The 72,089-nt window shown below is 31.1% G+C and overlaps 6 protein-coding genes across 9 annotated transcripts; 4 read left to right on the plus strand and 2 right to left on the minus strand.

Annotated features, from left to right (window-relative positions):
• Positions 1 to 5,462: 5,462 nt before the first annotated feature.
• Positions 5,463 to 25,653, minus strand: LOC126841210 (piwi-like protein Siwi). Its single transcript, XM_050577535.1, has 23 exons — positions 25,302 to 25,653; positions 24,503 to 24,663; positions 24,226 to 24,435; positions 23,826 to 24,093; positions 23,605 to 23,755; positions 13,991 to 14,203; positions 11,408 to 11,565; positions 11,265 to 11,307; positions 11,082 to 11,201; positions 10,664 to 10,893; positions 10,413 to 10,598; positions 9,477 to 9,656; positions 8,627 to 8,782; positions 8,402 to 8,550; positions 7,826 to 7,934; positions 7,454 to 7,743; positions 7,214 to 7,365; positions 7,001 to 7,125; positions 6,737 to 6,908; positions 6,535 to 6,656; positions 6,291 to 6,442; positions 5,744 to 5,891; positions 5,463 to 5,658 (listed from the first exon to the last, which is right to left on the minus strand). The coding sequence occupies exons 7-23, from the start codon at positions 11,549 to 11,551 to the stop codon at positions 5,542 to 5,544; spliced, it is 2,595 nt and encodes an 864-aa protein (XP_050433492.1). The 5' UTR covers positions 11,552 to 11,565; positions 13,991 to 14,203; positions 23,605 to 23,755; positions 23,826 to 24,093; positions 24,226 to 24,435; positions 24,503 to 24,663; positions 25,302 to 25,653; the 3' UTR covers positions 5,463 to 5,541.
• On the plus strand, positions 20,320 to 22,800 carry LOC126841213 (uncharacterized). The gene is made up of 3 exons (XM_050577538.1): positions 20,320 to 20,584; positions 21,625 to 21,784; positions 21,956 to 22,800. The coding sequence occupies exons 1-3, from the start codon at positions 20,443 to 20,445 to the stop codon at positions 22,269 to 22,271; spliced, it is 618 nt and encodes a 205-aa protein (XP_050433495.1). The 5' UTR covers positions 20,320 to 20,442; the 3' UTR covers positions 22,272 to 22,800.
• Positions 25,654 to 25,874: 221 nt separating the features above from the next.
• Positions 25,875 to 34,684, plus strand: LOC126841209 (uncharacterized). 2 transcript variants are annotated; one of them, XM_050577534.1, is made up of 20 exons: positions 25,875 to 25,969; positions 26,632 to 26,840; positions 26,923 to 27,188; positions 27,280 to 27,357; positions 27,422 to 27,544; positions 27,651 to 27,726; positions 27,801 to 27,953; positions 28,012 to 28,859; positions 28,937 to 29,047; positions 29,115 to 29,285; positions 29,867 to 29,991; positions 30,064 to 30,301; positions 30,380 to 30,548; positions 30,762 to 30,891; positions 30,950 to 31,071; positions 31,133 to 32,256; positions 32,674 to 33,097; positions 33,417 to 33,490; positions 33,583 to 33,705; positions 33,768 to 34,684. In XM_050577534.1, exons 2-20 carry the CDS (start codon positions 26,636 to 26,638, stop codon positions 34,374 to 34,376), a joined length of 5,169 nt encoding a protein of 1,722 aa, XP_050433491.1. In that variant the 5' UTR covers positions 25,875 to 25,969; positions 26,632 to 26,635; the 3' UTR covers positions 34,377 to 34,684. The 2 variants fall into 2 exon arrangements, with proteins under 2 accessions (XP_050433491.1, XP_050433490.1); XM_050577533.1 differs by lacking the exon at positions 25,875 to 25,969 and adding an exon at positions 25,982 to 26,163.
• Positions 34,685 to 36,871: 2,187 nt separating this feature from the next.
• Positions 36,872 to 42,698, minus strand: LOC126841211 (kelch domain-containing protein 3-like). 2 transcript variants are annotated; one of them, XM_050577537.1, is made up of 8 exons: positions 42,480 to 42,698; positions 39,859 to 40,176; positions 39,628 to 39,783; positions 38,898 to 39,079; positions 38,621 to 38,834; positions 38,232 to 38,531; positions 38,066 to 38,165; positions 36,872 to 37,582 (listed from the first exon to the last, which is right to left on the minus strand). In XM_050577537.1, the coding sequence occupies exons 2-8, from the start codon at positions 40,004 to 40,006 to the stop codon at positions 37,483 to 37,485; spliced, it is 1,200 nt and encodes a 399-aa protein (XP_050433494.1). In that variant the 5' UTR covers positions 40,007 to 40,176; positions 42,480 to 42,698; the 3' UTR covers positions 36,872 to 37,482. The 2 variants fall into 2 exon arrangements, with proteins under 2 accessions (XP_050433494.1, XP_050433493.1); XM_050577536.1 differs by lacking the exon at positions 42,480 to 42,698 and having other exon boundaries at positions 39,859 to 41,284.
• On the plus strand, positions 41,081 to 44,867 carry LOC126841214 (uncharacterized). Of its 2 annotated transcripts, none has more exons than XM_050577540.1 (5): positions 41,081 to 41,147; positions 43,326 to 43,646; positions 43,888 to 43,971; positions 44,327 to 44,495; positions 44,694 to 44,867. In XM_050577540.1, the coding sequence occupies exons 2-5, from the start codon at positions 43,545 to 43,547 to the stop codon at positions 44,813 to 44,815; spliced, it is 477 nt and encodes a 158-aa protein (XP_050433497.1). In that variant the 5' UTR covers positions 41,081 to 41,147; positions 43,326 to 43,544; the 3' UTR covers positions 44,816 to 44,867. The 2 variants fall into 2 exon arrangements, with proteins under 2 accessions (XP_050433497.1, XP_050433496.1); XM_050577539.1 differs by lacking the exon at positions 41,081 to 41,147 and adding an exon at positions 42,997 to 43,159.
• Positions 44,868 to 55,127: 10,260 nt separating this feature from the next.
• Positions 55,128 to 57,026, plus strand: LOC126841290 (uncharacterized). The gene is made up of 3 exons (XM_050577658.1): positions 55,128 to 55,255; positions 56,228 to 56,405; positions 56,842 to 57,026. The coding sequence occupies exons 1-3, from the start codon at positions 55,157 to 55,159 to the stop codon at positions 57,024 to 57,026; spliced, it is 462 nt and encodes a 153-aa protein (XP_050433615.1). The 5' UTR covers positions 55,128 to 55,156.
• The last annotated feature ends 15,063 nt before the right edge of the window (positions 57,027 to 72,089 follow it).

Here is a 72,089-nt window from a genome sequence, read left to right on the forward strand (position 1 = left end):
ACTTCTATTTGCCGCACCGGCTCAGTCGATATTAAATTCATTTTAAACATGTTGTAAATAAGTTGTACCACAGGATCGATCCTGTCGAAGAGTACTTTAACCGCATCCCACGACATCTGTCTTAATAGTTTGTTCGATGCGCGACACAATCTATTCAACATAGAAATACCTTCGCTTTCGACCACGTTCATGAACCGAACAAATGCCTCGGCGTAACTCTTACAAAATACACACCTCTCCATCACTTCGCGCAACGTTTGGTCTACGGCCGAACCGCTATAGGAATTCCGTTTAAAGGCCATAAAACTGTCAACGTGTTCGTAAACGGTCGCAAGCGAATTTCCAGTGAATAAAATATTATAGCCCAGATCTCCGGTAACCGGAAAAGGCGGTACCACGTCGAATTTTTTATAATCCACTACCGTTTTCGGAATACTTACACATCTCATCTCCCAGTCGGTGTAGCACGTAGTGTCCGAAAACACCAAATCCATAAATTTCGACTCGGTTTCGTACAAGTTTTCAACGGTTATCTCTGTGAGCGTGGTTTGACAACAGCGAAGAAGACTGCACAGTGCAACAACACAGATTTGGAACGAAAACATTTTGTTTTTTTTTACTTTTATTCGTCAATTGTCGAAAAAAATCAAAAAACGGGTCAACACGATCAAACGATGTTACGGTTATAAAATGAACCGTAATATGTTTTTCAAACAAATTATTATAACTTTTCACTGCAAAGTGTGTTGTATCGACTGAATCGTCGTTATAACTTATACGTGGCCCAATCCGAATCACTTGTTAACGTTAATAATTTTGGCAGTGGGCAGGTTAGATTTTTCAGAAAAAACTTGATCAAATAACAACGACGGGTACAGTGTTTGATGTGTATTTCGTGTACTTTACCCTTCCCCGTACTTCTGAAAATTTAGAAAACAATTTTTTTTTCACCGTAACGTTAATATCCAAGCATTCGCTAAGGCGTATAAAAGTTTTACTATAATTTAAGTGTAAAAAAAAAAATGTAGTCACGCATGTGTAGATACTGGACTTGATTTTGGTACAATCATGCTATGTGGGATTTATACCGTACTTGGTTATAGACTGTACCTATTTGGTTTGAGCTATTTTTTCCTAATCTATAACTGATAGAAAGTTGAATCTATGTACCCTTTTACATCAAAGGATATTGGGGGTGTTTTAGTTACACACTTTTCACACTATTTTCTTGTAAGCTTATGATATATAACGAGTCAAATTAATCACTCTATCTGTGTACATGTATAAGTCTTTATTTAATGCTTTATTGTATTAGTTTTAATGAAATATTAATTGTTCATTGTTATTATAAAAATTGTGTTAATTTTTTTATTTTGTCTCGATCCACATAAATCGTTAAAATTTAACGCTGTTTTGTTGTGTGTTGACAATGTTTATTTATTTTAGTTTTTTTTTTTCAGTTATAAGCAAACTTCAGCGCCGAAGCTAAAACTGGTACAGTATTAAACAAGTACTAACGGTATTGAATCATTTGGGAAATTAACAAGAAGTAATATTTGTAAGATATAAGATTTCTATCCGAAAAAATAATTAGAAAAAAATGTTTAAATGTTTTGCCGAATTGCAAGATTTTGTGTAAAACTCATAACAACACATATTTCGGCGGCCATAAAGAAAATATATATAATATAATTTTTCAAACGCTATATTCAAGCGCGTTTCTGTAAAATCACAACGAATTTCAATGTCATTGTCATGTTTGAAAAGCTGTTGTTATTCGTGCGCGTTTGACAAAAACAATACGGTATATAGTTTCTAGTGCAAGGTGATTTTGACTGTACAGATTGAAAAAGACATATTATTTTTTTTTATAATAATTGTATAGTATTAGTCCACCCAATTTTGAGATATTTTTTTTTTTAAATAAATGTATTCATTTTAGATTAACTGTGAAAAAAGGTCTAATATCTTAGAACAATTTGAAAGAGCCACAGTTAACCAATCATCCTGTAGGTACAATATGTATATTAAAATATTAATACTTTGAAAAATAAAATGCTAGTAACAGTATCCACTATTGACTAGTATATAACACTGGCTGATGATACTAATATAAATACAGGAATATTATTATACTCATAACAATTTAAAAAAACAGTAGTACTTATAGTTTCTATACTCTATTCAGAATAAGAACAGGCTTCGGCGGCCGACTTGGCTTCACTGCGAGCAACGGACCTCTAGTTCATCTACACTTATTGGACCATTATCCTTTTAATTAACCCGTATGGCCGTATCCGTCAATAATAATTTATATAAGATGAATTATTATTTAATATTAGTAGTACACATTTACACGGGTTAACGTTTGATATACCAATTGGTATGATATAATCGATTTCATTCCCAGAAATTTTGAATATTAAAGAAATTATTAATACTTTTATATATGTACTTTTTTTTTGTTCCTATCTTTTGTTAGAAATTGTTCTGTAGAAAAGTAAAGAATTTGAATTATTATACCACAGCGCAATTTTGTTTACCTACAGGCTAGTGTAATCAGATACCCGATATAATATTCATCGTTTTTTACCTTTTTTTTTTTTTTTCCAATTTTTACTTTTAAAAAAAAATATATATTGAAATAGGTACGGATGTTTGTGTTTGAGAAAATTGTAAACGTACCTAATAGCCACACTCTAGAAATGCTTCAGTCTAATTTTTAGACTTTAATTATTCTTCGTACTTCTAAGTATTTGCCGGCCGAATATCTCGCACACGAACACTAACCCTCTGACTTCTGAGAATACCATTCCATCTTATAAACACGGTATTTTTGGACCATACTCAATGAATACAAATTGTATAGGTAATATATATATACTATACAATGTATAATACATTCATATGTTCTTTGTTATACAATGTATACTATATATATATATATATGCGTTTCATCGATACCGATAATGTCCTTTTCTGTGACAACGTCATAACAATTTATTATCAAAAATGAAATATTTATTTTTGGTCTTTCTGGCTACTGCTGCTTTGTGGTGACGGCCAAACGGGATAAAGAAAAATATTTATAATAATATACAGGGTGTTTTGTTAAAATTCATATTTATGTTCGCATTGTCCAATATACAAGTATCGCATTTACTTATTGAGTGTGTAAACAAAAAAATGCAGAATCAGGTTTTTGATCTTCCTTATACCCTAAGTAGGAGAGATTATACCTCGAAAAGATTTATATTGCCCACCAATTACAATATATATATATTATATATCAATAGAGTTCATATTTTTGCTATTGCTCACTACAAAAACATAGTAAAATGTTTTTTTCATAAAAAAAATGGGCCTACAATATATTTTATTCTCGATTATTATTATTTTTCAGAAATTTATAAGTTTTTTTTTGGTACTCGACGGATTTATAATGGATGTAAAAAAATACCTATTATTATACCTATTTCCTTAGAAAATTAAAATTTTGTTGGTTATTTTAAAAAATCTTTAGATAATGAAAATAAAATTAATAAGATTCTTTAAAAACTACAAATAATATATAGAAGGATTCCATTTTGATTTTCATTGAATAAATAAAAAAATCTTGAGGTATAGGTGTTTTGAAATATGTTAAAAACAGATAAAATATTTTTAAACAAAGTGTTGTTGGCAAAAGTAATTATACATTTATTTTTCATCCTTAAATATGATTTGTTTAAAAATTAAGTCGGATCAATACGTACTATTTTTAACCAATGATACATTTTGCTTTGATCATTGGAAATGGTATGTTATCATTGTAATTCTTCCAAAACGTTCTATTTTTGTTTTATATTATATTATTTAAACTAAATAAGTATGAATTAAATTAAATAAAAACACTTTTTTTTATTAAAGTGTATCGTGGAAAAAAATTTGAAAAGCAAGTAACTTACAAATCTATAATATTTAGTATCTACTGGTTAAATTTATTTTTATTTCTTAGAACTTAGTAAAACAAAACACAAAAAAATGAACATAACATTACTAGTATTTTATGTAAGCATTAGTATCATCTAAACGGCTTTCGCAAAGAGGACCACAACATAAGCACCGACTTCAAAAGTGATTCGTTGAATAGTAAGTATTCCTATCATATAAATGGTTTTAATTAATATTTTTGGTATTTATTAATTGTACTTTAATGCGTTATAAATAGTCGATTATTGTATGGAAAAATTTCATTATTTTTCGAGCGCTTTTATTTATAAGAAAATTAAATAATGTTTAACAAAATTGTATAGAAATAAATGTTTTGTCAAGTTGATATTTTTTGAGAAAAAAAGCGAAAACCCTATTTTTCTCACGTCAAGCAGACCGAGTGTACGCTTGAGCGGTCAGAAAGTTTTAGTATGTTAATCAATTAAGACAAACAGTTGCAACTATAGTTGTGCCGAATTTTAAAACTATTTGAATTTTTTCCCAGGTAACAGTGTTATATTTCTTGAACTATATACATCAATGTCGATTGTCGTAGGTAATAATATCACAGGGTATAAATATATAACAAAAAGTACATTCTTTGATTTGGGGATAAAGCTTTAAAAATGTTTTGAAAATAATTGTCGACCATATCAATTTATTTTCAGGTTAAAATATATAAGCTTGAAGCACAGAATAGATGATCTATTCTGTGCTTATAGTGTGTTGTATGATAATAACATGATTGTGGTTTGTGTTATCATCTATTATCATATAATATTATTTTGAGTCACTAGTCAGTCTGTTGTAATAACCTAGATAGAATAACAAGTGTAAATTAAGTAACGAGTTTAATCATTGTAATGAAGTGAATAATTTAATAAATATAATTAAAACAGTGCAATACTATGATAACCGTCATAAAACAAAGTGTATCAGTTTTAACATGTACAATGTTTACTATGAGTTAAACCAATTTAGAAGTAAATTTTAGATAAAATTACGCCTACTTAAAATGATCGGATTTGATTCTTTAAAAATATTTTCAGCTCAACGGCCTTCTTTCCAAGAAGATTTTTAAATTGAATATGTCCTATGTATTGATCCGTAAGACCTTGTTCTATCATATAACATCATTGCAATCACTTTATCTAACATTCGGTACCTACCTAAACACTTCCAGTTAGTAACCTAAATTTTATTTCGTTTCTTTGTGGAAAGCAAACAATTTTACTTTAAATTATAGTTGAATGTACTTTTTTTATTTTTTCAATTAAATGTACTTACTAATGAAGAACTATTTGGGGCATGAGTACTATTTGAGGGCCATACAGATATTTAACAAAGATTAATCGCAGAGCAAACAGAAAAATAACAAATAGTATGAATTCACATTTTAAACATTCGATCATTTATATTGAAAATTAACACATAAAAAAGTATAAGTAATTTGAAAAATAACACAATAAATTTGTAAAAAAAAAAATGTATGGGTCAAATGAAGCGGTGACAAATTCAATAACAATAAAACAAAAGGTACAATATAAAACAGGTAGTAAAGAAACTTAATTACAAAAAATAAGGGAGGCGGTCTAAACCAACGTTCGGCGATCCACATAATGTTTGACCAGCAAAATATGCCAATTTATGGGCTAATAAACACGGGGCTGGTACACGTACGGTGCCCTGAAATGAAAAAATAAAAACAAACAAGCTCAACGACGGGCGTTATTATGATATTAATAAAATTATCCGAAAAGTGTTTACTCACCGACCAATTAAAGTACATGTGACACAGTTTAAATGTAAGTTTTTGCATATGATCCGGTGGAAGATTCAAAGTGTCTTCAATAACTTGATAGTGCGTAGGCGCCACTGTTCCTTGTGTCGAATGTTGTGACACTAAATAGAAGTCGTATCTAAAATTTGTTAAAGGAAAAAAAATACTACAATTTACAACACAATAATTATAAAATCTAGTCACACCGATTTGTGTGTATTGTACGTCTGGGCCTTGATTTTTTTTTAATTTCACGGTGTTATTCAAGTTATTAATGTAAAAATTAAAATATTATGGAAATTGAAACAAACACGTTACTAATAATTAAAATAAAACGGTTAAGAATTTTAAGTGAAAAGAGCTAACTGTATTTTTTACACCAATTTTAATTCATAATTTTTTTTTTGTGACAGACCCTACAACCGACCAATTGAGTTTGATCTCTCGTGGGTTTTTACGTTTTAGATCTACCTATTTGATTCTACAACAGTAACTTATACCAATACGATAAACAAAAAAAAAAACTATATTCTCTTACTTATTAGGGTCGGTGACCACGCTATCTACAACTGTACCGGCTTGAGGGTTACGCGTGCCTTGTTTTGTGAAAAACCTGGTGCTTATACGTTTAGTAACTACGACAACCGCCATGGGGACACCAGCGTCACCGTAGAATTGTTTAACGACGGCCTATAGTAAAAAAAAAAAAAAAAAAATTATAAATACAATTGAATAAATTATTCAAAACACATTTTTACAACAAAAATAATAATAATCGTTACTTTAATTAGTTTGATTTCAATTTTGTGGACATATTGAAGCTGCCCTTCGCCGACGCCGTCTCTGTATATTACTATACTCGTTGGCAAATGTCCATTTATCGATTTGTACGTCATCAAGGCCTCTGGAAAAATAGTATTTTTACAACAACAAATTGTAATTAAAAAAAAAAAACAATGATCCTTTACTAAATTATTTACTCACTGCTCATAGTCGCCGCGAAATGGTTGGACAACTCTTCGCCGACCTCGTGGAGCTCAACACAACTGAATATATTAGTGTGGGTGTCGCCCATTGTTGCAATCAAAGCTCCATAAGACATTTTTTTCTTACCTTTTTGCGTATGGTAAACGTCATAACCTACTATCATCATGCCCTGAAAATAGGTCCGAGGAAAAATGTGTTATGTCGCAGTTTAAATACCTACAAAATACGGTCTGTTAAAAAAAAAATGTCACAAATAATTACTTTTTTAGGAATTTTCACCAGCCACGGTGCACCTCCAATTTTGCAATTCATTTGTACAGCGATTTTCGTTGCAACCGATATGTTATTTTTCTGTACATTTTTCAGTAGCACCACTTGGGACGGCACTGAAATGCATAAAACAGTTTGTACAACAAATTGATAATATGTACTATTATAACCGACAAAGACGATATCGAACGAGACGACGTTTACCTGCCCTGTCCACGCACAATTTTCGTTTTATCACAGCGTACAGTTGTCCTTTCGGTGGAATCGCGCAAAGTATAATAGTCGGATTTTTTTGATTCACCGCTTCCTCCAGAGTGCATATAATGGTATCCGATCGACTATCTTGCAGTGGAACCCTTGTAAAACAAAATATAGACGGTATATTTCAAACGTCCCGGGCAGGTGACAATAGCCTAAATTTTGCATCAGATACCGGACACTCACATAACAGGCTGTGGTAATGTGAAACCCATCCCCCGGGCCGCCTTTGCCAGAGTAGTGAGGAAAGCGATTACCTCCTGTTTATTTTGCACAGGAGCCATAACGACCCAACATTTCACTACAGCATTAGTGTACATCGGTGACATTCTTAGATGTTTAGTCCAATCAGCTTGATCTCCGCCATTATAATCCTTTACGTTGCCAAAAATCGGTTCCGGTTTCAAAACGCGCCCTTTTACTTCAACGAGGTCGCTGTCTAACTTTAAGTTCCATTTCGTAAACTCTTCTACAGACTGCAAACGAACAACGCACAATTGTACGGTATTTGTCATTTTAGTTATTAATTTTATTTCCACGAATTGATATTTTCCTTACGTTATTGGACGACAACACTCGTTTGACGAAATTCCGAAGGCGCCTGACCCTTTCGTCTGGGTTTATACGCGTATAGATTGCCAAGTCCTTCATAAGATTGAAATTATTTCTACAACATAAATCAATTAATATTATAATATCAAACGCATAAATATCGAGAGGCTCTTGTTGGATAAAGACATAATACATAATACCAATACTCATTAGTCACCACTATGAATTTCTATAACGTAACATATTTTTTTAAACGAAAATTTTAATTTTTTAAACACGAATAAAAATATTTATTATCAATTGAAAATTGTACATTATTATATAGGGGCCCATTCGCATGGCCAATCCCCAAAGGCCAAAACACTTTATTTATATTCAAATATATATAACCATTTCGTAATTATTATTTCAACTCCTTGACGAATATTCCCAGACCAATTTTGATTTGTTTTTTCTCATTTCAAACAGTGTATTTACCTACAGGCATTTGGACAATTACAAATAATTGTATTTTTATTAACCCTAATACCAATTTCACGGATCAGGGATAAATATCACGTTGTACAAAATAATAATAGTTACCGCATCTGAGTAGTTAATCCAGTCATGACACACAGCTCAGGAACCAAATACACCAAAGATTCTTCCACCCCAAATTCGCGGACAGATTTTTTTTTGTTCTTCGATATCAGCATGGGTTGTCTGCCCCCGCGTATTTGTACATTCCATTTCTAATTTACATCGAGTTCGAGATGACTTATTTCATACATACAAGTTACAAAACTAAGTGGAAATTACTATCAATACCTCTTTGTAGTATTGGTTGTACGACATTTTCGTGCCATCTTTCTTAGGAAACGTTGACGAAGGATCCGAAGCTTCGTCGATATCGTCAATAACATAGGTCTCGTTATTGTAAACTGTCATAACAGTTGTTCCAATGACTCCGTTCTTGAAATTGGTCTATACAAAAGTAAATGTTCAAACGAAACACGTTAAAAAAATGTTAAACGACAACAAAGCAATTTCATTATTAAATTACTATTGCCTCTTTTTGCCGACGCAAATTAATTATTTTAGAAATCGCTTTAGTATAACAGTAGCCTACAGACTAACTAGCCTATAATTAAAAAGTGGTCATATTATATAAAGTACAGCCTATTTGCTATTATCAATTTTTACATTACATCGATACCAAAACATGTATTTACTGAAAAAAACATACCACTGGAGATTTTTGGAAATTTAACAGTGCATTTACTAAACAAATTTACAAACGAAAAAAGTTAAAGATGAAGAGTTTACCTACTTATTTATTTTGGATTTTTTAAATAATGTAACATTAGCGACAAAATTATAATTTTTTAGTTGAGAAAATATTAAATTATGCACTTTTAAAAAGTTATAGATACATTTAAAAAAAGGAAAAAAAAATTGTAATCATCTAATTAAACTCTTCGTCTTTAGTTTTGGTTGCTTATAAATAAAAGCTGTAACTGATAATTTTTCTAGAGCAATGCAACCTCCAGAGATAAAGTTTTTGGCATTGAAAATATTGTTTTGACGTCCTCTTAACACAATAATATAGCATCACGTGAAAACTTTGTTTTATAAATACATAAATTCCATCAATATAAAATAGATAAAATGGGTTTACCATCCATTCTGGGTTCCTAGACCTTTCGGCGGCACATGAATGTAAAAAATCCAACACTGTTTCTTGGCGCATTACTTTGGTCGAAATTTCAGCACACATTAATACTGTATTGTTTTCATGCATGGCGATGGATGTTTCGTATCCAGGCCAAAGTTGGAGCTTGTGTGCTGGCAAGTCAATCTAATATATTATATATGAACAAAAATTCAATAAATATTAAAATTTAAATTCTATGTAGGATATACGTACACCAAATGTGAAGTGGTAAAAATAAAAATTACCTTTTTCCACTGAAAAAGGTAATTTTTTTTTTTAAAAACCAATATTTAGTAAAATTATTTAAATTTTCCCTTATAACTCAAATAGTTTTAATACTACAGAAATAAAAAAATTAAATATATAGTACCGTAAGGAAATAATGTCTGCATAATATATATGTGTTACTTTAAGCATTTTTTTTATCATAGTGAATAATGAAGTTGCTTTGTAAAATAAGTTATTCTATATACTTAAGACTGTTTCGTTTTACATGAAAATTGAAGTTGAAAAAAAAATTTGATTATAGAAAAGTAATTAAAAGAGATAAAAATGTGAATTTATATTCTAATACAATAGCATAATCTAAAGTATTACCAAAAAGAAAAACTGCACATTAGCAAATATCATGAAAGAAAATAATGAGTATTTTTTTTTTTAATGACTTACTTGCATTTACATGTTTCTATAATTTTTAAAAAATCTAAATAATTTTACTGAATATTGGTTTATTGACTTGGAGCGGTGGAAATCTTTTCAAAAATAAAAGGTTTATTTTTATTTTGGGTTTGAATACATCAAGCTGTTACTACATTTGTGTGATTTTATGGATACAATTTCGAAAATTGCCTTTTTTATCACTACTCCTTGTAATGTATACAATGGATAATAAGTACTGACCTTAGCTTCCGGGTCATAAAAGTTTCTGGATATTAGCTTAAGGCCGAGATGCCGAATACAGTTGCGCAAAAGCAAGTTGAATACTTGAATGTAAGTATAATCACCAGATTTCAAGACATTAGTGAATTTTATTTTTATAATGAACATCTTATCGTCCTTACGATCTTGGGATGTCAGCTCGAATGACTGAAACAATAAAACGCACTCAGTTATACCGGAAAACCACAACCGGGTTAGCCATTATTTCTTGCCTCGGGGTTCAACTTGGAGCTTGTGAACAACATAGTTCCATCGAACAAGTAACCGCCAAAAACATTGCGATGCTGAGCCAATAAACCTCTTTTGACTGCAATACGATCTTCTTCGGGATCAAAGTCAACTCGATATTGATATAGTTCCCATTGCATTAATCCTTTGTCCTTGTCAATACATCTCAGCGGGAAATAATTTGACAACAATTGTACTTCAACTCCGGAGACACCTACAATTTGTATGTAAGATTAGACGTTATCCTGTAGTTGGAGTTATTTGACTGTGTCGTTACATAAAAGTTCCGACAACATAGCTGTTGTGTACGAATAATAATATGTAGATTTGTGGATTTTAAATGGCTTTATCTGCCCTACACGATATATACCTAAGCTGCTAATCATTATATTTATGTGATACCTCTCTTTCCTGTCGGAGTCAATGACGATTCAGGGCGGGGCGCTAGAAATGTTTCTTGAAATTCGGTCGTTAAACGACGGCCACGTACACTTCCCCGGCCAAGGGGAATTGGCATATCATCTGTATAAGGTAAGATTAAGTTAACTTCAAAGCGTTTTTCAAAAATGTAAAATTATATTATACCCGTTGTTGCCAATTTGTTCATCTTTTCTTTTACTTGTTTCACCTAAAAAAAAAAAAAATTATTTTGAAGTATTTTTGTAATCTTCCATTAAAATTATATTTTTTATTAACTTGTTCGTTACTGTTATTCGATTTCAGCTTACTTGTGAATCAACAGATCCAGACACAGGTGGTCTAGGAGTAAAGGATGTGAACGTCGGTCGCTGTTGTGGATACCTTGGACCGGGTTGACGCACATTGTTAACCGGACCCCGAGCTCGTACTCTCGTTGGTCTAGCTGGATACATTTTAAATGTTTAAGCTGTGAAACAAACACATAAATTGTTATAAATACAGATGAATAGGTAAATTTTTCCGTTATCATGTTAAGTTTGTTTAAATCCCAATATCTTCAAATATATACCTAAATTTACCACCTACCTAACAATGATTTTTATCTGTATAACAAAACAAGTCAAACTCGTTATGAGAGCTACTTAATTTTTACAACAGATTTATATATATTTTTTTTTGTTGGTACACAATACAAGCGTTACAATACCAAAAGTTATTATGCAAATATAATAATTGGTAAAAAAGTTCTTATATTTATTGGTAAATCTAGTGAACTTCGATAGTCGATAGTCCCTATATACATAAGTCGATGAACGAATTATTAATTATGCACTTACAAAATTTATCTTAACAAAATGTTGTTAATATTTATTTTAAACACTATGTTAGTGGTGTTTGTAAAGTAGAAATAGGTATGTAATATTTATTGTTACCTGTTATTAACTGTGGAGATGCGATAAAATGTATACAACAATTTAATAACGCCGAACTAAGAAAGAAAATGTTTGATCTCAGAAAATTATATAAAACTGAATTATCAGACAAAATGGTCGATGGCCGTACGAACTGCCATGGATTGTTGCAAATTTCCATCAGGTTATTATAACGTCCATATTTCAAAGACATCCGACATATTGTCTTTTCGAGAAAAGAGGGTAGTATTGGATTGGCTGTTTGGTTTTTTTTATTATTTTTCAGATTATAATTTAACGGAATACAACGTTTATCAGATATTTTACTTGCCCTCCTCTCATTTTCAACTAGATTTATAAATAACTGCCTATTTAAATAAATAAAACATTTATTTTTAAATATAATGGCCAAAATAACAGCTTTTAAAAAATATACTTTCAGTGTTAATGTGTCAAATGGAAAATAATATCACACTGGGAAGGCAACATAAGAAATCCGAAAATTATTGATTTGAAAGTAGTAAAAAATTATAATTATTTGCCAAGAAAATTAGTGGATTAAAGAGATCTTTAGTATACTGTATTGCTTTTTAACGATGTTGTCAAATTAAATTTAAAATTTGTCATCTCTAAATCCTTATGGCACAAAATTATTTTTATTTTCACGTATAAATATGTTATATGACAAGGATAATTTTTGTAAAGTGGGTTAAGTTGCGCAGACTTCTCTCGTAGATCATATATTATGTTTTACCTAATACTAAAATGCATAATACATTCATAATGAAAAAAACTGCTGCCAAATCATTATAACGTTGAACCCGAATTGATCACATTCAATTATTTCATTAATTTATACTCCAGACTAACCGGGATATATGTTCGTCAAAATGAAAAAAACTAGTAAGAATTATGTATATGTATACAATATAAACGAGTAAAATTAAAATGTAAAATTATGAATTAATTAGTTAGCTAACAAGAATGAAAATGAGATCCGATACCTAATGTATGGACACATACATTTATGTCTTTTACTATTAAAAATTCTGGCTAATTTTGTTAGCACATTAAAGATTTTGATTTACATAAATCCTTTTGATTGACTAACATAAATCATACCACTATTTTTACTTCACTTACTATGTTAGTTCATACGATTATATAATTTGATTGATTGGCTTTTCTAATTTTATGTTTACAATAAAAAAAAATTTTACAACTTAAGCTAATGCTGAACTCTAATACAATAATCTAATATAAAAAAATCATTTTTAATTTTAACAAATTTTTATTTAATTAGTAATTACTATAGTGTATAATAATATAATGTGTACATGGATGAAATTGTTTGAAATTATATAAATATAGATAAATATTTAGTAACTTATGTGCAAATTTTCATGACTATTATTAATATTACAATTGTATGTACCCGTAGAGCAATGTGCCTATAAAATACACATTACAAATACTATCAAGAAAATGTTTTTTTTAGCTTATAACAGTTTAAGCTATTTTAATCATGTATGTTTACAATATTTTTAAAACGTTAACGTTTAGTTGTTTTGAGTGTTCATTTACTATATACATAAAATGTATACCTACATTTACAACCTAGTAATAACAAAAGTAATATAACAAAGATTTTTATCTGTATAGTAAAACAAGTCAAACTCGTTATGAGAGCTACTTAATTTTGACAACAGATTAATATATATTTTTTTTGGTACACAATACTAGCGTTACAATACCAAAAGTTATTATGCAAATATAATAATTGGTAAAAAAGTTCTTATATTTATTGGTAAATCTAGTGAACTTCGATAGTCGATAGTCCCTATATACATAAGTCGATGAACGAATTATTAATTATGCACTTACAAAATTTATCTTAACAAAATGTTGTTAATATTTATTTTAAACACTATGTTAGTGGTGTTTGTAAAGTAGAAATAGGTATGTGATATTTATTGTTACCTGTTATTAATTGTGGAGATGCGATAAAATGTATACAACAATTTAATAACGCCGAACTAAGAAAATGTTTGATCTTAGAAAATTATATAAAACTGAATTATCAGACAAAATGGTCGATGGCCGTACGAACTGCCATGGATTGTTGCAAATTTCCATCAGGTTATTATAACTTCCATATTTCAAAGACATCCGACACATTTTCTTTTCACGTTTCTACAAGCAAATAGGGTAGTATTAGATTGGCTATTTATTTTTTTTATTATTTTCAAATTATAATTAAATGGAATACAACGTTTCTCATATACTTTACTGATATCAATATATATAGTAACTGTAACAAATAATTGGTAAAGTGCAATGTGCAATTTCCCATAGAAATTACCAATTGTTGTTTTATTTAATTTATTAACATCAGTCATCACGTAAATAAAAATTAAAAATCAGTCTATAGTTAACCATTTTTAATTATTTCTTGTACAACATATAACGTTAAAAATCAGATTAGTAGTATCAACTTTATTCCATTTTACGCGGTTTTTACACTAAAAAAAGAAGGTACAGTCAAAAATGGTCTTATTGAATAAATTTTTTTGTCACAAATAAAACCATATTATTTTTTTTAATCAATTACTGTTGAAATTTATATATTTTGTTTGCAAATGATCTTCACCCACTTCGATCCCTGGACTTTTAAAGGGACATAACAAAACTTTAAAGTATTGTGGGCCGTTTTTTTACTCAAAAACACGTCCTGAGAGGAAAACAATGACACTTAACGGAGTAATATGATTTTAACAATTAGCTCTATCAACTTTTAAAAATTAAATGGTAAATTATGTAACTAAATTATAATACCAATATCAAAGGTTAAATGTTGACTTAATTTTTATTTTTAAATTTTAAAAAAAATACTTTTCTAGACTATATTTTCTTACAACGGGTTTTGTTTAGCAGGAGTTATACTTAAATTATGTTTTATAATTATTCATTTTAAATACATTTGTTTGTGTTTGTTGTTTTAAGTTCAAAGGAATAAAGATAAATTTAATTAGTAGATACTAAATATTATAGGTTTGTAAGTTACTTGCTTCTCAAATTTTTTTTCCACAATACATTAAAAAAAAAAATGTTTTTACTTTTATTTAAATATAATATAAAACAAAAATCGAGTGTTTTGGAAAAAATACAGTCAAACCATAATATTTCCACAGAAGCAAAATGTACTTTATTTGTTGAAAATAGCACGTTTTTTTTTTTTGATGGAATTCAATATTTAAAAAATCGCAGTTTAATTATGAAAAATAAATGTCTGAAATACTTTTACCAGCAACACAAAAATTTTATCTATTTTTAACATTTTTCACTTTGACGCGGTCGCATCGCGACTCCGGTGGTGGGCGAGTGCTAATCACACTCGCCACCGCCGGATGGCGCCCGCGCCCGCTTTTCCCTCCAGTCGTCCGACAGGCCGCGCTCGCCGGATGGACGGGTTGGCCGCAGCCGCCGCCGCCGTCGACGATACACTTCGACTTTCACTTCGACTGGAAAAACGTCTATATGACAATTTTGTTTTTATTTTTGAATATTCATTGTATACTAATAAATTCATATTTAATACTCGAACCCCAGGCTACCCTTCAATATACCCTATTCCTTACCTCAACTACAACATTTGGCGCAGTCGGTATTTTTTTTAGACTGAAAGGGACTTAAGGTAAGTGCAAATTTGAATATTATTTTTTTTTAAAAATTGTTTTTTTTTTTTAATTTGGCACTCCCTCTAAAGTCTAACGGACTTAGCTTAGCTGGACCTTAAGTTTAGTCTAGGCTCCCACCGTAAGAGAGTTTTTTCTCAAAAAAGTTACGATTTTGGGGTATTTTAACGCGAAAAAGCGAAAAATTAATAGGGTTTCTGTATAGAGTGTACCCGAGCGTGGTTTGTGCTAAAAATAGATATTAGGCAAAACCACAAACCCGCTGACCAGCCGCTCTAATCTGCCGGTAATATTTCATTCGGCTAATTGGCTTACGTGGTACCTATCAACATGTCAGGTAAGGCATTGTTGGACCTGACAATAGCCGAGTTGAAAGGCGAGTTGGCGGCGCGGGGTTTAGGCACCGAGGGGACAAAACCCGACCTGGTGTTGCGTTTGGAGGCATCCCTCAACGAGGAGGAGGGGGTCGACCCGATGACCATGCGGTTCTATATGACGGACCCGTCATCCCCCCCACTCCAACAGTTTAACATCCCTTCGGTGATTAATGGCCAACCGGAGTCTAACCCGGAGGTACAGGCCGAAGAGGAGGTACCGCCCTCCCGGGCTGACCTAGAATCCGAATCGGAGTGGTCGCTTACCCGGGACCTGTACATGCGTCTATGTGAGGTCATAGACGAGTACATGGGCCGGACCGAAGCGCTGGAAGCTTCGGTGTCGGCCGAGCGGGTCCGGACCGAAGAACTGGAGACCACGGTGACACTCCAGCGGGAGTGTATCGTGCGGCTCGAGGGTAAGCTTGACCAGGCCCGGTCACAGCTCAACGCTCTCGAGGAATCCAGCCGGAAACAGGAGGGAGGAATCGGTAGTACAAACCGAGGTACCATCCCGAACTTACCTCCTCCACGGTCAAATACGGAGGTTTGGACCGGACGAGTCCCGACAAGGCCCGGACAAAATAGCCTAGGGAGTGTCCTGGACAATATGGTCCGAAGAGGTCAAACTTCGATACCGGACCCCCCACCTCCACTTCAGACCTCCATAGCGATCTCCGGTATCAATTACCGGCCTTCGGTGGAAAACACCCGGACAACAAAATCTCCCGGTCAGAACCAAATTTTGTCCCGTGAAAGCGCCCCTTTCACGGGGGCAAAATCTTTGGGGTGTGATTTCTCCGGTGGAAATCCGAATTTCTCCGGAGAATTTTTCAATTCCTTCGGTAGAAATCAGGTGCACACCACTTGCCCCGGACAAAATGACCGTGAAGACGGGTTAAACGAAAGCCAGACCCATCCAAACTTGGAGTCCACGGGTATTTTCGGAGGCCGAACGGAAGAAAGGACCAGGGAATCGAGAAGGGATAGACATGTCACTTTCCAGGAGACATCCCTTATCTCCCACGAGAGCCTGCAGTTAGCGAGATCTTCCTTGCCGGAGTTTTCCGGAAAAAGGCAAGAAGATCCGGTTGCCTTTATAACTGAGGCTGAAGCGGTCCTTGAGGAAGCGGGCATTCCTCACCACCGATGGGTAAGAGTGTTGTCGCCACAGCTTAAGGCGGAAGCCGGAAACTGGTGGGGCACACTACGGGCGTTGAACCCCGGTTGGACGGAATTCCGGCAAGAATTCCTCCGGCGGTTCGATAACGACACGACCCGGACCCAGATAAGGAGCGACTTCCACGGAGCCCAGCAAGGCTCACGGCAATCCCTTGGGGAGTTTGTGATGTGGAAGTACCAGCTCGCTCGACGCCTCGATCTCCGACTGACTGAGCCGGAGTTGATCGAGGCGATCACGAGCCTAATGCGGAGTGACTGCCGCGTTCAGGCTCGCTTACGGCGTCCACGCACACTAACCGAGCTGAGAGAGCTCGCAAGCGCGCTGGACAGTGAGGACCTGACTCGTCCTACTCCGGCCGTAGAAAATCGTTGGTCCACCGAAGGGAAGTATTCTCGGTGGACAAACAACCGACCGCAACCGGAGAAATCCGAAGAAAAACGGGGCAACCCGGAAGGACACCGGACAAACACCGGAAAGGACCGGACAGGCCTGGAGTTTTCGGAGAAAAATCCAAAAAAGCCGGAAAACGCGGGGTCATTGTGCCGGGAGTGTAATCGCCCCGGACACTGGCGAGCGAATTGCCCGGAGCGGTCAAAGGCCAAGTCGGGAAACGGGCAGAGTTCCGGTCGTTTCATGGGAAACCGACCGGACAAACGACAATAGATTCCCCGAAAACCCGAAGGTGCAAACCCGGCTACAGCATGTCCGACCAGGACTCGCACGTTGTACCGGGTAAGCACCGAAAAAACCGATTTGCGGCCTTAACATCCGGAGAAGTGGAGTTTCCACGGAAGAAAGCGAACGAGGAGGGAAGAGTTTCGGACACACAGGGGTGTGGCATCAATCCTGACCAAGGAGAACAAGGTGCCCATCCCGAGAACAGTATGCCGAACAAATTCCCGGAAGACCCGGAACAAGACCGATTAACAACTCAGTTGTTATCAGTCCCGGCGTTTAACTCAGCCACACACTTCCGACGGAGTCAACTCTTTCGAAGATAAATCGGACAAGAGCTAAATCCGATACAGACTCACTGTACGACATACGGTTGAGGGCTGCGGATTTAGGGTCTGATGAAACGGATCCCACTGCGAAAAGCTATACTACCGACGTCAAGTCCGACCAGGACGAACAAGTCGTTCGGCTGTTTCCGCTTGACGGAGTAAGTAGAAAAACTTCACCCACTGCCAAAAGTCTTAATCAATGTTGCAAGTCTGACCAAGACACACAGTCTGCATTGATTATGAAGGCTAATGGACGGGTGAAGTTTCCGCAAAACGGAGTAAAGGGCCACAATACGGGTAAACATAAATTCGGGGCCATAATGGACCGAAGTAACCCGAAAAATATCTCCGTACATGAAATACGTAAGTGGCAGGCCGAAGATCGCGTTTTATCCGAGTGCATTCGGAAATTGCAAAGCGATAGCCCAGTATTTCGTCGCCTACACGAGTATTATCACATGCAAGATGGTATACTCCTAAAAGGCCCGGAGACGCTCGGAGACTATGTAACCGTAGTACCCTCCGTAATGGCTGATAATCTTTTGAGGAGATATCACGACCATGAAACGTCCGGATTTCCAAGTTGGGAAAGAAACGTACAGAGCACTCTGTAAACGTTTCTATTGGCCCAAAATACGGGAGTCGGTCCGTCGATACGTTGCAAGGTGTGACACATGTGCATGTGCCAACCCCTTCAACCGTAAAACGGAAGAATCCCACAAGGGAGTGATGCAAAGTACCCGACATCTAACCCTCACCGGGCAACACCAAATGAGAACTCGATCTCTCACCGAACAACCGGGGAAACCCGAAAGATTCAACGAAAAACATCCGGTGTCCGGAGATGTCGGCCGAACGTCCGGTGAAAACCTCGTTCTTTCCGGTGGGGGAGGGAACTCTTTCGGTAAATTCGGGGTGTTACCCGGTAAAAAGGGAGTGCTCCCAAAAACCCGAAAGCGCAAACCCGGTAACAACAAGTCCGACCAGGACACAAACGTTGTACCGGAGAGGCGCCAAAGGATGGCAAACCCGAATAAAACATTCATGGACAGAATGCGGGTAATGAGTTTGGCCGGTTCCGAACACAGCTACAGCCATAGCAGACTTAGAAGTTCCAGCCATAGGACCTCTGGCCAGAACCGCAACCAGCCCAGCAGCCAACGACCCCACAGACATGACCACGGATCCGGACGGTCATTGTCCCGTCTAACGCCGGCTCGGCGCAGACGCCGTCCGCCCCAACCACGCCTGTCCAGCAATCCACGTTGGCCCAGATGTCGCCTGCGCCGATGACTGCCGTCCAGCACCAACCATTGGCCCAGACGTCACCCATGACACCCACTCGCCGCGGCACGGACTCGGTCACGCCAACCACGCCCGGCCAGCAGCCACCGTCAGCCCAGCCATCACCTGCACCGAGGTCATGGAGGTCACGCCGGCCATCAACGGGTTCCTGGAGGCTACCCCGCTAGTCCTTCCGGATTGAAGCCCGACCTGTCGGACTGGGGGGGGAGTATGACGCGGTCGCATCGCGACTCCGGTGGTGGGCGAGTGCTAATCACACTCGCCACCGCCGGATGGCGCCCGCGCCCGCTTTTCCCTCCAGTCGTCCGACAGGCCGCGCTCGCCGGATGGACGGGTTGGCCGCAGCCGCCGCCGCCGTCGACGATACACTTCGACTTTCACTTCGACTGGAAAAACGTCTATATGACAATTTTGTTTTTATTTTTGAATATTCATTGTATACTAATAAATTCATATTTAATACTCGAACCCCAGGCTACCCTTCAATATACCCTATTCCTTACCTCAACTACAACAACTTATCATCTATAACTCAAATATTCCTTGCACGTCAGTAAAAGGCCTCTCCCAAAAAGTCGGTGAAACGCCAATAGTACGTTCATTGGGGGGGGGGGGGTGTACATGGACTGCCCCTTAGAATAATAGAGTATTGGCAACAACACAACATACACTAAAGCCACGACACTTTCTGTTATCAAAATACAGCTGGGGCGACTCTGATTAGATAATAAGATTTTGAATGGTGGTCGTTTTTGTTAACTTAGTAAGTTAGTACTATTAATACCGCGAGGTCGACAGTAACTTGTATAGCTAAGTTTTACCTTACAATAATTTATATTTTATATTGAATGTAAGAAGTGCCTAATAAAATATGACTAAATTTTCATTATCCGACGAGGAGAAATTAATAGAAGAAGTCCAAAAATACCCCGTCATATACATGAAAAAAGGACAAAGAACAAAAAAAAACCAAGCATGGAGCCAAATAACAAAAAAGCTGGGTGTTTTTACCGGTAAGTACCGCTACTGTTCATAGGAGCTACTTGTGGGAAGCTGGGCATGTACATTAAGTTACAATAAGTGATTGGAAGCTAAATGAAGAGTGAATATTCCAAGTCCCAAAGTATAGAAATTGAACTTTATAATTTGATTTGTATTTTATTCATTACCGGAAACAATTAAACATATGTTGAAGTGTTAAATATGATTGTTTTTTTTAAAAATAATTAGGTATTCCTCACTTGAAAAATTTACAATATTGCTTCCGGTAATGAATAATATACAAATAAAATTGTAGAGTTCAATTTTTATACTTTGGCACTTAAAACGTTTGACAAATTCACTCTTCAAACAATATTTTTCGGTGTTTAAGCCATCAAGTTTTTTCAATCGATATTGCACCCTTGCTGCTAGTTATATCTAGGTTCAGTTTAAATAAGTAAATTATTTATCTCGCAAACATTTATTTATTTAAAATTTCTAGGGGCAAGAGTAATAATAACTAAAACTAATGAATAAATATAGTACAAAATATCGAACACAAAAAATAAGTACTTTTATAAAACTTAAACAGCTATCATATTATAACTATTGATAAAAGCTTGACAGTTAATTTGTACAGTTTATCAATAAAATATTGGGTTTTGTCAAATTTGATGAATTTTTTAATTGTATTTTCTGCGACAAATTATATTTGTACAATGGTACCGTTATTAAAATAAGCAAATCCAATTATGGTATAGAATTTATTTAGCGAACAGTTTAATAAAAATTCCATAGTAGTTTTTAACGGTTTTAGCCCTCTATCGACAAGTCTAACTTTTAATGTTGTTGAAATTTTTGTCAATAATTATATTATGAGTAATGTTATCGTTATGTTTTTGACATAATAGTAATAGGTACTTTGATTATTAGAATTATTAAGAAGCTTAGAAATTCAAAATAATATTTGTTACATTATGATGTTCTTGGGACAAAAAAAGTTTTGTTTGTTCCAGAACAAATATCTGCTAGAAATTTTATTAAAAACAACATTATTTTTTTGTATGCTTAGAAGTTGATCTAAGACGTCGTTGGAAGTCCATTGTGTGTACGAGAAACAGATTGAAATTAAACGGCGAAAACAATGAATATTTACCGAAAAAACGTAAAACTAAATGGTCGACGCTATTTTCTAAATTGTCATTTTTAGACGACGTGGACAATATTCTTAAGTAAGTACAAGTCTTACCCAAACCATTGCATAAATAGCTATGTGTACAAAATTGGTTAAAATGAATTATTCTCAGTAGTAACCATTCAACCGTAGTTGTTGCATGTCTCAAACGGTAGTTTGAGTATTAACTGATTTTGAAATATTTAAAAGTTGTCTGTTTTTGTTTTAGCTACACGTCGGATTACATGTCCGACACGAATGACCACCAAAGTGAAGACGTAAAAGAAAATTCACCGTCTCAAATAATCAACAAAACCATGTTCTCCTCTAATGTGCTACCCAAATCCCTCAACTATGATATTGAGGCGTTTTTTGAATCCGCCACGAATAGGGTGAAACGGCTATCCACTCGTGGAGTTATAGAAGCACTATGGGTAGTTAATAGTGTGTTGAAACAACTGGAATTAAAAAACATTCAACCCAAGACGGATGAACGCATCGACTACGACCCGCCTATAATAATCGATAAAATAAATACTATTTAAAAAATCCATTATTGATCGGACAGATTATAATTTTTTTTTTTTAAATAAAAAATGTGAAATATACAGTTTAAAAAAAAAACTAAAATCTGTCAGATCATCATATTGTATACACCTTGTACGACCTTATCTTATTTTTAAGCAGTGATGCTTATACTTACCGATAAATTTAAATATTTACTTTAATTTTTTTTTTTTTTTTCATAACAAATTTATGTTTCTAAACCGTTATTATAATACTTGTAATTTAATAACTTTTTTTTATTAACATAATACATTTTTCGCCAAAGGGGCAAAATCATTTTGCAGTCCCTCCCCTCTCACCATTATTTTACTCATCTAATAATATTTTAACTGATTTTTTTTTCTTTTATAACTACTTTGAATAGGTATTTAACAAATGTATAATACTATTTATTAACTGTATACAGTGTGTGCACTTATAATTTTTCTTAAAAAAATGCTACTAATTAGTAAAAACTGTTTAAAAAAAACAATAAAACAAATTTAATGTTTACGCTGAGATTGTCGAGTGGTAAATTTGTTAGTGTATCTTGTCATAGTTTAATATGCTCATCGTTATTTCTACTTCTACATTCTTAATGACCGATGAAGTCAACCTTTCTTCCTTGGTACAATATCTTGTAAGTTTGATTTTAACCTTTTAGACCACAAAAACTGTCATTGGGTCATAATTGTTAATTTACATAAAATGATTATTAAATTTTGATATAAAAAAGAAAATATGTTTGTTTTGCAGATGATATTGTGTTAATAGTTAATGGAGATTATGTATCTAACTTGATGTATATTATTATTCATTGTTATCTATGTGTAAAAAAGGCTAAACTTTGGTTTGATAACTCTGGGTTAATGCTTACACAAGTCTAAGTTTATTTTATTTAGTATAAATACAAATAAAACGAATGCAGTGATAAGTATGATCCACTTGAGTGAACGTTATAGCTCTTCAAACCGTAACAGTTGTGTCATAGTCTACTAATATATTTGGGTGTTATTATTGATGAACACCTTAAATGGAATAAACATAATATTGATTACATTTCCTCAATTGTTAGACGTTTGTTTTTTTAATTTAAACCATTAAAATGTATCTTAAATATTAACTCAAAAATAGTATATTTTACTTTAGCAAAATTAATTATGCAATTAAGTTTATAAGACTGTCTTTGGATAGTAAAGTGTATTTTTTTTACTAAAACAAATGCTGTTATAGACTATTTATTATTATTATTATTAGTATAATAATCTGATAGTTTAACTAAGTTTGAATTTGTAGAAAAAAGAAAATACAATTAACGTTTTAATGTTATACCTTTTAAAACGATGTTTTAAAGAAGAAGAATAGAAGTAATAGTAAATTTGTATTAATCATTCAGGCCAGCTTTTTTTCACAGTGTTAGTGTCAAAATGCTTTTAGGCAAATGCAACCGTTGTTGCTTAGTGCTTAAGTATTGATGAGGATTCTAAAAACAAACAACAAGAAAAAATATTACTAATAATACTCAATTATATTAATACTACTAATAATCATACATTTGAAGGTGTGCAAACAATTATGGTTAACCCTTCTGCTGTGCTAAATACGTTGCTGACCAGGTGCTCCATATCTGGTCAATGCAGCCGATTCTCGGCATGGCCAAAAACTAGATGCCCTGGGCAACAACTAAATACTTCTAAAAGCTCCGTCCATTGCCTCTAGTGTTGGCTTTTGGAAGCTTCGGGCTTTAGTTATTAGGTAGAAGATGTGTTGGCCAATAACTAAACGTTGGTCCAACAAAGACCGACACACCCATATCTTCTTCTGTAAAATATTTAAAATAAACAAACTAAATTAATTTTAATAAGATTTCAAATTTTATACACAAATTATTTATAAATTAGACATCATTTGTAAGATCACCTATCATCTTATAACAGAATCAATTTAACTTACGGCACACATTTAATATGTTAGTTTACAATATCATAATACATGGAACTCAGACTCCTCTCCATCAAATTCTTCGGCCACTTTACTCAGAGCATCCTTCAAACTTCTAAAATAGTTGATATGGCGCTGCAAGAAGATACAAAAAACTTGTATCTCTCCCTGAACTAAGTACGGACATCTTTTGACACGGCGCTAACTGTGTTTTCGAGAAGCCTAAAAAATTACTTTTTGTTAACTTAAGAAGACAATTTTAAAGTTATTAATGTACGATATGTTTTACCATTCTCTCAGGTGTCACCTGTTGTTAAACTCTTGCAAATTTAATAACCGCTTCCAAAGCACTTTGATGAAATAAAGGATGCCTTTGAATTTGGCATGCCAAACAACATTGAAGTTTTTATACAATATTGTCGCCATCGGACTGACTTCCAGATGAGGATTCTAAAAACAAACAACAAGAAAATATATTACTAATAGTTCTCAATTAGTTATATTATTACTACTAATAATTATACATTAGGAGCCGTGCAAATATTAATCGTAAGTCCCTCGGCTACTTTAAATATATTGTTTATATATATAGCATTACATATATATGTATACAATAATATATACATATTATATAATGCTATATAATAGTAAATATTGTGAGTTGGAATTCCCAATCTGTTAGTCGCACAAGCTATCAAATCTAAGTATTTGAATTACCAATGAATGTTTATCACAATGATTTTAATTGGTTCAGTAGTTTTGGTGCAAAATAAATCGAGCAAAACATGGGAATTAAATTATGATATAATAAAAAATGAATTTCTCAAAACCCATTTATAGAAAAATATTTGAATGTTTACATAAGAAAAAGATCATGGCATCTGCTACACCGGATGGCTATAAACTTGCATTTTAATCCCTACGGCTGTTGATAGCGCAACTCAGTCTATAAGACTATACTTTACATAGGTACAATAATTTAAATTGTTTTGAAAATCCTCATTAAACCCGTAAACTGTAGTTTATTATTAAATTAAACAAAACGGGTGTAAATTTGAATTGACAATAATGTTAGTATCGGTACTTACATTCACACGGTTACTTCGTGACCCTCAGATTCAAAGACCACACCGCACGGCACTGATCTGGAATGTTTTTTTGATAATATTATGTAATCGCACAACGAATAATAACTTTTCAAGAAATTCTGCATTATGTACTGCGTGACTCGTGATGAATGATACATACAGAGTGCACTAACACAGAATAGTCTATTTTGTACCAGCTAGAGTGTAAGCCGTACACTTTAAGCTATACGATTCTTTAACGCTATAAAGAGTGTGGAGTCAGTTCATTTATAAATCCACAGCTACCTATGAAAATGTTTTTATAATATAAACTGTGCAAACTATGCTAATGGTATTACTTAAGTGTTGGATATTTTTCTGTTTTCTGTACTTTTAAAAATTGATAAGAGATGTGCAGCATGTGATAACAGTGGCAACCGCGGTCCACGATGGTCGGCTGGAGGGGGATAACACAGTTACCACGAATGTTGCGTGCGCCCTGTGCCCGTAAAGAACTACCCCCAACTCAAATTATTCTGTGATAGTGTAAAAGTGATAATGGTTTGACAACAGAATATGTTCGTTAATGTTTTTGTTTTTCGTAACATGGAGACGACAATAATATTACTGATTTATGATAGTAATCGACACTTTTTTTTTTTTTAAAGATGTCTACAGTCTACAGTTAGGTCAGTTAACTTTTTTTTATTAAAGATATCGTATTAATGTTTTATATTTTAATGTATTAATATTTTCGTCTAAAAAATGTATCTCACTCTTTCATAAAAAAAAATTACCGTAGTAGGTGATACTTGAGTACCTTCATTCGTACCATCAGTGAATGTTCAGTTGTTATATTTTATAGTTAATCATAATTTCAATGGTAAGTGTATTATATTTTATTGTCGAATATAGTTATTTATTTTATCGAATTGGTTAGGTATTACTGAAATATTAGCTTAGGTTTGAACCGGAAATTAAGGTAATATTTAAATTGGCATGGGAAAAAATGGTTAATGTTGGAATTAAAAAAAAAACAATACTACAGTTGGGCAAACTATTTTATCTATCTAGTTTACAATGTATGTATTGTAAACTATGCTCCAATACTTCAATTTATATTCCTAGAAAGCCTAAGTTAAATGCTGTAATAAATTTGATCTCGATGTTTCGTTCATGAAACGCATCTGAACGAGGGTGGAACTGTAGTTATTTAATGATCCTAATTAAAATTTGTTAATAATTATATTAGGGTAAAAACTTTAAACATTTGGTGGGTGGATGGTAAATTTTTGATACATTTTTTTTTTTAGATAAATTGAGTAAAATTTAATAATTTTATTTTATTTAGGACGATGAGCTCTCAAAGAATTATTGGAAACGCTGTGCAGACTAAAGATTCCAACGATTTGTGCCTTACTTCTGGCGCGATACATGAAACATGTAAAATTAAACCAAATTCAATACCATGTGTAACCGATGTTGTTCAGTTACAAAACCAGACTAAGACAAGACCGCAGGTTCCTACTGTAAATGAAATTGTTTTCCTTAATAAACAAAGTAAGAATTATTTACTCATTTACAAAATAATAGCTAAGGAACCAATCAGTTTTTGATTAAAAACCAAATAAAATATTTCCAGACACTAAACCTACGGAATGTGTAGCTTTGAAAGCCAAAGAGGTCTCCCAACGAATTGTTATAGAATCCCCTGTTAATCAAAAAGCTAGGGGGGATGCAAAAGCGATTGAAACTAAATTGTTTATCGAAAAACAGAAGAAGGAAAGAGCCAAAAAAATGCAACTGGATTTATTAGAAAAACAAAAACAAATAGAAGAACGTAAAACTAGATTACAGCAATTACATATTACTACGAAAATGTTAGCTAAAGCTTCGGTGAAGCCAAAGGTAATATCATGGATTTCAGCTCTAAAAATATGTATGATTTGTTAGATAAAGCCAAATTTGTTTGCTTATCATGACGGTTCTATAAATTTAGGTCGCCGATGATCAACAAGATAAATGTATTACCAGAAACAAAACGCCTATAAGGGTATCATCGCCTCAAAAGCCTGAAGTAAACCATTTGAAAACTGTTTATTGATTATTAGTTATTAATCATTTGAATTTGTGTTGTTAAGTTGGATCAAACATGGTCGCCTCCAAAAAATATAAGCTGTGCCCAGAAATCAGTAAAAACTATACAGAATGCTATTGGAAAATCCCCATTAAAGTCAGAGTCGAAAAAAATGGATTTTTTAATGGTTTGTATTATGTGAATTAATATGATGACTTTTTTTTTTAAAGCTTTATATATATATATTAACGTTGTCATTGTCGTTCAAATTTTTTATTTTTTTTTTCTATTAGACTAAAAATGCCGAGACCTTACAATCAAATTCGCACAAAATAACCAACCGATCTTGCTTGCAAAAATATAAAAACTGTAATGTTTTAACTATTTAATTTTTTTCATTTATCAATGTAAAAAATTATAATCGGCATATGTTGATTTCATAGATCCAGTACAACGAGATGTCACTAAACCAGAAGTTTTGTTTTCAAAGTTTAAATATTTTGAAAACATTGACGAGTTGATAAATGAAAATACTTTTGTTGTTCCCCAAATGGACTTAAGCGAGACCTCCATAGCTGAGGAGAAACAAAATAGTGGTACGTATCATTTAAAAAAAAAAAAAAAAGCCATCATAATATTTTATTTTTATTTTAGAAAGGCGCATCCAAGCTGCCAGAATTATACAGAAATGTTTTAGGAAATACAACGAAAGAAAGAAAAACCTTAATTTGTATTCAAACAAATCTGATTTTCATATCAATTCAGCTGATATATTAAAATTAAACCCGTCCACTGTTTCATTTGTTGGATCTGCGAGAAATCCTAACGAATCGGTAGTCCTTGACGAACCGTTAAATTTGAAAGCTAACACATCAGATACTCTGAGTAGAAAGGTGTGTGAAGGGTTCACTCAAACCGATAGAGTTAGTGATAAAATATTTAAATTTCTGTCATCGAAACAACAACCTCCTCCGATGAATTTTATATCAGTGCTGAAATGTAAACTTCGTCTCAAACAAATAGAACAATCCCAATTGGATCCGGTAATTCATAGTCTAAATGAGGACAAACACATTCCCACGTATACTCATAATCAAACAAATAACGTTGAAAGCGAATATGCAGTCAAAGCAAATAGTTCTGATTATTCTAATAAACCGTGCGATGAAGATGTTGATATTAAACGTTGCTCTAGCCGCAATAAAGAAAGAAATTATTTAGAAAAATGTAAATCGATAATTTGTGATCCTGATAAGAAACTTGAAGTAAAAATGTCACTAAATAAAATAAAGAACAAAGAAAAAAAAAATCTAGAACAGAACCACCAATCGACTAAAAATATAGCTACGATAACCAATGAAGACACAAAGCACATTTCAGAAGAGTTCAACTTTGACTTTCCAAATAAAAATGAGCGTTGGACCAAGACTAATTATAATAGCTGCGTTAATCTAAAACCCAATCAAAACCAATCGACACCTGACAACTACTCTTGGCGACCTGTATGTTTCCTAACAAACTACATTGTTGGCTTACAATATTTCAATTTGTTTAATCATATGATTTTTACTAATTTCAGTTTAACGAGATTCATGATGAATTTCAAGCTGAACTGGACACTCTCAATAATCTAAACGAATCTTTATGCAATATAGAAAATATGAGCTGTAACACATCGTTTGAGTTTAAGGTTTAATTACAAATATTTATAAATTAATAGCCAATAATGTAAAAAATACATATCTTTTATTTTGCAGGAAACGCTTCAAAAAGTCGACAATAGCGTACTCGAACGTTACTCTTTTCCCAAGAGAGTAAAAAAACAGTGTTTGGATTCAAATATTGATTCGGCCTTAACAAATCTAAACATTTTAACATCAAATATGACGAACGTGGATAAAACAATAACAGGGGTTTCCATACAAATGGTAAATTACGTTGATAACATTTTGTTAAATATAAATTTAAAAAAGCCAGCGCAGTGGGGTTGGGGAAGAGTAGGCTTAGCATATTGGGATAGAGCACAGGTCACAGGTATTCAGGAATTATCATAACGTAAGTGATGAAATCTGAGAGATAATCACCCTCAGATTTTTAAAGGCAAATTTTTAGTAGATTTTTAGTTTTATTCAGAAGTTAGATTTTAATCGGTGTTTGGAATTTCACTTAAAATATGAACACGTTCATGTTCATGTTTACGTTAATATCAAAAAAATAATGTATTCATATGTATTCAATAATGTGTTCAAAAATATTTATGTTAATCCAAAAATTGAAGATGTTATCGGAGTGGTACACAAAAATGTTCAAAGTTCTTTCCAAATACTAAGATTTTTTAAATTATTTATTAAATGGATACATAAGCATACGCACGGGTTTCAGAAGTCTGAAAAATGTTTCTACAAGCGTACAAACAAAGTTTAAATACTAATCTACTCTACAGCTCTATAAGCTTATAAAATATACAATTTTGAATTGTCTAAATATCAATTATTTTTTTGTTTAATAGTTCGAACAGTTTATCAAAGATGTGGAACTCAGGGTACAGCAACATCACACTATTCTTCATTTGAGGGAGAAATGTTTATCTAATCGTTTGAAATGGAAAATTACTATGTGTGATTTACAAATGAAGTAAACAAAATTACCCAACGTAGAATGTGAACTGTGTATTTTAACAATTTAATGTATACTTCTGTTTATTAGATATTTAAAAAATCGACCGGGACAAGAAAAACAAATACAACTATTAAAACAGAAACAAAGGAGTAGTGTTAAAAAACTTGAACACGCTATATCTCAAGTTAAACTACTTTCTAAACTAATAGAGTCGCTTTACAAACAACAAATTTGTATGCTCGAGGAACAAATTCAGTATTTAAAACTGCAGTCGTCTTCCAAGAAAGTAATAGGTAAACTTAAAAGTTTAGATCATTGTTCAAAAGTAAGTCGGACAGATGGAAAAAATACAAAATTCAAATTATGTTTTGTTTAATGATTTTGAATCGATTTTCTTGTATAGAAAAACGAAACGGCTCGTCAGAAGTTAAATTTAGATGCCTCGAATCGATATTTAAATATTAAATTCCAAGAAAGCGATGAAGTTGATATGAATTTGAGTGATTCGAGTAATGCGTTAAAACAGACAAAAAAAATGCGATCAACAGATATTAATGAAATTCAATTTTCGGGTCAGTTAATTTTTTGTAATACTTTATTAATGTATTACTTAATAAAGCCTCAAATTATTCTAAAGTTCTGAATATCGTTACCATAATATGGTGTATTAATAATGGTATATTTATAAATATTATAATATATGGTATATAATATGATATATTATATCTATTCTGCCCTCCTGCCGACATTAAATAAAATTTACTTTGAATTAATTTTTTTATCAGATCAGTGCTGTTCACCTATTTTTTTTGAATCAAAACACAATGTTGAAAGTATTCAAGTACAAACTGACATCCGATGGCCAATGCAGATCGAAGGTATATTGAATAAATCTGTGCAAACGTCAACAGTGAAGTGAGTAAATTTATTTAGACGTTTAAATGTTTTATTAACTCTTGTTGAACGTTTATAGTAGTGGCAATATCAGTGAAAATAACGAGGATTTATCTGAATTCATATGTAAGAATACGTCAATGATTCTACCTAAAAGTAATTCTGATATATCGGCTGACCATCATTCGGATACTTCATCTAGTAAATATTTACATATTTTATAATTGAAATGATTGCTTAAAATTGTTGTTTTATTTTAAAGGTTCGGACCGAGAAGAATTGAACTTTCGTATTAAGACTTTAAAAAAAACACTTGAAGATAAAAAACTGGAATCTAATCGTTTGAAAAAAGAACAAAAAAAATTAAAACGAGAAAGTCTAAAAGTTATAGAGAGAGAACTACTTAGAGAAATAGAAGTGTACAACAAACAAATTGAAGACTCGAAAAAAAAAATTGTAGTTGAAGTGGAAAGAAATAACATTGAAGTTATCAAATGTCTTTCAGTATGTAGTGCTTCGCCTGACCACTCAGTCGCGCTTCAGCGAGTTTTACATAATGAATCCAAGAAGTCATCTAACCACTCTTGTTCAGATGAAGATGTCTGTCCAGAAGTATCAGAACCGTTCACTAAAGAGCCGCTGTTGTCTAATCAACAAGTTTGTGAAGCACCGAATCACGTATCAGCTCATTCCGATGAAAATCTTGATACTTATGCGTCCAGCTTAGAAAGCGATTGTGTTTTAATAAAGTCCGTCAATCAACTATCGTCTCAGACACCGAGCTCAATTCAGTTAGAAATTCAACAACAGCTTTTATTGAAAAACAATTTTGCCAACGACAAATTTCTTGGTGTTAAAAATGAAAATCCTATGACTGCCGAGTGTTCCACGCAGACAGTAGAAAAAATAAAAGACAACATTGAACAAATCCATAATTTTGAGCCGCCCTTGGATTTAAATGCAAAAGTGCTTATTGTGGACAACTTATTGGTTAATCATACTGAAGACGGCAATTGTAATAATACAGTCGGTGCGCAAAGACAGCTTTTCAACAAAGAGTTGACCTCAAACGAAAGTGATGTTGAAAATAAAATTGAAACTAGTTATTTAAGTGAAGTCGTCGATTATGGCTCTAAAGTAACAGATGAAGATTTAGAATGTTTGGAACTATCAAAAAACGAAACAACAATCGATGAAAGTTATAGTTCTGATTTCACGTCGGACAGTTCTACTTCGGACATACCTTTACCGGAAGAGCCTTCCAACTATAATGATAAGTCAACGTGCGTATCTGATAAAGAATCATCGTACGAAGAAGACAGAAGTGAAGGAGACATAATATTTGAAGATAAAACGTTTATTGAGCAACATTTTGAAGAATCTAAGGTAATTAAAATTAAATAAAAGCCAGCACAGTGCATACCAGTATATGCCGGTCACGGCATAGGCTGATTTTTTTATTTAGTTATTAGAAAATTAGTCTAATTTGTTATGAAAATTATAAAAGTATTTTGAAGTGTAATTTGGCTCTTTCGGTCTTCCTGAAGTCCAAAAAAATCAACTCAAATTAAAAGATTCAACCTCTGGCGGGTGAAATGGTTAATGTATGTCTTTCATTATCTTTTTACGTTGAGAATAATATACCGAAATCTCTAAAACAATTGTAAAACAACCAACAAAAATATTTTCAAAACCCAACTTAACAAAAAAAAAAAAACAAATATAAAAATGCATCGTCCTCGATTTGCATTGAAGATAAAATAGTCGTAGCTATTCGGTTTAAATTTAACCATTCTGTTTTAGATTCCAGGAGAACCGCACAGAACGGATGGAAAGTTGCTACACAATACGTGTGAAGCCGACAATATAACCAACAATATCTTGAACGGTCTTGTCAAAGAGACAAAACGAGTGTTGCAAGAGAATAGGAATAAAGCATCGCCGTACAAGAAAGGTGGCAATGACTTGAATGACTTGACCGATGAAACTCCGTTGTTGCTTACTCTACAACGAGAAAGAGAACATCAGAATTATATCGTTCTTAACGAACATGCTACAGTCATTACGGCCACGCTTTTCAAACGACACTTCCACAGTCTCATTTCACATACAGTCGGTGCTTACATAGTAAATTTAAATGAAGCACAACTCGAAAGGCTATTTCTTTACTTAAAATGGTTGTGCAACGCTAGAAAAAAATTGAAACCGCCCGAACATCTGACAAGACGTAAGTGAATACAACAATATAGAAAAAAAGTTGATATTTGCTCGTGTATAATCACATACCTAATAAAATATAATGTAAAATCTTTGTATGCATGTTTTTGCTTTATTACAAGTGTTGCTTGTCGGCATAACAATCGGTTCATCGATATGGCTTATTAAGTATTTTAAAATATTAACGTTAAGTGCATTTTTATTAACTATTTTATTTTACTATTGTAACATAAAAAGCTTATTTCTGCGTAAGTTTTATTGTCGATAACTAACTAATTATTTTTAATTTTTTAAGTATAATTTGTTTTAAATGTATTGTTCCTTTTTAGAACACACAACTAACAATATGGAGAATGGTGACGGGTTATTCGAAATATACTATCAAAAATATAGAAAACAACAGGTAACTGTTATTGTGATTTTTATTGGTTATGTAGATAGGTAAAATTTTAATTTGTTATTATTAGTTTCTAATCGAAAAATACGGTGTTCTAGAAAAAAAACCAAATCGGCTTTGCTACCATTGATAAATATCATAATGATCCTAAAGAAATTCTTAGCCAGACGCTACAGGAAGCGGAAAAATTGAAGTTGGAACAAATGCGCATCGAAGAAGAAGTATGTAATAGTATTAAATATGTGATAAATGTTTAAACTTTGCATTTATCTCTTCTGCTCAGATTGAACGACTTCGGATGTCGGATGAAGATCGGTTTTATCTGCGACAAATACCCAATAAACCACCACCTCCATACAAGAGTCCGACAAAGACTACGGCTATGCCAGTCGTGGACTTGCCGTACACTACTGAAGAAGTGCACCGATTGATAACGATAGCAACCAGTCGCTTGATGGATAACGTTAACGCTACAATGCCGGAAGACTTCGTAAGCAAAAACGATTCCAAGCAGCATGTCGACCAAAAGATGTTTGTTTTTGACTACTGCAAGGAGATAGCGCATAGCGTGTTCGATAGAAATGAAGAACCAATACCCGTTTGGATGAAAACCGGACTAAAGTTAAACAAGTTTCGAGTGACACCAAAGAGCGCCAAAGAGTTTCATGATCTTGTGGTGCAGACGATGGATCGAGTCGTAGATGTAGATGACTCGGAGGAAAAGGTCAACAGATTTGTAGCAAAACAGATGTACGAAGAGAATAGCAAGTGGACCGATTTTGAATTGGACGAAGTAGAAATAAAAAACGATGTTGTTCAGAGCCTGATGGAAAAACTGATTTGTGATACGATAGAAAACATGAAGACTACTTTTAATGTTAAGTTTAAATAATTGTACAATAGTTTAGATTTTAGCCACATGAATTTGGACCGTCGTCCATTAACCGTCGTTAATGGTCGACGGACAATTATTTATTTAATTTTTAAGATAAATATTTTTTTTTATAATTTTTTATACAATTTAAAAAAATGTTTGACTGCTGGAATGCACTTTAAAAAACATTATTAATTTTTTTTTCTCACAAAGCGTGTTTGTTTATTTGTGTAAAACGTGTGTGTTACCTGACTTGTGACAATATGCAAACTTATTTTTGTACGAATAAACTTATTTTTGAAAGAAAACATGCCCATCTTCCAGTTACAAACAACATTTGTTATGTATAGTAATCAGAAAACAAATAGTGTCAAACAGTTTTCATTAAATCCGATTTATCACATTTTTTATCTTAACAATATAATAACATATTGCATAATAACATGTGCAGTTGAAAAGTTAATCATTCATTTACATAATAATTTGACATTAGTATTCATTATTGGCACATAACATATAATTTGCTGTGTAAATTTAATTTCTTGTACGATATAAGATGAAAATGGTATGGGAACTTAAAAATAGATAAAGAATATATTATTTAAATGCATCTCCAAACAAATGTCATTAAGTACCTTGCAGTGGGTCAGGTTTGGCAACGTTATATATAAATAGTAAAAAAATATGATAGTTTAAAAAAAAGACAAATAAAAAAAAGTGTGTTTTACATGGTTCATACATTTTTACAGTGAAGTGATTTTATCCAAGAGGACTAGTACAGTAGAGTATAGTCATAATGGAATCAAAGCAATGAGGAAATGGAGAGGTCACAGGTCTAGAGGAATTATTATAAATAAAAGTGATAAAATTGAATAAAATTACTTTCAAATAAACGCTTTGATGCTTATTTGTAAATACAGAACCTCAATTTAATACTTTCTAACTTTGCTGGTTTATACTGTGCTTGGTTTGGACTGTACTGGCTTGAAAATACTAACTACCGATTTGCATCGAAGCGTTTTTTCGAAAGTGATTTTATCACTTTTAGACTTAAAAATTCCTGTAAACCTGTGACCTTCCCGTCCCCACTATACCCCGACCCCACTGTACTGGTTTTTTTTTTGCAAAAACTTAGTGGACCAAATAACACATATACAATGTCTTGTTAAAATTAGTTGGAATGGTGGACGATTCATGTTTCAATCGTTTGTACTCCATAGTTTAAATAATAATCGCTTATTCTCAATAAAATTAATATTTATGTATTATATACTTCCCTTAGAGCAATCTCACACAAAGTATTTATACTTCATAGATTATATTATTTCAAAGCTCTATTATACTTCTATTTTACTAGATTGACAATGTACAAAACAAAATGCAACTAAAAAAACCTTTTCATTGATCCTTAAAATGTAAAGGGTAGGGTAGTGAAACGGGTTTTCCCATTTAAATACATGTATATCAATTTCTTGTTATTTTCCGAAGAAAAATTGAGTTTCTAACAAAATTAAATCGTATACTGGTACTGTGATGGAGAAAACAATAAATTTTACCTAAATATATTACTTATTAGTTAAATATTACTAACGTTTATAGCCACTAACTGTCGGCTGTTGTCTGTTATTTTACAATAACCTTTTATGGAGATTTAAAAAATTGTGTTTTTTTAATAATAGTATAGGAGCAGTATCATAAAGTTAAATGTTCACGAGATTTGATCTAGTCATAAAATAAAGTGTTATCATTCATGACTTTTAATTATTATTAAAATACAGGGTGATTTTTTTATCATGAGCCACTCAATATATCATATCTCATAGGGTTTAATAAGAAATTACAATATATTTTTTTCATATTGTTTTTATACAATGTGATCTCAATTTTTCACAATTTTTTTTGTTTTTACCCTTCTTCCAACTTATTTTTTTTGATAGCAACTTTTGAAACTTAAATGGTAACGTATATTACCAGGTTGCAACGCGAAACAACTCTGATGAGCTATTCCCAAATTTTGCTTTTAGATTCTGAAGCCAAGATATTCTTCTACCAGGTCTTCTTTCAAAAATATTTAGGAAATGTATTTATTTATTTTTATTTAAGAATTTATATTAAGAAAAATATTTTTTCTTATAGAATAGACTGAAGTAGAGAATACCTGCTCTCATTTCTCAAGATGTGTCCCAGCTATTGGATCTTTCTGATCTAAATGGCGTTGATGAGAAAAAACACAATATTATCACGTTTTTAGATTTTTATTTAGCATATGATATAGTAATACTTGTCCAATACAAATAAATAAGTGTGCGTATAATATTATAATTTAAGTTATATTTTATAAAGATAATTAATAAAGTTTAAATGGGATCTAGGGCAAATATATATATATATATATATATGATAATAATATTTATATACTTATCATTACGACTAGAAACGTTAAAGTGACATATCAATTAAAAATTACAATTTCTTTTCAAATCATCTTTAATTTTGTAAATGTACAAAATGAAATGTATGACTAAATAAGGCTAAAATGTACAGCTCGACTAATAGTACCTACTTTTAAGCTGTGTCGGCTGCAAGTGTATTTAATCTAAGTATAATAATAATCAAATAATTATTAAAACTTAATTATTTATAAGAAGTTAACAAGTTGAATAAGTTAAAAAGTGCATATTATTATACAATCTAAAGTCTTGCACAAAAAACGAGTTTTTTTCAAATCTTCATATTTGTTGTACCTATTCCTACAGTGTAAGGTTTTTGTTGTTTTAAATTGGTACTTATAACTATATTGATATTTAACAAATCCTCATCTTCCCTAGATACAATATTGCACTCGCAAAAAAAAAAAAAGTACTCGATATAAACACAACGATATCACGGTTTTACATTTTTTTGGCACATGATATAATGATACTTGTCCACTACAAATAGATCCACAAGAAAGTAATGTATTATAATAATCAATCCATTAGGAGTTTAATAGTAAATAAGTAAAGTCAATAAGTTGCTTAATAACAGATGTTTTTTTTATAAAAACTTTTTTCTTAAACTTAAATTTCTAAATTGGTACTAAATAAGAACTGATTAAAAAATGTTTTATCGTTGCAGCTTGTCTTTACTGGAAGAATACTTCATACTCTTCTTCGTCTTCGTATTCACTATCCGTTATTGTTACATTAAAGATATCAGTTGGTTGATGAAAATATAAATCTCTTCTGAAATGTTGTACATACAATATTATAATTTAAGTTATATTATATAAAGATTATAAATGAGATCTAGGGCAAAGTAGAAAGTTTCCTTTAATATATTATAATAATAATATGTTATATCTGTCAGAAGCGTAGAGTATCAATAAAAAATTACACTTGCTTTGCAAATCATCTTTTATTTTTAATTTGTATGTATGACTACATAAGGCTGAAATGTACAGCTCAACTAATATTACCTATCTTTAAGCTATATCAGCTGCAAGTGAATTTACCAAAATATAATAATAATCAAATAATTAATGCAACTTAATATTATTCATAGTGATTTTATTGGATTCTCTAGATTTTTGTACACACTGTTTTCTCAGTAAATTTTGATAATTTTTTTAATACATTAATTGACCTAAAATGTATAGTATAATTACATAAAATGTTTTTTTTCCTACTTTGCCCATAATACATAATATTATACTATTTTATTCATACCTTAATGTCTTAGGGATACAAAGGTCTTTCGAAGAAATCATTTTCTCGTCATTAACACTCTCGCAAAATTTAACAAGACAAATATCTTTCAAACTAGGATCTGAAAAATATTCATATATTATTTATAACTTAATAAATACTTGAAAATTATGAATAACCGTCGTACTTAGGTCCAATACGTGAAGATCATCATGATGTTTTAGCCGATTACCCTTTCGTCTACAAATCTTTGGTCCTCTCGTGGGAAATAACCGGGTAACTGGAAGCGGACTTATCCCACCATATATGAATACTCTATCTTCGACTACCAAAGAAATTTGTCGTTTTCGGGCACAAGGAGCAGTACCTATTGGCGTTACCTTCGACCATGTCGACCTAACAACGTTATAGCGGTAAAGGTCGTCAAAATAGGTCTTTTCGTTTTTATCGAATCCGCCATATATGTACCAAAAGTTGTTGTGAAAAACTGCAATTAAATTCGATTTACTCGATCGATCAGTTAGTGGCAAAATATTGAGATAACTTGTAACTTAGATTAGTTTAATATACACATACATGCAGAATGATTTCGTCGCCCGGGTGGTTTATGTCCGTGAACAATAGGGCGCACCCAAATATTTAATGTTGTATCATAATAATACACATCTGAAGAATAGACTTCATGATCTTTTCGATTTTTTATAATTTTACCACAACGACCTCCGAATATGTACATTCTATCACCAACAGCAGTTACTGTATGGAAATCTTGAATCGGCGGTGGATTGTTCTGGATCAAATACAATATTAGGCACCTATGTTGAGAATTAATTGTTTGGAAAAATGTTCATACCTCCGTCTGAATTGTATACCATGTGTTTTCGACGACATCATACATGCACATTTCCGGACAAAAGTAACGTTCATAACGTCCTCCATAAATGTACATACGTTGGCCTATCATACAAGCAGAATGGCCACTTCTAGGTTCAGGTACGTATCCTTGAACTTTTGATATAGACCATTTCAAAGTTTCTGTAAAGTACAATTATATAATAATTTTATCGAGATAAATACATTTTAAATATTTTGAATTTATAAGAAACAATATATAAACTACTTATTATTATATTAACCTACTATTACTAGCATTTTACTGTTGTTAATATTTATAATTATTTGTGCATAAAAACATAATAATTATTTTGAAAACTATTTATAACAATATATTAAAAGCAGTAGTGTAATATTGATCAAATTTTAGACTATGTTTTAATTACATAGAATTTATTAGATACTTATTTTACTAAAGAAATCTTTCAGTTAGGAATTTTAACTTACGAAATTCACTTCCAATAGCAAATCCTGTATTATTTTTTATTGTTTAAGAGGTTGTTTTAAAAATGAAAATTGATGCACAAAATTTTATAATGGCAGATTTTTGACAATTTTGAGGTGACCTGAATGAAGTGTGATTTCCTGGCTAGGATTCCCACTTCACTCCTTGCCATAACGTATATTGGAAAAAAAAATAGAATCAAAATTAAATAGGTTGTTTATTATAAGCAATAAAAAATCTTTACCCGTATCATAACAAAACACTGAGCCGCATACGAAGAAGTCATTATTCCCTCCCCACAAGTATATTTTTTTGTCATAGGCCACTGTCGAAAAGCCACACCTCTGGGACGGAGCATTAACGTCATTAACTTTGTCTAACTTCCACCATTTCAACTTGACTGTATATTAATAAGATACATACATAACGTGTACAACGATTTTTAGAAGTAGGTATTTTATTTCTCGCTACTCACCTGTGTCCAATGCGAATATAGTTAGTGCTTCCTCATCATCTGCTTTTGCGTTATAATAGCCACCGAATGTAATTATACTCGAGCCAACAACGACTGCAGCATAATTGATCCGTCGTGGACTACTGTGCAAATGAACAGTCCAATACATCTTAGTCGTACGGCGAATGGCAAAAGCGCAAACTTAGAGGAACAACAGTTTAGTCGATTGACAACTCCTTCGGCGACACGTTCAAGCAGAACAGCGGGTGGAAACCGGTAAGCGAATGGCTCACAAATAATGAATGACGGATTTCACTGTGTACATTGACACTGGGTGCACTAAAATGTTAATTTAGTATATAAAAATATACATTCAACAGATTCCACCGCGAACAGTTCGGCGATACAACAGCTACTGTAATACCAAGCGTCGCAAAGTGTGCACAATAGCCCAGAAGTATTGATCACTCTGTACAGGTGTTCAGGTGGGTAGGAAGAATGGCGAAGGGTCATTTAGATTTTGAACCAATGGGAACACGAGGGGTTGAACTCTACCGGCGGTCCACTTGCGAGTGGCAGCTGTATATATGTTTATCGTTTCAACCCCCCGAACTCGAAGGGTCGTTGTCGGGTGGAGGGGCGCCCTACTCCGTATTAACATTGGTAACGCAGTCAGTGTGACCAACGCAATTATTTTCCCACTCGATGCAAGCGGTATGCTTGCACTGCATAAAAAATGATAAATGATTATTGCAAAATAAAAATGCGCCTACACCGCAAGGTTTATAGATTATATTAATTGAATTTAGTATTGAAAAAACAAAAGCAAGTGCACTGGACTAGAGATGAAGTAGCCAAAGCCTTTACTCTATGATTACTATGTTTTATATGTTTACCTATGTATAAATATTAAATATACAATTTATATGTTGTCGTTTTTTAGTATAGACGAGTGTAATAGTATATAAATAATAATTAACAATGTTAATATTAATTAACGTGGATTACATGAGACATTTGTTACTGTATTTACGCGTATACCGTGTACGAATATACAGCAACAGAGCGCCGCCGCCGCCGACCGCTTGTACGGCGGGTGACGTCAATGGCAACTATGGTGCTGCGGGGAGATTTCAATGTTTACGTGACTGTGAGGCAACCTATATTATAATCTATAAACCTTGCCTACCCCCGTACAACGATGATCTTCTATGCATAGTGATAGCTTCTAATCTTCCATGATGATTGTTAGTTTTTAATAGCGCAATTCGATTTTAGTTGCAGGAAATCAACCTTGGATCGGTTTTCCAGTAAATCAATGATTGAATACAGTAGTATTTTTTAGTAATTACTAGACTTGACGAATAAGTTAACTTACAATTGCATAATAGACCTAACCCCCCTCGCTTACCATTATTATACAGGGTGTCCCACAAAGACCTGGCAAATGAAATAACTCTTGTTCTAGTGAATATTTTTTAGATTTTTTTCTTTTTTAAATTAATTTAAATTCTTTTTCGCTATAAACACCACGGTTTTTATTACTCATATCTGTTTTACCTTTTTTTAAATAATTTGCTTATTTGTTTGGTTATTTTAAATGATTAAATTTAAGATAGTCATTGATGAGAATAATTTGCTGTGCATTTTGACTTGTCGATAACCAGTTATGGATAATTACTTTTAAAGTTATTTAAGTTTTAAATGTGTAGGATGGGAGGTGGAGTGCGGCAGAGTAATGCGTAATAATAGTTAACATAATATTAATTCATAATTAATAATTTTGATATATTATATCAAATTCTCTGTAATTTTCCCTGTTAATGAAAGAACTGCCAAACTTTCTCTTAACACCCGTCTCTCTTGTCTTTCAAGTTTGGAATTTAATTTAGCGAATTGAATATTATCCTATTTCTGGATACAAAGAGAAGACGACAATAGACATTGTCTATATTATGCAAAACACGTTTCTTGCATTACAGTTCACAAATCACTGAACATTAGCTATCCCGTCGGCCGAATAGCATGCACTAATTAAATTGATAAACTGGAAGAACGAAACTATAACTCCGAATCGAGATGATTCAATTATGGTCGAAAATTTCGAATTTCAGATTTATTCGTCTGTAATGATATCGCATCAATTTTGTGAAACGGCGCCACGTAGCATTCATGTGTAAAACGTTTAATGTCTTTCTTGTTCAATGATTTTTACGTTAAAATATACCACGTTGAAACAATTCTGAGATCATTTCACCGGTAATCTAGAAAATGTATAAACGAAGCGTTAGGGAAAATAATGATAATAATAAAGTAGTAGATGTTAAATAAATTAGCAAAATAAGACAAATAATATGGTAATATTAAAACGGGCATTACCTCTAAAATAACATAATTCGAAAGTCTCAATATTTTATAGTCAAATAGATATTACAAATTTAAATAGAAGATTCCTGCATCTTTAATTAATAATATTATCTTTCGGGACAATTTTGCCATATATAAACCGTTTGTTTAATTTAAATTTTATATTTTTTTAGTCACATCTTTTTCTAAACACCCAAAACCTCTTGGACTTAACTATTTATGTATTTCATTGTACATAGGAAAGTTATAGATTTATTGTAATATTTAGTACATACCACCTTTATAAATGAATATACTTGTTTTGATAATTTATTCTTTTTCGTTCTTTTATAATCTATGACTAATAGCTGAAATAAACTAGATGTTTTTGAGTTTTAGGATAAGTACAAAAAAACAAAGTACACAAGTATTTACTATAGTTATCAACCTAAAATTATCTCCGCTTTTAAAAATTCCAATTTGTTTTCAGTAATAGTTGTTCCAAAAATCCGCGACCGCCCTGAGTAGCATACAATTTTTTTATTATTATTTTTTTTAAACACTGGCAGCTTTTAAACTATCAGTTTATTATTAAGTGAACCTCCTTTACAAATATAGTACCTATTTGTTTGATTACCAGAATATTTTTTTGCGTAACAGTCTATGTCTAGCACCTGGCAAAAAAAGTTGATATTGATAAAATCTACTGTATGTACACACCAACGGGTTACAAAATTAAATTGTGTAAACATTTTGGACATATTTTCTGATGTATAGACTTGTTACATAGAGAAATCAGTCTGGTGGTAAATTTAATATGGTTGATACACTAACGATTTATTATAATAACAACATAATTAGTTAAAGTCCTAAAAACATTTCTACTTTACGTGACCTTGCAAAATTTAGCACGTCTAAGTCAAAACTAGTCAAACTAAGAGGTCAGAGATTTTTTTTATGATTTTCCCGATTAAAGGTACGATTTCCGATTGAAAGATGTCACTCTATTTAATCGGTATTCCAAAAATAGTTCTAGGGCTCACAGACATTAAATAAAACACATTAATGTAAAACATATTTTCTATAAAAAGAGTATTTTGCATGTTGATATTAACGTCTGGATCTTATTATAATATTTTCAGATTTCGTTGTAATTATTTATAGTGTGCTTACAAAATAACAAAAGCGTTCCACAAATATCGTATTTTACGATAGTATTATTATTATTGGCATGTTGTCCTTCGATAGTTCCCTATAAAACCAGCCACTGTGCTGCATTGGAAACAATATTAAAGTTGTATTGTTAATTCCAATTGAAATACACGGGTTACGCCTACTTTACAAGAACTTAAAAAGAAAAAATGAATGTGAAAGACATATTTGTTTTGTGTTTCGCAATCAATTACTTAGTAACTAAAAGTGTTGCGGACGAGACCGAAGAAGAAAGGCAACGAAAAATCCAGGTAATTTTATCTCTGTGATGAAAACACACTCCTAAATTTGATAAAATTACTTTTATTGTTTTTTCGTGAATTTATTTAAACAAACATTTATTGATACAGAGCCGATCTCTAGCTTGTATCACATGATGCGTCGTTAATGACTGTGTGATTTATTTTGTTCTCTGGTCGTAAACGCATTCAAATTGTGAAATGAGTTTCTCATGCAACGATTTATAATGATATTAGTATAATTCAATTTCAGCTTAGGGATTATATTTTTACGTTATCTACTGCTTTAGCCACCGGTCCTGTAGTGCGGTCAAATATAGAGCAACTCGAGGACGAGGTAATTTTTTTATATTTTCTTAGATAATAAATGTTTAATTCTAAGAAATTGATCAAAATATTTCCTTTGTAATGACTTTTATACGTATTGGTTTCATACATTAACGGGTATATATCTTGTAGGTTATTGTTGGTGTATACTATTCTTGGTGTAACTTTTCCCACGAATAATTTATTCCATTATGATTGAATACATAATGGATTACTTAAATTTTTTTCGTGAATTGCATATTGTATTACACGATGAATCTTTGGTGACTTTGATTTATATTGTTTTTTGATCTAAACGCACTTAAAGTGTGTAATCAGTTTCTTATTCAACGAATTATAATGATATTAGTATAATTTAATTTCAGCTCATGAATAGCATTTTTTCGTCCATTTTACATATACATGATTTACCTGATGAACCTAATAGTACCATTAATCTGAATATGTTTCGCAACTATGTGAATGATGCCGATTTAAGTAAAACTATATTGAACAATTTTTATTTGGACGGCACACTTTCTGATATAACTAAAAGTAAGCATTAACTATACGTCTTCATTTATCATTAATATAATTGAAAAAGTTAAAAAATAGAAAAGATAATGTTTTTGTAAAATGCGCGTTTAACATGGCTAAGCTGTTCGAAGCCAATGCAACTGCTCTTTATATTCTAAAAATCTGTATCAATTAATAATGTATTTTAAAATTACATGAAAATGTTTCTCTGTTTAGGCAAAATGACTCGTGATGAATTTAAGAATCTCATAAGAAGTGCAAGTGCATTATACGAGATGACAGTAAATGAATTCACTGAACCATTAAACGCTAAATTTAAAGAACATTTTAGAACGTAGTCATAATAATAACTATAAATTAGCCTGCTTTTTTGTAAACTTTACAAATGTTACCTACGAATATAATAAAATATAAAACTATTGAAATTAATTATTTATTTATTTGTATATAGCACCGAGCAAATGTACTGAGTACAGCGCAAGGTACACTTACCAATACGATTGCTGCACAAAATATTGACGAGTATAATATAGTAATAAAAGTGTAATGTACGGTTTATCGGCTGAAAATAGTTGTAGTTTTGGACTAGTAAGGAACATTCCAAAAACGTATAACGTCTGGAATTATAATAAAGCATGCAAAAGAATATGAGTTACTATGAATTTATTTAATTAGTAGTTTGTATAAAGAAACAGACATCATTCAATTGTCTGTGTTTGTAAAAAAAAAATTAATTTAACACCATTAGCGGCTGTATACAAATTAGTACCACCGTGAATTAATAAATAAGTAACTAAGCAAATGCTTTTCAATATTCAAAGTAATTATAGTATATATAATCTAGTCAAGAGGTCATTCAAAATTGTATTCCATGGATAAAAGGAGTTCTAGCCTTTTTTTTATTTTATAAGAAAGCTTTTTAACACTATGGTAACCAGTCGTCGATTTCTTACACTTATTTTTTAACGATTATTTGTATGCAAGACGTTAGTAGCTGTTTCGACATTCGACAATTTTATTGGTCTTTGCCTTGACCCGACTTATGATAAATATCTTCAATCGATTATAAAGACCTAACTATAGTTGTGTGACTGAGCAATGGCAAATTATCATCCGATCCGGAATGTATTATCATAAGGGATCTCCTACGACCACGGACCGACTAGTAGCACTGGGTGCTAATTGCGGGCCGGGGAAGGTGTGTCTCAAGAAGAAGTGACCTGTCAGAAGGCCACTTATCGGAGTGCTCTACGTCACTTTAGTCGTCTTTTACGACAAGTGTAAGGTCCTTGGTAGAATTACTTCTCCCCTGACCTCCCCTGGATAAAATAATTAATTAAACAGTGAGTCTCATTTTAAATTTTAGGTATAATATCAATATTTTAGAACTTTTTTTCGAGACTTATTAGATTATTTCTATTGGTGTATGCCTTTTTTTTAAGAGAGTTGATTTTGAGATAGGTGTTTTTTTAAGTTATATACAAAATGTTATATAAATTAACGTGCTTGAGCTGATGGCTCTCTTATAAAGATGGTTATGGTAAATCAAAAAGATCGGAAAAAACCAAACGGATGTCCAAGGCAAAGATGGCTTGATGTGGTTAGAAAAAATATGGAGGAGGTAAACCCGGATTGGAACGAAAACTTGGATCTAGCTTACGCACGTGAAGTATGGAGTGATTTGATTTTAGAAGCAAAGAACCTAAATGGCTCGTAAAAGCTTAAAAAAAAATTAACTTTGAAATCAATTGGCATGTTCGAAATTATGTGAAACAAATATAAAACGGCCTTTTTCAATTATGTATTTTATTAGATTGATTAAAAAAAAAAAACACATAAAGGAGAATATATAACCTTGGTCAAAGTCAACTAACACAAATGTATTATTGGTAATTCAACATAAGATTTATTCCATATATTAAACAAACAAAAATAAATATTTAAAGTGTTATATTCTATAGTATTTGTTTTAAATCTATGTTACTTCAATTTATTCGTATCAATTAAAAATGAAAGTATAGTTCTCGACAGATTTTTCTTCAAAATTAAACGTATGCCATCAGAGAGAACAGGTGTTCATAAATAAATGAATAAAAAAAAATTCATTTCTTGAAAAATGTTGTTTAAGGTACTCAACAAAAATATCAGCATGCAGAAGATTTTTCTCGACATTATGATACTTCTCAAAATACAAGCCCATCGAACAACGTCCCACGCTTTCAATTGACATACTTATACCGTTACTTGTAGCGATACTTTCAACGTTCTTAGTTGACAATTTCATTGAGTCAAAATCCCTACAGGCCATTTTGAAGGCTAAGAAATAACAATATTTTGTTAGCACATCTATTCCTATAGCTCTTATATTTTGGATAGTCTCGTGATCACCGTTTGTTTCGGAATTTAACAACTCGCCGAACAATTTTACATCATCATCCCTCGGTAAACATAGCAATTGTGTGAATTCTTCTACTACACTGTAAATCATCAAGTTGTACCTGTACGAGTTTCTTTCTGCGAGATCAATTTCTGCTATCTGTTTGACAAGCGTTAAGTGATTTAAACACAACCGTAGTATCATTATTTTCAACATTGCGATGAAATGATAGTGAACGTCTTGCAACGCGTTGACATGTTCTCTCGATGATTTTGGATATAAAACCGTTTCGAATTTGGAAACAAGATGTGTTCTTACCACGACGTCGTCATTAATCAATCCAAATTTTGTGACCAACGTGTCCACGATAACGTCATCTTTTATCATTTTATATAAATACAGTTTATTTCTACTTAAGATATCCGAAATCAACAACGTATTTCCTTTAAATATATCGTGTTCTAAAACCACGTTGCAATCGTTTACATTTTTCAACAACATAGACGGATCATTCTTTCTTCGTTGGGGTTCGACTATAGTTTTCAAGATCGAACAGTCTAGTTTCAACCTGCTTCGCAATATTTCAATAGCTTCATCGTGAATACACGCTAATGTCATTTTATTTGAACTATTTTCCTTATTATGCGCTAAGTATTTTTCTACATCATACGTGTAGAAAAAAAATACCCACATTGAGCCCATCATCGATCTAGTTTTGGGGAATAATGACATAGTCACTAACATTTTTTTAGCCCAATTGTGAAAACCATTCGTTCTAGTATACTCTACAAACTTGTCAGGCTCGTTGATTAAAAACAATTTACTTAATTGGACGTGGACAAATGCGTGGTACAAAAAATTGCACCCAAAATCACGAACCGTGTCTAAGGCATCAGGTGCTAAGGCATTAATAAACTCGGCCATGACTAGAGCCACATCAATTTCTACACTCGGTGCACGTGCATTATCACCTGAAATTTTTACTGCGTTGAATACGACACAATTAATAACCGCACAACGTATTAGTAACCACGTCATTTTTAGTCCGCACTGTGAAAGAATTAAAACGCACTGATTTAAAATTGTATTCACCTTCTATCATTCGTAATCGGAAACCTAGATACAACTTGGTAAATATTTCTTTAGGTGTTAACTTTTTTCATCTCCTGTTGATGTTTCTTCCGTATTTGTATAAACGCGTAGGCCTATAACTTGTATAAGTAAAGAAAATGCGTTTTAATTATGTAAACCGATTGAATATAACCTACAGTAAAATAGTATGTACAATAAATAACAGTTTATATACTTTAATATTAAAAAAACAAGAACAATCGAACAACGACTCTTTACTAAATAAAATTAATTTGTTTAAAATAAATGGCGCCCAAAGAGCATTAGAGTTCAGGAAAATTATCTAAAATAATATGAATAATGAATAATTTGTTAGTATAACAAACATAGATTTCTAATAACTTACTTTAATTTTGAAAATGTTTAGCATTTTCTTGATTGTTTTAAGAGGTAGTATTTAATTTAGTTTAACATGAATTGACCTTACCCAACATTATGATTTTATCATTAATGGCATATATTTTGACCTTGCAGTTTTAAATAAGTTAGATATGGTCTCTTAAACAGTTTAAGACAGTGTTTAAATTGTTTTAAACAAATAATATGTCTTCTTCTTCTTCTTTATCTTCGCCTTACACTTCCAACTACATGGGGTCGGCCTCCCTAGTCCTACACCTCCAAAGAGCTAGGTCTTCTTCATCTCGTTCAATCACCCCTTCTATCATCATATCACTCTGTATTCCGTCCACCCATGGTTTCTTTAATCTACCTCTTCCTCTGTTTCCCTCTTTATTCATCTCTATAACACCTCTCACTGCCTCTGCCTCATCTCTTCTCATAACATGACCGAACCATCTCAACCTATTCTTTCTCATTTTCTCTACAATTGATGCAACTCCTAGAATAATATGTAATTAAAGTAAATAGGTACTTAACGTTCGACAAGGAAATCTCGAACAAAAATTAGTCTCTAAAATTATTGTACTCTTGATTTTGTTTAATGAAATCATGCCTTATGAGTTATTATGTTTGTATTATATAGCATATACTAGTTTTATAAATGTTTAGGTAATATCATTGAGTATATATTCTATAGTATACAATATATACTCAATGGTAATATTTATACGACCTTTTTTACCTATAAATATTATTTTATTTTCACAATGTTTACATTAGAAAAAAAACTATTTATTAACCGAAACGAAAGGTGTTGAACTTTATGCGTATCTACTAGAGTAAGTTAACTAATTATATAAATTATCTAAAATTAATTGGAGTTATAAATTTAACAACACAAACTATAAAATAAAGGTTTTAGGAATTGTATACTTGTCATTAGACCTGTTCCATTGTAATATAACTATTTTCTTTTAATCTTTATTCATACGGCCGTGGAGACCAATTTTAATTTTATGGAAGGAGTTTCAAATATTTTTTGAAAGAAACTGCGCGTAGATAATATTTTTATTGACGGTTTAAAAATTAAATGATACCTTTTTTTTTGTGCATTGTGATATGAATTATTTTTATATATTTTGTTTATTTCATTTAGCTGCTTAATATAGAACATACATGTTCTAGTATATACATGTTGCAATTTATGAGATATATTATTACTGCCGTAAATGGTATTGTTCAAAATATACGCCCTTAAAACACACAAACTATAACACTTGTATAAAGTTTTCGATTCACTCTATCCTGCGGACGTAGGACACACTTATGGAAAATAAAGCCAATGGCCAGTACCTATTAGTGGCTATATCTGTAATATTGAATCTTGGCAGTTAAGGACTATATCCAATTTTAATTACTTAAAGTTGCCCCAGTTATTAAAATGAAATATATTTTTTTAATGTGGTTATATATTTTTAAATGGTTTTTTTTTAGCTTTCAAAAGTTTTTAGGACTTTTTCTCTGGCTAAACAACATAACAATAACTTATGTTCTATTGATATACCTATAATTATATAAAACTATTTGTCGGCAATTGAGGTGGTCTGCAAATTGGATGTCAGCCAACTGCGATGAACCAAATCAATAGCTGTAACAAACATAACAAATACAACAATTTAATATCTTGTTGTTTTCGTTTACTTTTGAGGTAAGTGAGTCTACTGTCTAATCATAGGCCAAGGTTCATTTCACGCCAAATCGTACGTTTTATGTACTTTAGTAATTTATTGTAATTTATTATTATGTCATTGATAAAATTATTAATTTTTTTAAAATCAATTATCAGTTGTTTTTCCAAAAAAACAATTGGTGTATTCGAGTTAGGCTAAAAAACAGCATATACCATAGTAGCAAGGTCGTGTATCAGATTTGCCTAACCAGAACGCCGTCGTACTCCGTTATTGTTATCACATAAAAAATGCATAAAGTAAGTATTTCCACATAATACAAAAAAAACAGGAGATCAATCGGTCTCAGAGTTATTATATTTTTTTAATTCATTAAGCATACTATAATTTCAACTATCCTAAAATTTTTAAATAATATACTTTTACCAACTTTTTTTATGACCACTAAAATTTTTAAACTAAAATTGTTTGCGTAAAATTTAAAACCATAAATAACCAAACTTACACTTATTTTTCAATTATGTGATACAATATAATTGTTACACATCAACGAATATTTCTGCAAAAATTTGAATTAAACCGTTAAGCCAATGTTATTTATAAGAGCTACTAGAGAAACAGAAAACTTTGATATGAGTGATTTTTGATAAAGAACTTATAAAATGTATACTATTCTATAATTTCGTTTTTCTGCTTTTTTATGAAAAAACCTTTTATTTTTGCTAAGATTATTTATGCTGAATATTCTAGTGCGAAATACTAAATAGGAATAGTAAAAAAGAACACTAAATATTTTTGAATCTTTTCTATTTAAATATACATTCAGTCAGTGTAATAATTATTCTATAAACGCGATAACCATTCCAATGACAACAAATATCAAAACTCTACTTCCATACATCATTTCATTAATTTTTAAAAAGTTTCCGACGCGATAAAGGACCTGGTAATAAGTAATCCTAACTTTATAAATTAGAGCAATTATTTGGGATCATGTTATGTCTTATTCTACAGTCAAATATCCATAACTTTTGGCTTAAGTATAAGACATAAAATATATGCTTATTAGTATACGTCAAGCTGAATGCAATAATTAAAATTTTAAACATATATTTTATACTTATTTCAATAAACTGAGCTGAAGATATTATAAAATTTAAGATTTGTCAATATTGAAATGTAGCATAATTATATAAATATGATAAACAGTGGAGTAGTTCATAAATAGGATGATAGCAGCTCATTTAAATGTGTTAATTTTATTATTAATTACATTGCACGCGGTCGGTTTTTTAAAGTTTTGGACCAAATAGCCAGATGAATTTCGAATAAAAAAATTATGATTGAAAATTACAAACACAATGTTCAGAAATCAAGTTGTGGTATAATAAAGAAAAATATAATACCGAAACTTATTTTAAGTTGTATGATCAAGTGTTGTCGAATTAAATATATAATTGGTCAGAGTATTTTTAAAATCATTTCTTTTTAATTACGAAAAGAAATTATAACGTTTTTTATTTACAGAAATATTGTTTTATACTAGATTTGAAGTTTTTAATTTATTTAATCATAATTATGTATTCATATTGCTGTATCAATAAAATTGATTAAAACTAATTACTGGTCGAATACCTGTTAGTTATTTTTTATTTATTCACTGTATATCAGCTGTATATATTGTTCTTGTATTAGAGAAATGTACAAAGAAACTAGAATACAAGTTGAAGTAGATATTGTGGTAAGCTGGAGGTTCGAATCCGTAATAAGGAGCCCAAGTGAGTATCCTGTCTGTAAATAAGCTAAGGTAAGCTTTCCTTGTATGGGGAATTGTAGTGTTGTTAATAGTTATTTCTGGACAGTCGTGTAGGTAGATATCATTTATTTTTTTTCCCTGTAGTACACTACTGCGATAGTATGTTAAAATGAGTTTGTATAAGTTGACTGCAGACTAGTGGATCTGGATCAGTAGCAGTGTTATCAGCTACAATGGTCATCAATATTAAAAATGTTAGCAAGAGTGAGGACAAAGGCCAACGAGATCCTAATCGATTTATGTAGGGAAATAGATAACCTGAGTAACTTATAAAATATAATAACATGTTAGAAAACAAAGTATGACATTATTCCAAAAGTTTACTTATCTTATATACAAATAATATAAAATAATAAAAAAACAACAAATAACTGTATAATTAATAAATAATGCTGGTCGATAAAAAGTCTTAGACAAATATAGTGTGTCTTGGAGAAATATATAAAAAGTATTTTTTTTGTAAATATTTTATTTTGATCCATAAAACTGCAATTATTGGTCTCAAATAACCTACAAGTTACCACATCAGGCCATTATTAATATTACTATTTTATTATTTATATTCATTTAAAATCTTTTGAAAATATTATACGGTTTTATCATTGTTATTACTTTTCTAAAAAATTGTTCATTTACTTTCCTACACGGAAACGTCTTGAAAACACGTTTTAGGTCATGTTATATTTTATTGAAATTAGAAGAAACTATATTTTGATGTGTTATTTTGCATGCTTGTTCATATAGTGACTTGTTAGGCAAACACCATCGACCTACTAAAGTATATACACAAAAAAACAAAACAACGTCTTTGAAATCGACCTAGTTAAATGTGTTTTGTCTCTACAAAGTTTAAAACTAATAGTTTTTAAGACTTAGAAAAATTTGGTTTAAAATTTTCTAAGCTCAAGTCTCTGAAATCAACGGTAAAGATAGAACTGGCGCTACTAAATTCATAATACATACAAAAAATATCGAAAACTATGTTCAGGATACTATTGACTGTGCTAAAAGAACTGAAGCTACTATAACCATAACAGATAAGAAAAAAAAACAAGATTTTGGATACTATTTAATGTGCTAAAAATTTGATCAACTATTTGGGACAAATTTTAAAAGATGTACAATTTTGTGTTATAGGAATTTTATTAATAGGACATTTCTTAAACATTTAAAATGTTTTTCATACTAAGATTAAATAACTAAACATATGATTTGGTAAATTTCTTTTTAAAAATTATTCTCCTTTACGAATTAACTAGTTAATCTGATCTGACAACTTAACTTTTTTTTTTTAAGACAAAAGTGTTTTTTTCTCTTTTGAAAAAATATAAATGTATTAATGTTTTTACATTAAGTTAGGCGGGTATGGAAATACTCAAGAGGTTAGGATCTATGCTGTATAATATGTATATATATGTATATATATATATATATAATATATATATATATTTGTGTATATGCAATATTCATGTTATTTTCATAATTATTGTGACTTATTTAAAATATATATCCGTTGACTTTTATTCTTATTTGGTAGATAAAAAATAGTTTAACAATAGTTAAGCAGATATTTTTATTAGTTATTAAAAATCATCTAGTACTTTTTTTACAAAATGGCAATAGTTTTAAAAAATTGGTTCAGACCTTGAAAACAACAACATGCATAATTTTCCCAAAAACGAATAGTAGTTCTACTTATGGAAGAAAAGATATATTTTTTTTTTTCGTATTCGAAACATTTGTACAAATAAGAAAAATTACAACAACAACAGCAGAAAAGAAAAATCAATTTTGTTCTTACTGCAAATTAATAGATTTTAAATTCAAGTCCTACGCGTCGTTAAAATATCTGTTTATAGTACATATTGCAAATTAAGATAATTTTACAAAAATACTGGCTTGGAAATACGATTTTTATAATAAAACCCCAAAACCAAAATTAAAAGAAAGAAGAAATTAAAAAAAATAATGAGCAATAAGCTGTCAACATTTTAGACTTATAGTGCAATAATTATTTACTTCGATTTGGATTACATAAGCATGAAGATAGTAGTGAAATTTAGAATTAAAAAAGCTCTTAAAAAAGTATTTTAAGATTATGAGTATAACAAAATTTTAGGTATAGAAAAATATGATTTTTGTCTCTGGGAAAGTCAGGGAATTTTTGGACTGAAAAAGTGTAGCAACCCTGTTAAATGATACCTATTAGTACTGCTTGAACTGTACCAAAATAAAAAATAAACGAAACTAGAAAAATAGTATGTGAATTAATAATATAAGACATTTAAAGGAGTTGTTAATTAATAAATAAAATTATGTAAATATGTAAAAAATAATTTACAATTTTTTGTTGAGGGTCTTTATTTAGAGTTTGGACAAAATTTGAGTCCCGTTTTTAGTGTAGGTGGACTAAACTTGTCAGCAAATAGTTGTTATATTCCACCACTCTTTTGTTAAATAACCAATAAAATAGAATATATAAAATTTGGTCTGATCGATAAGAAAATAGACCATTGTGTTTAAAGTTAATAAAAAAGCAAACTTCTTTTAAAATTTACAACTGCATAATGTGACATTTCACGTGATTTTTAACGTTGTCTTATTAGGAATATTACAAAACTATATTATTTTACTGCGTGATAAAAAAAAATTATATAGAGTACCCAATTTAGATTTCGGTCAGATTAGACGAATCAAATTCAAACCTTTTGAATACCTTCTTAAATACACTTTGGGTTACCATGGTAACAAACATTTAATTTATTTACATTTCGTATTTAAAGTACAAATCTCGTGTTTGAGGCCATCTTTAGGGGTGGATTTTTCGAAAAGTTCTATGCCAGTTATCTTCGCGGGAGTGTACTCAACAACTTTCCAAAGTTTCATGGCGATCGGATTAATGGTGTACTAATGCATAAAGGACAGACAAACAGAGAGGAATTCATTTATATATATTTATATATATATATATATATATATATATATATATATATATATATGTTCAAACCAATACTCATAGTCTAGTTATTTGATGGCATGGAAAGTTTATTAAATATATGTACGGCGTCGCAATACAAAAATTTCTAACCGTTTTCTGTAAACTCAAAAAAAAAAAAACACTACATCGATATGTTTGTACGGTTTTACATACAACAAATATACTTGTGTACTTTTGTATATACTTGTGCAAATATTTTGTACTGATGTACTCGTTTAACTGTAGTTTTTTTCCAATGCTCTATAAAACAGGTATTCAAAAGCGGTAAACATTCGTTCATTCGTTCTGTCTCAAAGTTTAACTTCAGCTTTTAATTCAAAGAATAACGCAATGATTTTCAAGTTGTCTATTGTGTTAATATATTTTATCGTAGCTGCTAGCTGTACTATAACGGAACAACCTGAACCTTCGCCGAAAACTGACGAAGAGGTAATTTATACTATTATATAAAAACTATTAGGTTTTTGTTGAGAAAAACCTAATAGTTTTAAAATAGTTGGTGAATATTTTTCTGAAACATGTAAGGGTAATTTTTTTGCTTAAGAAATTACAATTTATTTAAATAAATAAATATTAATAACCAAAAACACTGTTTACTGTCGTTGGTTAAAAAATGTATTTTTTCGATATTGTTATATTAGATTTAAGTTAGAATCCTAATTAAATCATCTGAGTTAAATTCATTCATTTTAAAATTTTTTTACTAAATACTTTTTTTAGCCACGCTTTTATTTAATATGTAATAATATATCCGAACGTAACCTAAATGTATTCTAAAACTAAATAAAATTTTAAAAAATGTTAGTCAATTTGGAACAATTTTGTATAAGCATCGCTTAAGTGTTTGAACTAAAGTACCTACGTTATATAGAAAAAAATAAAATAATGTCTAGATAAATTATTTGTGTATATATATATTTAGTTACTAACATTAAAGCTCATAACCAATTTTTTTCAACAGCTCAAATATATTCGTGTTAACAATAAAACCAATAAAATATGTTCAATTTTTTTAATTTGGGTAATATAACATTCAATCTTGTAATAATGCGACATATATCCGTATATCCCCTATTACAATTCAAATATTTTAAAAATTAATTAAAAAAAAAAATAACAACCATATTATGTTAGATTTAACTTTTTTTAAAGTAATAAATATATCATTTTATTTTCAGTAAAAAAATACAAATATTAAAATATTACTTTTTTTTCTAAACAAAAATAAAATACATAAAAAAGAATTATAGTTTTATGTATATTAGATTATTAAAAACATTTTAGTTTTATTGCTTGTTAACTAGCACATAAATTATACGTATATTTAATATTTATGTGAATTTAAATTTTATAATAGAATTGCTTATGGAATTTAACTTTATATTCATAAAAAATGTTCAGGTTATACAAGAATCGTTCGATCATTGCTTAAAATGGACGAACAATGGCATAGACCCCACACCTGATCATATTTTAACAGTGACACTGTTAACCTTTTATTTGGGTGGTAACTCTTTCAATAACCTTAAGGTCATTGATGATTACTTCGTGGCGAATCCAAGTAAAAAGGAAAACTTAGGTAAACATTAACATCATTGTATTTTTTTTTATCTTTGATGTTGAACTGTAAAGCAAACGGTTTAAAGGAGGTATTTTCATTCAAAATTATTTAAATGAAAATACCCAAGCTTGTATCCTTTGACTTTTTTTTAACAATACAAATTATTAATCTTTCGGTGTTATCGAACAGTGTATGCGCCTTAACAATTAACTACCAGAAGATGTAAAAAGTGACAAAAAAAATAATATAACATAATATACATAATTTGTAATATATACTAAAAATTGGGACCCAAAATTCCCTGAAAATGGAAAAATAAATTTTCTACCGTTAAGCCCTGACACAAATTTAGATAAATAAAAATATATCTTTGTAAAAACAATAAATTTCCATAAAAATAAATTCTTTCATCGAGTTATAATGTTTAAATTCTAATTCTAATTTTTTTTTTTAGAAACAGCTGGTATAGGTAAGAAACTATATGGTGACATTTTTAAATTCTTTTGCAAAAGTTATCACTCTATCTTGACATTCCAAAGATGCGCTGAATCAAAAAAAAATGCAATGACATTGACGACTCTTAAAGAATTGAAAACATTTTACCGGGTTATGGCATTTAACGCAATCAATTCTAAATAATAGAGGTTAAATAAAAAAAAATTATCAGAATTTAAAATAATAATAATAAAATGTATAGAATATCTAAACCTTTATTGGAAAATGCTTAAAAATGTAATTAAAATTTCAATACTTCAGATATATGAGAATATAATATTTTTCCAAAATATAAAACTATTGGTTTTTTTTTTAAAGTATAACCTCTCATAAAGCAATAGGGGCAGTACAAGTTAATTGTGTGTTATGACATATTGCACTGAATATTGTGACAGATTATCGAATAAACTGATGTCGTTTTTGAAAAAAAAGATAACCAGATATGTCCTACAGCGGGACAACTTAATAAAAAAAAAAATCGTTAGCTTGTGTAATTAACACGCGAATGTAGTGTGGAATATGTATAGAATAGAAGAGACAAAAAATAACTATGATAGGATTTGAAGTAAAGGTGGCATAATATAAAGTTATATTATATATTTGAAAAGAAAATAATACACTATTTTCACACAATATGAAAAAGAAAATAATCTAATCGAGGTTTGCCACCGTCGTGAGTCTGAGAGCAGCGCACGTTATTTATTTTTTATTTCAAAATAGTCATGGATGTTGTTGTATTTTATACTTTAGTATAGTAAGCAAAACTTTTGCAATTATGGTTGTTTGGAAATGTATCGTTGATGACATATAACACATTTATGGCGGGCTGCGACTTGCATAAACGTTCAGTAAAGGTTAATTGGACTAATATATATTTAGTGGCATTTAAACACAATTTAGTTGCCAGTGGTTGGTCCATTAAATTGTAATAAACCATTAAAATGATTAACTTTTTATAAAACTTGGCATCCAACTTTTAAAATTTAAATAACATAAATAATTGTCAGTAAAAGGATTCTTAAGAACTCTTGAGTACGTAACGTGCTGTGTATAGCGTTTAAAAATTGGCAGTTCCTTTTTCAGGTATAACACAATAATGGGGCAATTGTTACTATAATTAGGATACCTACAACTTTAAACATCTCTGTAGCTATAACAGGTGAAAATTTAATATTTGGTTCTGATTCAGAATTTTTTCAAATTATAATTTTTGTCCCTTTTATGATTTTATTTTATACACATTGATAAAGTAAACAGTAAGAATTTTACTCATGTTATGTTGATTGTTAAAGTTCTGATATAAACATTCAATAAATATAAAAAAAATGGTAAGCAACTAATGGTTATATTTATAATATATATTAAATAAATGAATATTTAAACCTTTTAAAGTTACTTGTTTTTTTTAAATAAACCACAATTAAAAATATGAATAGTTTAAACGGAATAAGACAAATATTTTTATATAATTTTACAATATTTATGTATGTATATAATAAACTGTTTGATGTTTAAAAAAAATATATGTTTGGTTTTATTATTTTAACTTTTAAAATATAAGTAATCTAATTAAAACTAAAAAAAATCCAGTTTTGTTTTTATTTAAATGGAATTCAAAATACTTTTTATTTAAATTATTTCTGTGCTTAAACGAATGCTTAATTTTATTTAAAAATTAATAGTAGATTACCTAAATACTTAGTAAATAGTATCAAAACAATTAAAATATAAATATTTGTAAATACCAATTTATTTATTTTCATATTGATGTAAACAATTAGTTTTGAAACAAATAGGCAAATGGCAATACTTACATATTTTATGTTTAAAACATATTTACTTAAAAGAAAATTATTACATTTAATTATTTATTAAATTAAAGTTTTGATTTAGGTAAATAAATGTGAAGCACTGAATAACAGCACTACTAATTTGTGTGTTATATTATTATGTTGTAATTTAAAATAATATGGAAAGAGGAGACGATACCATCTGCATGGAACATGTCGCTATTGTGTCCGATACATAAAAAGGGAGATTATATGGACTGCCGGAACTATAGGGGAATCTCACTTCTTAATACATTCTACAAAGTTCTATAGAATGTGTTACTCAATAGGGGGAAACCATACGCTAAAGACATAATAGGAGATTATCAAGCGTGGTTCAACCAAGGTCATGGAAAACAGATATATACTTACTGTTTGTGGACTTAAAGCAAGCCTACGACTCGGAATACCAGCAAAACTTGTGAGATTAGTAAAGGTATGCTTTCAACTCTGTAATGTCAGAAGATATTCCAGTAGAAACTGGATTGAGACAAGGGGACGCATTATTCCCAATTCTTTTAAACATTGCTCTGGAATTAGTAGTAAGGAAAGTGCAAAAAGACTCCATAGATCTGAAAATTGGAGAACATAAAATATGGTGATGGCAGCGTACGCAGATGATGTAATAATAATGGGCGAAACAGAAGATCAAGTAATAAATACAGCAAATAAACTAATAGAGGAAGGAAAAAGTATTGGGCTAAGCCTCAATGAAGACAAAACTAAGTACCTGATTGTATCACGGAAGGCGACATCAATCGACGAATAATAGCAGGGAATAAGTGCTATTTCTCACTGGTGCCACTGTTCAAGTCAAAACTACTATCAGGCTCTGGTCAGGCCTATTGTATTATATGCGTGTGGGGCGTAGGCATCAACGAAGGCAGACAAGAAGAAACTAATGACACTTGAGAGGAAAATATTGAGGAGGATCTTCGGCCCTAACAGGAGTACTGAAAACCACGAATACGAACGAAGGACGAACGCAGAACTAAGGGAGTTGTTCAACGAAACCGATATGATAGGTGTTCTAAAAAGTCGAAGACTTAGCTGGGCAGGACATGTGTGGAGAGCGGAGGATAGGATAGTAAACAAGGTCACAATGTGGAAACCAGACCGAACAAAACCAAGAGGACGGCCAAGACCGCGGTGGAGCGACCGAGTCAGAGAAGATCTGAAGATCTTAGGAATCAGAGATGGAGAAAGATTAGCGTTGGATAGAGAGGTGTGGAGAGGCATTGTGGAAGCGGCGATGGGTCTGAACGGCTTCGAATAAGCCACAGAAAAATTTTCTTTAATTTTCTTTTTCATAAAAATGTATTTTATTTTTATCCATATTGCTGCAATTGGTCTTAAAGCACCTACACATTTCTACACCTGGCCATGAACAATTTTATTATTTTATTTTTATATTCATTTAAAACCTTTTGAAATTATTATTTGGTATTATCATTGTTATTACTTTTCTAAATAATTATTGTATATTTGCGTTCTTTTACGGAAAGGTATTGAAAACTAGATTTGAGTTGTGTTATTTATTGCAAAGATAAGAAAACATATTTTGTTGTGATGTTTTGAATGCATGTTCAAACAGTTACCTGTTAGTCATACACCAATGCTCTAAATAAGAAATGCATCTAAAACAACAACTTTATTTTCGGCCTAGTTATACTATTTTACTTGTCTAAAATGAAAAAAACAATAATTTATATTTGATAGTCTTATAGCTTTTCCTCCAGCTTATTTTACGAAATGCTAATAACTCGATGTGAAAAATAAATGAGTAATAGCTCATAAAAAAATATTTCTTTAAACCAAAACACAACCACATCAACAGTTTTACAAGTGTAGAATTTAGCACACAACAGTGTGTTGAAAAACTATATGAAATCATAATACAATAAATATTATAATAAATAAATATTTTCAATATGACAATTATGTTTTAAACCGTTTTAAAAAATATTTTTCTAAGTTTTAAAGTTGACAATGATTTACTTGTATATATTTTATACTAAAAACCCATCTAGTAACAAGCAGGGCATATCCGCCATCGGTCTGATTGGGTTTGCGTTTGTTTGTAAACTATGGTATGTGTTGTTTTTACTAAATAAATAAAGTATGGTACTTTTTAGGATTCAGCGTTAGCAACAGTAAATAAGACACGATATTCGGCGTACAAAGCCAAAAACATTTGCTTTTACGAAAATTGCAAATAAAACGTTATCATCGAGTTTTTAAGAGAAACAGTAAACACTATATTGACGTTGTAAAAACAAGATAGTCGTTTATAATAGTGTTGTTTTTCATTAAGCGAAACATAAAATATGTTCTGTAAGACATTACTGGAGTATATTTTTTTCTCGTTGTCAGTATGAATAAGTATATGATCAATAATAGTCCGTTGCTATTAAAACGATTATTCAATGAATGTGACAATGGTAAAAATGTTTTCCACAAAATGTCTTTTTGCTTGTTTAATTTTCCTACTACCCCAAGTGAGGTCGTTAATTATTAGCAGTGAACAAAGTGAAAAACGCGCAAAACTAATGACACAATGGCACCAAGTACGGTCGTTAAGTACCGGATACGTATACGATGATTTTGGGCGGTCTACTTGTTTGGCTGGCATATCGAATGGACAGCTGAGGCAAGCGATAATTCGGAAATTCGACCAACTCAAATGCGGTTATCTTTTTAACGCACACTTTTATTTCTTTGTAGTCAGAAAATTACTTCTGGAAACGAGCCCGTATCGTATAAAATCTATGCTATCTTCGGTGACTTCAAATTTATTCGACTTGGAATCCGAAAGAATGGTTCGCTCGTTGTTTTTCGACAACAATTATATACAAATGGACGAAGTGTGGTCGGTTTATCGTTACGAGCAGAAATTGAATTATTTCTTTAATAGTGAGAATTTCAAAAACTTCGTGCTTTATAAACGGACAAATATGTTGCAAATGCATGACTTTTTCGTCGCAGAACTTGAGACATACCTCGAAGCCAATTGTGAGGATGACAATTTTTTCAACATCAAATCCAATACTTGTAAACATTACAAAGACAACGAAATGCGTTTGACAAATAACTACAATGACCAGTCTGCAACTGTAGCAAAATACAATTGGATGATATTCGATATGTTTCACGCTTACAATATGGAAAAAGGGCTTGGACTTGTAGCGAGCAATGATAACATAGACAATCACATTTTGCATCGTGTAATATATAATCAATTCAAAACAAATCGCCAAGAATTCGAAAATTTTTGCCAATTATTTCTCGGACCGATCGATTGGGGTCATCTGGCTCCGACCGTATGGTTATATGAAAATAACATTGACAGAGAGAACGCCGGATTGGAGACCGTATTATACCTGGGAAAATATAACTTTATGCTTACAGACATATTCAAAGTTTGCACGCTCCGAATTGTTTGGCTGTACATGATGCACGCAAATAAAAAGGAAGGGAAATGTATAAAAAATGACGTTGAAAATTTAAGTTCGATTCTGTCAGACATCTTAGGCACGTTAAATCTGAATCGTGACGATTTCTTGTACGAGTTGGATAGTTTTTTAAAATTAGATCTAATGCATTACAAATCCAATGTAAGTAGAATGATGGAAGACATCAAATATAACCACAATTCGATTTCAACAACGTTAGGCATATCGCATATGAACACAGGTGGGATAATCTTTCATAGTTACGAAGCACAAAAATTGTTCGAAAAAAAAGGTGTAAAGCATGCCGACCGGTACAATACGATAAACGGACTTGATATCATTGCAAATGAACTACTCAACGAGCTCAAAGGTAGATTCGGAGATACTCTTACACGTGAACTTTTCAGTTCATACATGAAGTTTATCGAGAACAAAGAGAGACGCATGCACAAGTTATTATTAAAGAAGATATCAAAAGAACATGTTATACGACTTGAGTTCGTGTAATATAACTGTAAAAAATAATATCAAATTTTTGAACATGCTGTATATGTAATAATAAAAAAATAAAATAATTAAGTAACTATTTCAAAGTAGTGAGTTAAAAAGCTAGAATTAAACCTAAATTTAAAAGGTTTTTATTTTTAAACATGAGCACTTAAAGTTATCCACAATGTAAGAACATGGTTAAGTGGATAAAATATCCTCTTCGTTATATCTTAAAGTTAAACTATTAGTTATAAGAAAAAATTAAGGAAATTCATTTCTGACGAGAACCAAAATGGTACAAATAATAACTTCTTCTTAAATGAGCTAAAATTGTAAAAAAAAAAAAAAGATTAACCTGAAATTACATATCTCTACTAGTATTGTTGACTCAAAATCATAAAACCTCTCCGTTATTTTTTTAGTATTAAGAAAATGCACGCTGTTATTTTAAGTGATAAAATATTCGTTTCTATAATTGAAGTTATTATAGTATAAACTTATATTATACAATTTTGACTTTATTGACTGTCGTGGTCACGGTCCGTCAATATTGTAGAGAATATGCCTTTACTAGTGGGAAATACTATATTTTTGTTGCACAGAGAAACCACATTTTTATTTTCCCTATTGTGTTGTGTGTTTTAGTTTTATAGATGAAAATTATAATACAAAATTTACATATGTACACATTGGTTTTTATGAAATAGTATTAAATTTATATAAAATTATTATTCAATGAAATAAATTATAGAATATTTTATATAACCCGTCCAGAACTTAAAGCTTATAACGGATACTCGTACAATTATACAACTATTATTCTATTAAAGAATTTTAAAAAATATGTTTTCAATTATCAATTTTGGATTTATAAATGAATTATCAGAAAGCTGAAATGTTTTACATCAAATACTGATTATTAATCATTTTGTTTGGTGACCTATAATACTATAAAAAAAAAACAGTAAAAAAGAAAAAAACTAAAATATCCAATACGACGATGGCCAATATAGGCTAAGCAAATTTGGAAACATGTATTTTATTGTAACAGACATGCAAAATAAGTATGCTACAATATAAATGTTCTGATACTGAGAAAGTTATTCATACGCTATGACAAAAAAAAGTAATTAAGTTATCAGAATGATTCAAACTATGATGGTTATTGTATTTTTTACTCTGTCCATTGCTATATAAATGTTAATACCTCTTCATAATTTGCAGGTAGTTGGACATAATATACTCATAGTTGACCTTCGGTTGATATAAAAATAATTAGTTTGAGAAAGGGGTAGGAATTTCAAAAATTGTGAAAATAGTGATCACATTGTATAAAAACATTTTGGAAAAAAAAAATCAATTATTAATTAAACTCAGTGAGATATTGAGTGGTTCACGATAATGGATGACCCTGTATAGAAAAAGAGAGGTAGGCACTCTAGGTATATATCTATAGCATAACAAACGCTTTTAGGTACTGCTGACCGCAGATAATGCATCGCCAATTGCCAATAATATAATATATGTACATTTTGGAGATCTTTATTTATTTATGATACTGAATTACGATACTATACACATGGAAAAAGCCAGAAGAATTTTAATTGAATATCTAGGTACAGTTTAACAACACATGTTGTATGATGAGCCAAATCTCTACCCGGAAGTTATGCTTTTATAGTCAACGGCCATAACTAAAGAGGATCTACCTAATTATACGGCTTGCGTTTAAATCTGATCATGTTTTCCGGCAGCAAACAAACGCATATGAAAATCATGGACATAACCGGTACCAATTAAAATTTGAATATTAACGGTAAGTATGACATTGGCCAAAAACCACAGATATCGGTAACAAAAGTATAAACAAATATTGTTACCGCAATAGTAACAGAAGATTTCTGTGGAAAAAATCCTATTGTAGATTTAAAGCCGTGTAGTAAAATATTTATAATATAAAATGTAAATAAAAAACATAATAATTATTTTCTACAACAACCTACACTAATAATTAACAGGAAATTTTAATATTATGCAACACGAAAACAAACCAATCCGATGAACCGATACCGAATGCATAGTTTTAAAACAATTGTATCATTTATTCGAGATGGTTTTATTCAACGAACAAAATTCAATAGGTTAACTGATATTCCTATTGTTTTTGCTACCGCAGTCACGACTGTGTGTTTTGTTTGTATTTATATGTTTCGGTTATAGGAATTTGGTAATTGCAATTTTCAGCCATAAATTGTTCATGAAGTGATCGACTATAAAACTATTAGCCAATGGTCAACTGGCTGTTTAGTTCAAGTTCAAACGTTAGTAATACACATTCGACCTACTGTCAATCGACCCAATCAGTTTAACGCTGTTTGAGTAATACATACAACTAGCAAAATGCTTCGATACGGTATAATGATTTTGATTTGTATTGAAATGATAACGGCACCCGCGACAAAACCGCCAACGTACTACCCAAATCTCCCATTGGTAATACAAAAAACACCCTTGTTATCAAGACAAGGTGATTTATTATAAAATTTCTAAGTTAAAATTCCATTCTTTTTAATTAGTTTTAGAATCTTTTTTTTTAATCTAAATTCTGTTTTTCATTTACTATTTGTTTACTTGTATTGTACTTAGTATTTTATTTTTCATATTGTATTTGATTATTTTGACCATTTAGTTCTTCTGTTTACTTTTACTCTATTGCCTTAAGGGTTTCAAATAAATATTATTACTATAAGACAGTCCATGTCTCTTAAAATAATTGAAAATTTTTTGGGTTTTTTTTTTTTTGAAAACATTTTTTCTTATGTTCGAGGTCTGGGGGAAAATAAAAAATACAAGTTTTAAATATTGTCTAAAATTTTAAAACAACATTAACTAAAGAGTCTCCATTAAGAAAAACTACAAATATTTCAATTATTTTAAGAGAATATAAGTGCTTTTTCTTTAATGGATCACTCTGTATAACACCAGTTGAAAAATAACCGAAATTATTCAAAATCGTTTTAGGGGGAATATAAATTTAGAATTAGGGCAATTATTCAATGTGAACACTATGAACACGCTAAGATAAAGATTAACATATACGTCAGTAGGACAAGTGCAACTGTATATGAAATAAAAGGCAATTTAACATACTTGGTTCCACTTGACGATTTGTTAACTGTGAGTAATTTTTATTTAATTGTAATTGGTAGCTGTATTTTAGTTATGATTTGTGTATTAACATATTTTAACTTCGATGCATAGAATTTTTTTATGCTTTTACTAACTAAAATTGCAATTTATTTTATGATGATAAACAGTTCTGATACATATAATAAATTTACTAATTCATTAAGTCTATTCTAAAAAGTAACTGTAATTGATACCACTATTACAATGACTTTAATTGACATTTAATAATTTATATTTAACACTGTTTATAATTTATAAATTTGCTTCAAAGCGTTTTTTGAAAGTAATTTTATATAACATTCAGTTAAAATCAGTCCTGCAGACCTGTTTACTCACCGCTTCACTAAGGCCTTACCTCGATGTATTTTTTTTTCAATATTTATTTAAAAGCTGTTCATATTTTTTAGGTTGAACTTAATTTTGCCAGAAGAGGTTCTATTGGAGGCTGGGCTGAAAATTATTACGTTTTCACGACGACCAAAGCTTGTACGAAAATGAACTGGCTATTGGGAAATGCAATTACTGAATACGAGAAAGCATTTAATTTGACTGGATGCCCAGCAAAACCGGTAATATTAAACAGATTTTTTATTTAAAAAACTATTAATTTCATGTAGAGCTTAAACGAGGTGTATAAGTAATATTCGTGTATAACTTTCATACACAGGGAGTTTATACGACGTCTGGACTCGATTTGGAAAGGTTGAGGAATCATAATTTTCCAAAGACATTTTTTTACGGTGAATATAAATTGAAAGCCAGCCTCACTAGCCCGTCCGGCGAAAAAATTGGTTGTATAATTTTTATTATGGATCTTTTTCGTCCATGGGAAGTATAGTTTAGCTGTTACTGTGGTAGCAATGGCAGTAGGAATATCAATGTTAATGTGGAAATGATTGAATTTTTTTTGTTAAAAATAACCATCTCGAAAAAATTATAAAATTGTTTAAAAAATATACATATGGTATAGGTTCATCGGATTGGTTAGTTTTTGTGTCGCCTAATATTTAAATTCCCTTTCAAAATCCCGCTAACGGTGTAATAATAATGTAAAGGTCAATTAGTGTAGGTTGCTGCAGAAAATAATTATTATATTTTTTATTTACATTTTATTTTATAAATGTTTTGTTACATGGTTATTCAACTACAATCGGATTTTTTTGCACAGAAATCGTCTGTTATTTTAGTAGCAACACTATTTGTTAGATTGTTTATACTATTATTACTGATATCTGCGGTTTTTGGTCAAAATCACACTTACTTTAAATTTTAATTAGTACCGGTTATGTTCACGATTATCATATGCGTTTGTTTGCTGTTGGATGGTACCTAAAATCGTTTGTTATGTTATACAGAGTGATCAACTTATCGTTAAATTTAAAAATAATATCAGAGACTCAATTTAAATATTTTCATCTAATAACGGAAATGGACCGAGATTTATTTCTATTTTTTTTTTTTTAGTAAGAAAATTTGTTATTTTTTTCAAAATTTGAAACAAAAAATGTATATTTTCATTTATAATTGTATTCTTGAAGCACTTGACTTGAAGCACAAAACTGAAATTATACATTTTTGTTTCAGACTTTAAGAAAAAAAATATTCATCACTTTGAAAAATAACTTTAAAACCCTCCATTTTGGGGGTAAATATGATTGATAATGATTTCAAAAAGTTAAGGTCTTATATAAGACAAAATAAAGTTTATAAAAAAAAAATAAAAAAACATTGAGAAGGGCTGGCCGATGACCTTGTGGTTTAACCTAGAATGCGCCATATGCATTTCTTTGGTTTTAATAAGCCGACAGTGCTGTAACCGATTTTACATACGTTATGCGATGGAAACCAGACCATACTCCATAAACCCTTTTGTAATTAACCGTCAATCTCAATGTAGTGGTATTTAAAAATTCTGACTATTGAGAAATCTGATATTAATTCTCGAAGCATATAAAAGGGCACAACATCTCTCTACGGAGTGCTTTTTGTTTCAGCTGTTTAATTTTTACCAACTACGTTGTCGTCCGTTCGCACTCTTCGTTTAAAAAAAAACGCAATTTATAGTTTGTACGTGTGGTATTCGCAATATCGCACAAGTACCTATAATACATAGAGGGTAATTAAAAGGAAAAAGTTATATTACAATGTAACAGGTCTAATGAAAAATATACTATTCCTAAAACCTTTATTTTATAGTTTGTCATGTTACTTTTATAACTCCAATGAATTAGTAAACTTACTCTTGTAGATGCGCATAAAGTTTAATGTCTTAAGTTTCGATTAATAAATAGTTTTTTTATAATGTACACATTGTGAAAATAAAACAATATTTAAAGGTAATATAGGTCTTATAAATATTACCCAGACATTTATAAAACTAGTATATGCTATGTAATACAAAAACAATACTAATATAAACATAATAACTCATAAGAAGTACATTTTTTTAGAGAGCACCATTCGCTCCTTTTTTCCGCCTCGATACCATTGGAAATATATTTCGTTACTAACCCAAAATAAATACTTGGTTTGTGAAAATGGGTAACCACGGTACTCGAATGGTAGGTGATGATTAATTTTATGTTGTGGCCAAAAGTATTTTAGTAGTTTTTTAATAATTGGCCTAAATTGATTTATTGGCAAAACGTTCACTTGGCTAGTTATTTTGAATCAATTCATTAATCATTCATTTATGTTTGTTAGTTGTGAAAACAACACATCAGTTTAAAAATTTACCCTTGTCGTTAACGGTTCAGGTAAGATTTAAACAAGTTAGGTATTAAATTATAAAATAGGTAATCAATCAATTTGTTTGTTATGTATAACTTATACCAATGTATTAAGCTAATTACATTTTTTTTTGGCCAAATTTTTTTAGTTTTTAGTTTTAAACCATAAAAAAAAACCTATTATCCCATTTGATTTTCACGTTAATTTATATACAACTTTGTATAAAACTTTAAAAAACGCCAATCTCAATATCAATTCTCTTTAAAAAAAAGTCATACACCAATAGAAATAATCTAATCGACTTGAAAAAAGCTTTAAAATATTGATATTATACCTAAAATTTAAAATAAGACTTACTTTTTAATTAATAACACACTGCATAACAACTGTTACGGCCAAGTCCAAACGTATATTAATGATGATATTTAGGTTTTAACTTAGAGCTAAAAATAATTAGCGTCCAAGGTTTCCTTTCTGGTTATTCCGGGGTCGAATGGAGTGATACTCTTTTATTATAAGTTTTAATAGTAAATACCTATATCATCGAATAATTTTCTTTTTTCTGTACTGTAAAGTATTAACAGTTTACTCTCAAGTCGGAACCATAATTTTCGTTGCAAAATGTCACCACAGTCGAATGCAAAAACACGAATTAAAACAGACGACTTCAAAAAGAATGTTCAGCGTCTTGTAGTGGAAGTCAAAATGTTAAGGTGCGAATATAAGAAATTAAAGATGAAAAAGGCATTATTAAAATACCGTATAGCAGAGCTCGAGGTGGAAGCTGATAATAATTGCTGTAAGCGTTTGAAAGAAATGCAAATTTCACAAACACCTTCTTACATATCTTAATTTACTATTTTCAAATAAATCATAATTTTTTGTAATTACAAAGATAATAAAACAGTTTCTCGTTAGTATTAGAATTGTCTTTTTACATATAAACGTTGTTTTATAATCATTGTTTTGTAATATTCACAATTTTAGCAAAAAAGTACTTTGAAAAAATTTGAAGGCATAAGCATCTGATGATGATTGTAAAAATAACGGTTTTTTGAGTTTGCCAGCGTATACCTAGATCATAGCTGTGTAGGTATGTTTTCTACGGCTACTACTTTCCTATCAGCAACCATGAGTATAATTCTCTGTTATCAATGATATCAACAAACTACGTTTTCGACATAACAATATACATTCAAATTTTGTCACAACTTAATTATTTCAGTCGTGTCTTCATTTACGAATAAAATATAGAGAAGTAAGACAAGAAAACAACATTTTGTACAATTCATTGGTATTTTAAAACGTTTTATTGTGTGTATTATACGTATATCTGTACCACAGAGGCCAAATAACGACAAAAGTCATAAAATGCAAATTTTACAGGGGTGACAAAACAAAAAGAAACACATAGTTTTGCATAAATGGACTTAGCATTAGTCGTCGCATAACGATTCAAACTTAAATCGTGGTCTAAATTATACCTGCTATAATATTACTCTAAATTCTTATCTTTTATTATCCACTAGTATAAACGCGTTAAACATTTTACCTATCAATGTCAAGACCAGTCTGACGAAGTGATCAAAAATCGTTTTAGTAACAATAGTGAGTAGTTTGTACATTTTGTTACTGTTATTATGATGTAACCTAAAAAGTGCCGTTCTAATGAAATATTTAAATCTTAATAGTCAATAACCGTAGAGCAATGTGTTGTTTGTATTAACACTAACACATAATGTGTTACGTTGATTTTAAATATATTTGCGTTTAATTCCATTGAAAAATGGTATTCTAAAACTAAAAAATGCGCATCTTTATAATTGTTTTAAAAAAACATATTATTTATAAGAAAATTTCGGCATTTATTTCGTGAATCACATTTAAACTTTTCGGAACAATGAAGTTTGATTTGTTTACTCAAAATTATAAAATGCTTAATGGTAAGTTAACTACTTAAAATTATTTTAAACTATTATAAATATAATAATTTTTTTTCTTTGTATTAGATGAACACACCGATAATTAATCTTTTACCGTATTCTTACCGATACATCAATAAAATAATCTTGCTACATGTTATATTTATTGGTGACAACTTATTTTAAGATCGTTTGTTTGATATATGATGTAGAATGAATCTATACAGAAAAACTACTTCATTATGTAAACTGAGAAAAAAAAAGGTAAAATAAAATAATGTATTACAATACTTAAATTATAATGTTACAACCTTTATATTAATAAATATTTAGTTTTTTTGTGTCAGAGGCACCTACTCTAGTCAGTGTTATCCGGAAAAAGTTGGAACGCAATCCTTTGTACTTTTGCCAGAACGCTGAACGAACGACTGCAAACAATATAAATTTTTGTTTTTCCTTTAGAATGGTTATTTTAAAACTAGTAGACATACTTAATATTGACTGTGCTGATCATTAGGTATACCTAAATATAATCACTCATAAATAATACTTAAAATATCATTTTTTTAGTAGGTACATAAATAAATACAAAACGCTAGTTATACACCTGTTACAAATTATAAAACAAGATTTTAAGTCAACCACAAAGGTAAAAATCAATGAATTTATATTTTTTTTTTTTGAGATGAGTAACCAAAATTTTATTCTACTAAGTGAGAAAAAAATAAAAAATTTAAATAATGCCAAGTTTGAAAAAATGTATCAATATTAAAAATACTATAAACGGCCCGAACGGTCAGTCGGATCCCATGCTTTCAACACAAGACGCAAGTAACCGTCTTTGGCGCCTGTCACCGGCGGCCGTCAAACTGCGTTCGGGAAACGCCGAGCTTGTCAGTATATTTTAAGAATCGGTTGACACTAGTTGTAATCATATTCTTCGAACGAGAACAACGGCAACACATTACTAATGTACTTTGTGCGAACGTGCGCTGCTATCGTGTGTGTTCTCGGGGTTTGTGCAGCAATGGCGCCTTTGGAAGAGGTCAATGGCGAAACTAGACAGTTGCGAGACGTAGTAGAGGATTGCATAACCCACTTCGAGGGGTATGTCCGGGTCACGAACGCCGTCGAGAGTGCGGGCATCACGGCTATACATAGATTCTGTCGTTTCACCATCGAAATACTAAATAAACCCCAAGCGAAAATGGACGACGCTGCGTACGTTTGGTTCGAGGCGTTGTTGGCTCACATGCGTAATAAATATGGAAAATATCACATAACGGCAAGGCCGATTGAACAGATAGGAGCCGCCGTCGGTGTGCTAAAAGACAAAAGTGATAATAGTATGTTGAATAGAACGATATTTTTCATGGACACGTGCACGGAACTTTCTCAGCGGTACCGCAATATGATCGGCTTCCTGACACCAGGCACTTATTCGACCGAAGCTACTTACGGAACCAGCGAACTGGCGATGCAAAAAGAATTACAACGCAATATTTTCAGTGCAATAAAGTACTTTATGCCAAACGTAGAGCAATAGTTTATTTATTATAATCGTGTTTTACATTCAGGCTGGAGCTTGTTTTGTTT

This window comes from Adelges cooleyi, unplaced genomic scaffold (assembly GCF_023614345.1).
Source record: "Adelges cooleyi isolate 19-005CV unplaced genomic scaffold, UGA_ACOO_1.1 ACOO_flye_CR_arks_rails_tigmint_CR_PRNA_38, whole genome shotgun sequence".
In the NCBI taxonomy this organism is placed as follows: Eukaryota; Metazoa; Arthropoda; class Insecta; order Hemiptera; family Adelgidae; genus Adelges; species Adelges cooleyi.

What these genes read in the sequence shown, in the direction of transcription:
- LOC126841214 (XM_050577540.1), top strand. Translation starts at nt 43,545, where the DNA reads ATGAATGTGAAAGACATATTTGTTTTGTGTTTCGCAATCAATTACTTA. An exon ending in AAAGGCAACGAAAAATCCAG is followed by an intron (nt 43,647 to 43,887) that starts GTAATTTTATCT and finishes ATTCAATTTCAG; the next exon opens with CTTAGGGATTATATTTTTAC. An exon ending in ACTTTCTGATATAACTAAAA is followed by an intron (nt 44,496 to 44,693) that starts GTAAGCATTAAC and finishes TTCTCTGTTTAG; the next exon opens with GCAAAATGACTCGTGATGAA.
- LOC126841209 (XM_050577534.1), top strand. Translation starts at nt 26,636, where the DNA reads ATGAGCTCTCAAAGAATTATTGGAAACGCTGTGCAGACTAAAGATTCC. An exon ending in TGTTTTCCTTAATAAACAAA is followed by an intron (nt 26,841 to 26,922) that starts GTAAGAATTATT and finishes AAATATTTCCAG; the next exon opens with ACACTAAACCTACGGAATGT. An exon ending in CATCGCCTCAAAAGCCTGAA is followed by an intron (nt 27,358 to 27,421) that starts GTAAACCATTTG and finishes TGTGTTGTTAAG; the next exon opens with TTGGATCAAACATGGTCGCC.
- LOC126841290 (XM_050577658.1), top strand. Translation starts at nt 55,157, where the DNA reads ATGATTTTCAAGTTGTCTATTGTGTTAATATATTTTATCGTAGCTGCT. An exon ending in CGCCGAAAACTGACGAAGAG is followed by an intron (nt 55,256 to 56,227) that starts GTAATTTATACT and finishes AAAAATGTTCAG; the next exon opens with GTTATACAAGAATCGTTCGA. An exon ending in AAGTAAAAAGGAAAACTTAG is followed by an intron (nt 56,406 to 56,841) that starts GTAAACATTAAC and finishes TTTTTTTTTTAG; the next exon opens with AAACAGCTGGTATAGGTAAG.
- LOC126841213 (XM_050577538.1), top strand. Translation starts at nt 20,443, where the DNA reads ATGACTAAATTTTCATTATCCGACGAGGAGAAATTAATAGAAGAAGTC. An exon ending in AAAGCTGGGTGTTTTTACCG is followed by an intron (nt 20,585 to 21,624) that starts GTAAGTACCGCT and finishes TTGTATGCTTAG; the next exon opens with AAGTTGATCTAAGACGTCGT. An exon ending in GACGTGGACAATATTCTTAA is followed by an intron (nt 21,785 to 21,955) that starts GTAAGTACAAGT and finishes TTTTTGTTTTAG; the next exon opens with CTACACGTCGGATTACATGT.
- LOC126841211 (XM_050577537.1), bottom strand. Translation starts at nt 40,006, where the DNA reads ATGTATTGGACTGTTCATTTGCACAGTAGTCCACGACGGATCAATTAT. An exon ending in TATATTCGCATTGGACACAG is followed by an intron (nt 39,784 to 39,858) that starts GTGAGTAGCGAG and finishes ATTAATATACAG; the next exon opens with TCAAGTTGAAATGGTGGAAG. An exon ending in TGTATCCCTAAGACATTAAG is followed by an intron (nt 37,583 to 38,065) that starts GTATGAATAAAA and finishes ACAACATTTCAG; the next exon opens with AAGAGATTTATATTTTCATC.
- LOC126841210 (XM_050577535.1), bottom strand. Translation starts at nt 11,551, where the DNA reads ATGTATCCAGCTAGACCAACGAGAGTACGAGCTCGGGGTCCGGTTAAC. An exon ending in GCTCCAAGTTGAACCCCGAG is followed by an intron (nt 10,599 to 10,663) that starts GCAAGAAATAAT and finishes TTATTGTTTCAG; the next exon opens with TCATTCGAGCTGACATCCCA. An exon ending in TTTATGACCCGGAAGCTAAG is followed by an intron (nt 9,657 to 10,412) that starts GTCAGTACTTAT and finishes ATAATATATTAG; the next exon opens with ATTGACTTGCCAGCACACAA.